Source organism: Aplidium turbinatum, chromosome 1 (assembly GCF_918807975.1).
Source record: "Aplidium turbinatum chromosome 1, kaAplTurb1.1, whole genome shotgun sequence".
NCBI lineage: Eukaryota > Metazoa > Chordata > Ascidiacea > Aplousobranchia > Polyclinidae > Aplidium > Aplidium turbinatum.
In genome coordinates, this window is record NC_137472.1 from 36,245,524 (window position 1) to 36,317,612 (window position 72,089).

Genomic DNA, 72,089 nt, shown 5'->3' on the forward strand with positions numbered 1-72,089 from the left:
CTTTTTGGAATAAGCAATAAGCATTGTTGATTTTTGCAGTCATCAAGCTTAACTCACTTCAGCAATAATGTGGTACGTAGAATCAGTTATTTTCCTACATTCACAAAAACATTTGTGAATGAAAACAGTTGTGCAAGTTTGTTTGGTAAACGTGGTGACATTCCCTTTTGGCAAATAAACATTTCTAAACAATTCTCCAACTTCAACACAAGAAAAAAACACTTTCAAAAATGCTGTACAAAAGATAGCTGGAAGCAGCAAAAGTGTACTACCATTGACTCAGCATAATTATTCAACTATGAATTAAGTTTCGATAAAAAAAGTGCATCCGGGTGCTGTCATGTTGAGGTCCAATTGCAACACTGGTCACGGAGACAACAGATGAACAATCAAATATTCTGCCGGAAATTACCTACCCAGGTACCAAATGCAGCTTTTTTTCTTGTTGAAGAGAAGGTGAAACAAAAAAAGTGCATCACGCTCGGGTGGTGAATACTGATTTGTATAGCCTATATTTAGAGGCTGTATATATTTACAATATCTGGTAAGAATAGTCACTGCGATGTTTTCACTACTATGCATACTGTATGTTGTTAATGCTTCATGTTCATGATAGCCTACAACAAACACAATCACAAGAAAGTGGTCCTTAATAGCTTATTGGATTAAGCTGCAACCGATTGTGAATAAAGGAACGACCTAATCAATGCTTATGCCGGATTGCCGGTACACCATAGATAACTTAAGACTTCTATTGAAGTAAATTAAGTATATACTTGAATTAATATGGGTTTTGAAACTTGTGGACCAAATGAAGCTATGGTTGTTGCTGGATGCGGACACGCTCGTCCCCTTATGGTGCCTGGAGGTCGCATATGGGTTTGGCCAATTTTTCAGCAACTACAACGCATTTCTTTGAATACAATGACTCTGCAAATTCACAGCAACGAAGTTAACACATCTAAAGGAGTACCTATTTCATGCATTGGAATCGCACAGGTCAAAATTCAAGGTCAGAATCAGGATATGCTTGCAAACGCATGTATGCAATTTCTTGGAAAATCTGAAAGAGAAATTCACAACATTGCTCTTGAGACACTTGAAGGTTGGTACAGTGGTTGCTATTCTCATTAAATTTTGGCCATTATTTTGTTGGTTGTGGCTATATTTACACTATATAGTGTAATAATAGCCCCAATAGCGTTGCCAGATAAGGAATTCTTCCCTAATTTGAGAAAAGTTGAAAGCTGTTGAAAACAAAAACTTGTATTATATTTTGGAAATTTTTTTGGTCTTGGGCAAAGATCAAAACCCTAACCTTATTCTTAACTCTAACCCTTACCTTATATACCTTAACCCTTCCTAACTTTAATCCCAACTTTGGTAACACCTGTTTGTAACAATGGCATTAAGTGTTGAAAAATAGCCACTTCCTATTTTGTTTGTGCTAGCATTGATTTGGATTTGATTGAAAATACCTGTGATAATTTGATTTATTTTTGAAACGTATGCTTGAAAGTTGAACTATAAATCATAACATACTTAAAAAGAAAAAAAAACGTTTAACTTTTAATTAAATTATACTTGCTATATATGATATATTTAATATATATACTAGAATATTGTATTTGATTATTAAATTAATCACCAAGAATGTTCTTATTAGATAGTTTGCTGTGCCATGCTGGTATATAACTATAGATTAGACTTTTGTAACTTTGATTGCCTTAAAAACATTGGTTGTTATAGCTAAGCTTGCAAACTAGTAATGAAGCTGGCAACGTGTTTTTGAAGAAAATGGACCTCTTTTCTTGTTTTATCTGTTTCTTTTTTTGTTTACTTGAATTGCAAGTGGTGCTTTTATGTTTCAGTTAATTTTCCACTTTGAATAAATAATATGGAAAACAAACTTCACAATTTAGTTACTTTTTACAAATTATTAATGTGTAAAACTTTTTACATTGTCATTGTCATATTTTGAGCAGCCCAGAGAAAGTTAAAAGCGTTTAATTCTTATTTTTTACTTGATTTTTGCAATGTCATACATTTTTCAAACAACAACAACAACAGTAATTTTTAATAAACATTTTAATGAGCTGTAAAAGGAAGTATGATAGCAGAACTGAAAAACTATGACTGTGAATAAGTCTGTGAAAAGTTAATTTAGCTTAGTTTTTTTAATCATTTACTTTCATGCAAATTTGTAAGTGAATTTTCATTCAAGGTATATAATTATAGAGTAGTTGAGTCACCTACTTACATGTTAATTTCAGACTCAGAACTGCCAAAGTTCAAAGTCTATTTTAACATTTAAGTTGTGAAATTATTTACACATTGTTTGAAAACAAGGTTTTTTTATTTCTGTTTTTATTTTATTTTTAAAAAGCTATCCCAAACAGCATGACTCACATGTTTAATATCTGTTCATATAAAGTCGATGGTTTCAGCCTATTGACATGTCCTTAATCAGAGAATGGTTATCAATCTGCTTTGTGTAACATGATAACACATATTTTGTTAAAATTGTTTCCTTGTATAAACATATTTCACTTTTTAGGTCATCAGCGAGCAATCATGGGAAATATGACTGTAGAAGAAATCTACCAAGATCGGAAGAAATTTGCTAAGCAAGTCTTTGAAGTTGCGTCTTCAGACCTCATTCAGATGGGGATTACAGTTGTTTCATATACATTGAAAGATGTCACAGATAATGAAGGGTAATTTCCTCATTCTTATAAATGTATCAAGAAACTGAAATATCTTTTGACAGGTGTCAAACCCACAACAATGCTTGATATGAACGACTCGGTTACATGTCTTATAATACAAACGAATTTATTTTCACATGAGTCAGTTCAATCATAGACAGCTAAAAATCGATTTCGATCAGCTAGCTGCGAGATCATGTTCAGTTAAGCTTATTCAAATAGAATCAATGTACAGTTTTTTTGTAATGCTGATCCTCAACTCTGCAATTCCATAAGCTCAGAAAGCATAAAACAACTTCGTTGTTGAGTTTAGTAGAAATGTTAACATCTTGAAATCCATTTACAACTTCTAATTTTGTTCGGTGAGTTTGACCATGTCTGATAACGTTGGATGTTGGTGCATTTCAAATTGTGCAAAACCCGAATAACGTTTTCTATAAATGTGTACTTTGTTCAAATAGTTTTGAATTTTTTTGCTCAGCCCTATGATCACTCATCAGGAGAAGTCATCGTTTTCTTTGTTATTAGGACAATGAGACTTTTTGCTCATACAGGCTTCGTGAAAATCTGCATCTCTGCCTATGCTTGAGGCATTAGATGGTGACTCTCACATAGCGCAAAGATAGGTTGACCTTCGTAATGAGGAATTGGATCAATTAAAGAGTGAATGCAATTGGTTTTTCTAATTCTATGACGAGAGACATAGGCCTACCATACAAAAATAACACTACAGTAGTAGTACAGTACTTTCTAGTACAGTACAGTAAGTACAGTACAGTACAGTTTCTTAGTAGTACAGTACTTTCTAAACTTTAATTATAACCTGATGTTAAGACTTTACACATTTATCTGCCGCAATAAAACAAACAAATTCTAAAAAACCTAGTTTGGCAAACTGCAAACATCTCAAAAACTAAACTACTGAGTACTAGTAGTAGGAAAAAAATTGACGTCAGATAGTGATTGAGCTTCCAGAAGTAATCCAAGATGCGTTCCAAATTCGTGATAAAATTTTGTGGCCTGTTATTTGGAAAGCTACTCGAAAATATAAAAGAGTTGCTTTAGTTATTATTCTTGCTGTGCTTGTTTCAACTTTATACAACAAGCCTGTAATTGCGTGCGCAGTAGTTATTGATTGAAGTGTGTCCACTTTTCCATGGCGTTTTTATGGCATGTGAATGTTTTCAACGTTGGATTTTGCAATCTGGTGTTACAATACCATGGTAGAGGACAACTTTATGAAATATCATTGATTTTTTACAGATATCTTGCTGCACTTGGAAAGACCCGAACAGCTCAAGTGCATAGAGATGCAAGGATCGGAGAGGCCGAGTCGAAACGGGATGCTGGAATAAAAGAAGCGATTGCAACTCAAGAACGACTCAAAGTTCGTTTCGAAAACGACACTGAGATTGCAAAGGCAAAAAGAGATTATGAGCTGAAGAAAGCTGGATATGATATTGAGGTTAGCCATTCTTATATTCACAACAGCAGATTATATATTTCGTTTAATTCATAGATGATTATGTCAATAGTACGATAATTGATGAAAGTTGCTCGTAAACCGTGTTTGACAAATCACCACATGGCAAGTTAACGAGATAAAAACAATTTTTTCAATGCACTACACAATAAGTTAAAAGTCAATCTCGCACTCAAATATTGAGTGTTGAATAATAAGAAAATCAGATGCTCGGACAATGTCTGTGTTTGCATAAGTCACAATTCTGGCTCTACTTTTAGTTTTATGAGCCTAAATAAAAAGTGAAAATATGTCGTGGGGCGACGACCACGGCTAGGTTAGACTTGCATCCTTCATTACGGTGAGCTTCACAGAAGCAAGCCTAAGGTTGTTGTTTGTACTGCGGCAAAGGAACGACACAAGTTTCCTGCATAACACAGAACTAACCAGGCGTGTCATCTGACTCAGCACTGTTTAGTGTTCAATCGATCTTTTTCAAAAGCTCGTGTATTTATACCAGACGTTCTGATCCTTGCTGTTTTTCCGATAGTTGAATCTCGCAAAGGGGCACACAAATGCAAACTTATCTTTTGGCGGTGACATATGGGTAAAAATTGAACCTGATTTTCACGACCCTGCAATACCAATATATACCCCGACCGATGTAGAGTATGAGGCATTTAATTATGTCACTTTTTGATGTATTTGACATCTAAGGTTTACGCACATTATTACAACTTGGTGCATTTCCCTTTTGTGACCCTGATTGCATTTTGAAAGGAATCAAAATACAACTTTGGAATAACTTCTCTATTATTAGATGTTAATTGAACAACAAAGAATATATCATATCGATTCGTTTCTTAAAACTTACAGTTGATTTATCGGTAAAGTTGGTCTGCGCCATGTGTTACTGTATAGTTCAGTTATAATTTTTAATGTGTTAAAAATAAGTTCCTATTGTATTAGGAAATACGTCACATTGATCAAAGTTAAAGATTAACTCAACAAGTAACTTTTAGAAGACGAAAAAAAAAACATAATTTCCACTACGCTTCACCCAGACAGCAAATCGGTCGGTTGTTACATCGATTCTGAAGACTTTGCAGACGTTGAATCAATGTTAAAATCGACTGATTTGCTGTCTGGCCAACCTAGTTGCTGCCCAGCCACCAAATGTCTTTTTTTACATTGATTTGATGTCTGCAGACCTTGAATTAATGTAAAGCCGATTGATTTGCTGAGTGGCTGTGCTGATTGTCAGCGATCAGTTGCACGTGCCCTTCTACGTATTTGCTGATAGTGCTGCAGCTTAGGAAGGAAGTGATATGCGACAGCATGGATGTGTTTGTTACAAAATCGGAATGGCAGTGTTATAATATAGTATCTCTACATATCGTTGGCTGTTGAATATCCATGCTAAGAAAGCATATGAAAAAAGCAAAGATTTAGTTTCAAACAAAAGGTAACAGTACTTTCTGCTGCTGACATATTGTCCCACCACGAATGTAATTGAAACATTGTTTCTAAAGAAAACTCTACTTTTAGCGAGATCACTGCACTGTTATGTTACAAGAACAATCTTTATTTGAGTCTTCTAATGTAGTTTTTACAGTGTTTACTCAACTGCTTTTATGATTTTATTTTTTGTCACTTCGTGCTCAACGTGGAAAAAGGTGGCATAACCTTGAACGGTTTGAAACGTGTATGGTTGTTAAGGTTGCATGTCTCAAAAAGTACGGCCACAAAACCTCAACTGTATTTTTGTGGACAACTAAATATATCATTTATATTAAAATTGGGACGCAAAAGGGTTGAGGTCTCTTGCTACTGTCTCGTAGAATTCTGTTTAACCTTTTACACGTTTTGGTGATACAACCAAAACGGTGTGTTCCAATCCAAAACATTCATATTTGCATTTCTAGTTTTACCTCATTTGTTTTGCAACAGGTCGAAGCTAAAAAAGCGGAATCAGAGCTGGCCTACCAACTTCAAGCTGCCATTACAAAGCAGGCCATCAAGGATGCAGAGATGCAGATCAAGGTCGAGGAGAGATCGAAACAAATCCAGGTGCAAGAGCAAGAGATTCTTCGACGCGAGAAAGAATTGGAAGCGCAAGTGAAGAAACCGGCTGAAGCAGAAAAATACAGGTTTCTGATTTCAAAGCTTATTTGTCCGCAGAGCGTGTTTGCAAACTGATGTATCTGTCAATTATAAACAATGAAAAGGCCTTTGGTTTAACGACTTTAACGAATTTAAAATCTCAGCAAAGCTGGTTTCGAAAGCATACAGTGCTTTCAACACAAAGTTTGTTATATGTGCAAGTCTAGCGATACCTCAGATTAATGCCAAAGTAGTAAATTTCTTTCGGTTTGGCAAAGGAATAAAAAATGTTCTTAAAAAAGACAAACTTTAGGAACAAAAGTGGTGCAAACTGAAGCAAATGAGCATCATGTAACAGCTTTTGGCACAAATTAGGCGAACCTTTATTTTTGAAGGTCAATTATATAAAATCCAAAAATTGAAACAGGTAGACCGATTAAAGTACAATATCACAAACAAGTTTCGTTGCATAACAACTAACCTGCCAGTTGTTAAAACGATTTTAGAGTAATTTGATTCAAAAGCTTCTTTCACGTTGGATGTGCCGGTGAAAATTTTAATTGATTGAAAACTCCTTGCATATCTTCTTATGCGTAGTACTGTATTTCAATTAATTTTTTTCATGCTGTATTTTTATTAACCATGCTATATTTACCGCCTTTGTTAAAATTAAAACATAAAGTTAGCGCTGCGATGCATTTAAGTCGGACAATAGATTTAGATGTTCTAGTCTAGATTCTTTCATCTATATTAACAGGATGTCGATCAGACAACTGAGACAAGGCCTGGTTGAAAAAAGACGAACATTTTACATTGATACAACGTTCGCGTTGGCTGCATAGCCGATTGGTGAGAGCTCTGGTACTCGAAAAGGTGCCGGTTCGACACCGCCCATGAGCTGTGTCTTAGGCAGGACACTTAAAGACATGCCTGAAGGTGGACCCGAAGATTGGCTTCTTTGCCTTCCTGTCTACTTGATCTAAATCTTCAACTACCAGGCGTAAACCTGGATACGACATTGAAAATCATGTTACAAAATTCAATCGTCTGCAGACGTTTAATCAATGTAAACAGTGTTGATTTTGCCAATTGAGATAAGATTTTTGACCCAGTTGGCTTCGTTTTAAGGCCTTGTGTGTAAAATGTTAAATGAACTCGATTTCGTTTTTACTTCACAACTCTTAACCTTTTTGCGAATATCAATTTTTTGTTTCATATCCTTCGTATTTCCGCAGATTGGAAACCATCGCTGAAGCGGAAAGGAACAAAGTGATTCTCGAAGCGGAGGCTTCGTCTGAGGCGATTCGAGTCAAAGGTGACGCTCGCGCTTTCGCGATTGAAGCCAAAGCAAAGGCAGAAGCCGAGCAGATGGTGAAGAAAGCCGACGCCTGGAAGGAATACCAAGAAGCTGCCATGGTTGACATGGTGCTGGCAACACTGCCAAAGGTTGCCGCTGAGATTGCAGCTCCTTTGTCCAACGCGAAGAAAGTGACAATGGTCACATCGGGCAAAGGAGAAGTTGGAGCGGCCAAGCTTACCGGAGAAGTGCTCGATGTTGTTGCTAAGTTGCCTGAGATGGTCGAAAACCTCACCGGCATCAATATCTCCAAAGCTATGAAAGTTCGTCACTAGACTCAAGTTCTTTACCTGAAAGTACCTGAAGTAACAGAACTAACATTGTACACTAACGATGAGAAGTACCAGACCGAAATGTACATATTGTGTGTTTATGGAACTCCCTTCATTTCTGAGCCGTCAATGTACAGTCGTGATTACTAATCGTTATCCCAGAGCACATTATCATGCGCGTGAACGTAGCCGATCAAATGATATTTGTACAAATCAGGATTTCAGACAACTTCTAAAATTTGCAAAACAATGCCTTGGACATTGGTTAGCGTTTGAACATGTTTTTTTTTTGCGTGAACGTTTGAATTGAAAGGATAAGACAATGAAATTCATGTAATCATGTGGGTTAATTTCCGGATATTTTATGTGAGGAACATAGTGGTCAATGCGCATTACCTTAGCTCATAGCTTTTATCGCATGCTCTTACCTTTTATTGGCTTCTGGAACCATGGAGCACAGGCGTGCTCTTTGCGAGATTCTTTCAATTTATCAGCAACAAACAATAATTTACCTTTTTTCTGTTCTTGTTCATTGCTAATCGTCAGCTAGCAAACGTTGCCATTTTGAGCTCGTTTCAACGTCGTCATATGTAACATAAATGCCAACGTTTTCTAGCTGGAATGATAATTTCTGTGGTTGTTATTACACTTGATCAGATTTCGATGATATTGCTATGTGACATTTTCAAGTTTTTGTTTTATTCATCACAAGATTATTCAGGTCGCCTATTAATGTGCTTTGATTTGTTATCGTTATACGAATGAAAACTTTCAAGGCTAAACTCGGATGAAATCACTCATCCCGACACTGGTTCATGCGGCTCTATGGCGATGCTTCTCACGTGATGATCTTGACTTGCATAGGCTTACAAGGACTAATCCACCTCCATACGTTGGTCATAGATTAATTATTCAATCGGTTTCGGCGAAGTAGTTGAAAACAGCCATACCGCAGCTCGCATGATTAAGTTCAAGCCTGAGTTACCACCAGGAATATCTATTACCGGTAATATAGTTCTGGATGGAACGTAATTTGTTACTTTACAACTGATTTCAAAGAAAAGTTTCTTTGTTTTAAGTTGTTAAAATTCAAAGACAATCAAACCGTCCTGTTAAGGCAGATCTTCGATTGCCTCGGATTTTTACTTCATTGACATTGTTGTCATTGACATCCCTAGATGAAGTGTGTAAGCCATATCATTCCTGAGTTTATACATGTTTTGTCAACACTCTGTTCTTGGTTGCAAAAATGTATATTTTTCTGTAAATTTACAGTAGAGGCTTGGTGCTTTTCGTGATACCTTGTGGTTGTATCACGTAAGTGTAAATATCGAAAACGACTTTTTGAATTGTGTTCTTGTCTTTATGACGTTGCAGTTTAAATACCTGTCAGTGGAAGACATTGGCAGGTGAGATTGCATCTCGCACACTTGTGAAAAATCAGGTTTGCTATGCATTTTTTTTTGTTCCAGCAGACCCTTTGATGTTTTAAGAGAATATTTTAATGTTGCTTTTCTCAAGCATAAGAGACAGTAAATAAAAGCTGTGTCGCTTGTCATGCTGCATAGTGGTTATAAATGAAATCGATCATGAGAGCGATAAGGTAAATGTTCATACATGGAATCTGATTAATTTAAAGATGTGTTTTTGCTTTGGCTTACGAATAATACTCACTGATTAAACATCAATTTATTGGTGCGCTTGCAACTGCATCAACCATACATCGGCGACCTTGGCTGGTGAGTAAATTGCTCTGGGAAAATTGTTACTTTTTGTTCACATGATCGAGAGAATTAATAAGGTGTCCTGCAGAAAGTTCAGTTGTTTCGAGTTGATCATCGTGGTTGATGCCTATAAAATTTGAATTCTAGAAAAAAAAAGTATATTTTCAAAAAGAAATGTGGTTTTATCCAATTGGGATTGTTAAATGTGGTAACTTCGATATTATTTCTTCATATCTGTTGCAACGATTAATGCGAAAACTAATAAGTTAATGGTGAGATTTTTAATGTGTTCAGACTTCATGACTTGTACAATATTGATTTATTTTTGTTCCAATTCGAAGTGCTTTGAAATATTTTCATTAATCAAATTGTATCGTGACTCAATAAATTGTAAATAAAATTATAACGAAAGTTGTGCTTTTGCTTGTTTACGCCATGCAAGAGCAACCGAAGCTTTAATAGTATTTTCATGAGTAGCCTGACAGGAGACTCTAATCAGCTCCAATGTCTCAACTTCTATTATGGTTTCTTTCGATGTTACGAAAAAGTAATACTACGATGCAGGCGCGGATTTATGGGGGGGGCCCAGGGGGCCCGGGCCCCCCCCCGAAATTTTGTGAAAAATTGTATGTTTCCGCATCAAATGGTTTGATATGCTTCTAAACAGCTGATATTAGTCCCTCGGCATCACAATTGATGAAAATGGTTGTTTTAATGTCTATTTTCTAGCATATCGTATATGTCGTAGTATCATTGTTCATATCTGTTTAGCTTTTTCTTTCTTTTTAATTAATTTTCAAATTTTCTGGCCCCCCCCGAAAAAAACTCTTAGATTCGCGCCTGCTACGATGCAATCAATAATTGTCTGAACACAATCATGAAGCAGATAAAACCAGCCAGTTACGGAAATGCGTAGCAGTGTAGGTGTAGCTACAGTTTATTGGTAAATTTGTAAAAACAGAAAGACGTCGTACGATAGCCAAAGCCGATCAGAAGAAAGCCGAGACAATTCATTCAAGTTTTTGATTTGTTTTAAGATGTTCCTGATGAAAAACAAAGAGAGCAACTTAACCTACCTATGACCATACCATGTACATTGTCCAAATCAATCACTGCCCTGCTATAAATTTGATTTGATTGAATCTCTATCCCCGGACTGGGAAAGCCTCATCGAGAGCTTAATCCTGGCAATTTCGCATTGGCCTACTTGTACTGTAGACAGATAAAACCAAGCAACCACATGACATTTAACACCATACATTAGAGTGAACATAAAACTATAAACTACGAACATTTTCGGCCATACTCAAGTTAGCCCTTCTCAAGTAACGAAAATGATTGATTTTTACAATAACATCCAACCTACATTGAAAATAACTGATCTACACAATGAATTGAAAAACGAAATGCACAAGAATTAAACTGCAAAGCAGAGGAGAAAGGCACATCACATGTCGGTTGATTACGCGAGGCAAAAAAGCGCACCATACAACAAATTATGAAAAACGTTTAGGAGATAGAAAACAACTGCGTATTGAAGCGAGGATTGCAAGATTTTATGAACAAAGCCTCGTGGATTTTCGTATCAAGTTTTGTGGAACATTTACACACAATTCTAAAAAACTCCAAGGATGATTTGTTGTTTGAACATGTTTGGCAATCGAATATATGGTGCAATTAAAGACCATTGTTAAAACTGCTGTTAAAACAAAATAAATTGACTTGACTTAAACAGTGCAATAGGTTAAGTCAGTTTTAATAGTTTGCGTAAATAAGTGCAGCGTGCACATTTTCATGTTAAAAGTATAAACTGGCAAAAAAGTCAGACTTTGGCTTCTGATTTTTGCCAAGTATTTCAGATTCCGGCCAAAAACCGAAACTCTGGCTCCAAAGTGCTTCAAAATTCCGGCTCCCATAGGCTCTGGCAGCATCGCTGTGAACAAAAGTAAATACGACTTGCGCAATGCATGCATGAGTACTTCCAAATCCAATCTTTCATTCCAGTAGCAGTTGCCGATTGCACAGCTTGTCTACCAGTAGTTAGGATCTAGGAAACAACAAAACAAGATAAGTGTTCAGCAGTGGCGTACCGTGACCACTTTGACAGGGTGTTCAGTGACGGCAAAGCAACAGCGGGGGGTCTGGGGGACCTCCCCCAGAAAATTTTTAAATTCAACATTGAATTTGGTGCGTTCTGAGAGCATTTTCAGCACAAATTCTGAACATGAACAGAATTGACAAAACTAATGTTGTCGGTATGGAGAAGAATACAAAATAGATATGTATTTGACAGCGCCTATTGAATGAGACTTAATATCAAACATTAAGTTGCATTTCTAAAGTCACATACTTCAGTTCAGTTGCAACACCTTGAGAAATGTACAAGCGGATTAAAAACAAACAGGTGAAAGTTAAAATAAAAAACAATAGCAAAGCAACTCGATAACACTGGTCAACAAAAAAAACATTTTTTTTTGCATAGGCTTTGAGAACTGATTTAAGGTAACTTTGGGGTGCTGAATCCGAATCTGACCTCAGATTTATCCCATCACGTCAGGTTTGTGAGATATGATAACAGCAAATTGCTACTTTTGTCAAAAGTGGAAGATTTGGCGTTGCGTTTACCACCAACATATGCAGTGCTATAACGAAAGGTTAGTGTTAGATAGGCCAAAACAGCTTAAATAAGGTTACTGAACAAGCATTGCCATAAGCCTGTTTAAATCTTTGTGATTTCATGCAAAACATTGACGGGGGTGGGGTCAGTTATACTTTTAGCCTCCCTTTTGGCTTGTTACTACTGGATGGTTAATAATGTTGCTTAGAAAACAAATTGGTATCAAAATTATAGTGGGTGGGTGTATTTCAGCTACTTATGTACTACATGACCTGGATTTCTGGATATAGCACAATGTGTATGTGCAATAAACGCAACGTCAAATCTTCCACTTTTAACAAAAGTAATAATTTGCTGTTATCATATCTCACGAACCTGACGTGACAGGAAAAACTGAGGTCAGATTCGGCACCTCAAAGTTACCCTAAATCCATTAAAAAACTCCAAGCAAGAAAAGTTGTGTTGACCAGTGTAATAAACAAGAAAGTCGATTGCTATGTTGGTCGGCTGTACTTTTATCCGCCGTACTACTTAGTAAAAACGAAAATGTTTAACACCTCGACTACAGAAGGAAAATTCATCTATAGCATAATTCGATTCTTCTCGTTTGTGCAATAAATTTTTGAATTACATCGTCGTAGAAAGCTTGCTTTTGCTTCAGTTCTAGCAAAAGTTCCTTCTCTATTGAAAGCAAGCTGAGCGAGCTCAGTCTTTCTTGTCCTTGTGTGGAACGCAAGCAGGTATGTATTCTCTTTAGAGCTGAGAAGCTTCGTTCTGCCGATGCTGTAGTGCTGGGAATACTAAGTACGAGCTGCGTTAAGTTAAACAATTCGTTGAAGCCAGAACTTAAAGAGTTTTGATGAACATACTCATACATGTTTTGAACAGTTTGTTGCGAAAATTCTGGCAGCGAGTACACAACTTGAAGTTCAGATTTAAGCCGAGAATAATCGAAAATTCCTCCATATATATCTTGCAATTTTGTCATTAAATGGTCAGGGAATTCTTTTTTGAATTCAGGAAACTTGTCACAGCACAGCAGTTGAAAAAACTCGAATTTTGTGACAGCAGTAAATCTTTGATCGATCTGACAACAAACACTGTCGATTATATCCTGATAGAGCAATGAATAAATGACTTTATTAGTTTCATTATCAAAATCTTGATTACGTCTTGGACGCCTGGATGGACCATCATCACTTGAGTCTGAAATAAAAATGGAAAATCTTACTGGGGTGACTGTGTCAATCTAAACAAAAGCATGTTGTCTCAAACTAAACATACAGGGTAAGTACCTAGTTTACTTACAGCCTACCTAATAATAATATAAGGAGAGGTAGTCAGTTTTAAAATGTATAATATACATTATCAGTACGGTAATCGAAGTTTTTTTTACAAACTTAACAGTATGATAGGTCTGGTAGTTGGTGCATTTCAGATGATCATTTTCCTCACAATTTGAAAATACATTAAGTAGTAACTCGATATTCAAGTACTCACTTGATATTCAAGTACGGTAGGCTACCTATGTATTAAACAGTACCGGTATGCATCAAACTTCTTTTTTTTTAAACTAATTTTTATTGGTAACATCTCCTGTAACATATTAACAGGATGGAAGCTGACCTCATATAAGATCTTTTGCTTCCTTCCTCTCTCAGTTCAGTACATATACTGTAATACCAAAAAATAAACCAATGATTGATTGATTTTCATTTTGTACATACCTACTGGTACCGGTAAATTTCCTAGGCTTGCCACAGTAAAGATGGTGATCAAGATTGCTGCAAAATCATCACTGGCTTGAAAGCTAACAATGCATTTAAAAAAATGCAGTTCAAACTATGGCGTAGAGCTAGATGAATGAAACAAGAGTTAAGTTTGGCAAACAAAATTGCCTTGAATTCTAGGAGGCATCCACTTTGACTAAAAATACAATAAAACATTTGCAAAAGGCCTTTATTTCTGGCTAAAATCTGCCTAATAACTTACTTTTGCAGTAGAAAGCTATTTTTCTGCCATTACCTCACATCAAAGTAGCTTACTTTGACGTCTTTTCACAAACATAGGCTACCTTAGACTGACGTATACTAGGATGCATTGCGTTACGGTACGTCAAAGCCCATCCAAATGTCTGCGACAAACCGCACGTCACCGCAGACAAGACGCACGCAGTCTAAGCGCTCCAATACACTCGCGTGGAATGTATCGAGCGATGCGATTTGTCGCAGTAAAAACGCATGTAGTCTAAACGCAGCTTTAGCCACTAGCCAATTTTTTTATTATCAGTAGCCTACCGGTATTATTTTGTTCATTGGCTTCACATTTTAATATATATATTATATACCGTACCGGTGGTACACCCAAGACGAAACAAACATAGGCAATAATTAATGTGAGACAAACCAGGAGACACAGAAAGCGACTTTGAGTCAGCTGGCACCTGCTACATAATTAAGGTGTTTCAGCAATAAGGTACGGTACAATACCAGTAACATACAAACACTCCAATTACAAAACGATTAGATATGTTGTTTTAGAATGGTGCATCAATGATATTGGCTGTTACCATAAGCTTTGTTGCAGATTCAGACAAGCTAGTCCTAATTTACTGGCACTTGGTGCATAAAAAACATTTTATCTTATCTTGTTTCCAACTCTGATCACCTCAAACCATAGCTCAAACTCTAATCCAACAAGCTAAAACTTGCTATTTCCTGGGATTCCCCCAATGACGCGCCAAGGTGTGCAAATCAGCGAGTGCACACCCTAGCTGAACTAAAACCATTGCTGTTTTAGCTGCCTTGTGACGTCATTTTTCTTAATTGTTTATTTTAAATAGCACTCGCCAAGGTGTCAGTGCACACCCAGCTTAAAGCTTAAAGGTAATGACCGAAAAAAAATTAAAGGCAATGACCTCAAACGTTGGAGTATTAAAATTAGAAGGGGACGAGTTTTGCAATTGAAAAGAAAGCAATCAGCATGCAGCAAGATGTTAGAATATCAGAAAAGTAAAGAACATCGACAACCGATGGAAATTTTCTTTTTTTCTGGATTTCTTGGGGTGTGCAGTGCACACCTTGCACACCCTGAATATACGCCACTGGTGTTCAGTATCCACAGGAGTTCTCAATACTACTTTTGACAATTTTTGTACGTCATGCAGAGAGAAATTCTAGAGTTCAGGTTATTTTTTGTGCCTGCAAATAGGCTAAACAAAAATAAATCTCATAGCAAGGATGGCAGCGAAATGCCAAAAGGTCACCAAAGTTAGCTGCCACCCAAGGCAAAAGACTTTATATTTTGCAATGTTTTAACCGAATTGCCATTTGCCAGATTTTTTAGGAAAATTGATTGGACTGAGAAAGCTTGATCCTGAGGTTTTGCATATTCATAGAGGCTTTGAACCACTGACACAGGCCCAATCACTGAGTTTGACAGCTAGTAAAGTTTCCAATTGTTGAAGTGTTTTGTCTGAATTATTCTATCCACTATAGTAGCCGCTGAATGGAGAACAGTCCTTAAAATATATTGCTCAAGCATGCACCCCGAGAGTCTGTGGAAATTGGGTGGCAGCTTTTTGAGTTGTAATGATAACCAGGAGTTGTTGTTTGGTGTATGCAGACTTAAGCATAAGCTAACCCAAAGTTAACGGCAACAAGACTTCAACAATTGGAAACTTCACTCTGCCAATTTCGGTGACCGGGACTGCATCAGTGATTCAAAGCCTTTACAAGTATGCAAAACTGCCAGGATTAAGCTCTGCAAGAAGCTTTCCCAGTTCGAGGATAAAGATTCAATCAATCAATTATACTAGATGATGCATTTAGCCACTATTTTACAAACAATGTGACAATAATTCAAAAACACATCAACCAAATGGGGATAGCTGAATCAGTACATTTGTCATCTTTATCTGTTGTTTGATGGATGTATTATGTTGCATCACTATGGCAATGCACTGTATGTTGGCACAACTGATGTAATCTAACTATCACAATGAAATCCATATCTAACCAATTTTTTCCCAATTTTGCAGTTTAGGTACTTTTTTTTAAATTTAAAAATGTTAGCATCTGTATTTGAATTTCTTTTAATCTTTCTACTATTAGGGTCAACATATTCACTGGCTCAAGATTTTAAAAGAAATACGCACCCAAACAATCTTAATTTTTTCCCATCAAATAAGAAACTGGGCAGTTCAGATGAAAGCAAAATAGCCAGTTCAAAAAAAGTTATAAATTCTTCACATGTGTCTCCTGATGAAGAAACAAGTTCATCAGAAATTCTACATTCTGAACTGATCAAAAATGTGCCACTTGGGAACATGTCAAGTACTTCCAATTCCTTAAAGAAAGATCATACAAACCTAATTGAAAACAACGTGGATGTAAAACCCCCTGGGTTTAACATTGCTGATGTGACTAGCAGGAGAAATGCTACTGCTCAAAAAATACTCAAAAAACTGTCAGGTAAAGTTAAAAAGAACGAAACAAAACAAACGGAAGTTGGTGAAAACAAAAAGAACCGATTGCCTATTGATAAGAAGCCGATGGAGGCAACACAAAAAATACTCAAAAAACTGTCAGGTAAAGTTAAAAAGAACGAAACAAAACAAACGGAAGTTGGTGAAAACAAAAAGAACCGATTGCCTATTGATAAGAAGCCGATGGAGGCAACACCAGAAATGGACGATGCTGACCAACAAAATGATGTTACTAATGAAAATTCAAATTTTGCGGAAGAATCACTATTATCTGATGCACCTGAAGAAGATCTACAAGATGAAAATAATGCAATGAATGTCAAGCAAAACTCACAAGATGTGGAGGAAGCCAATGAAAAGCAACTGCAAGAAGACAATATTGATGATTTGGCAAAATTACCTTCAAGTGATTCAAATGATAACCTTGTTGATCAAACAGTAGATACCACTGAGGAAAATATGGAACAAAAAATATCATCTAAAGATGAGCCACCAGAAGAAGATCAGTCTGATGAAGATAAAGAACTGTCAGTACCATATGATGTTGATAAAAATTCATTTGAGTCAAAAGATGAAATGGACATGACAGATTCTTATGATTATGATGAAAAATTATCTTCTGATAATAGTCACAAAGATACTGAAGAACTCGATGTAAAAAAAGAAAGTTCTTCATTGTCGTCAACTGAGGAACAGCATACATCCAAATCGGGTAAATATCAGTACCAGTGTACCACCATTCCACATTAGACCTAAAATGAAACAGAAAAATAGGCTTTGAGACATAGACAAGTTCTTACAGAGGCATCAGGCTCTGCAGAATCTGAGTTGTCGAAGTGAGCTGGAAGAGTGGAAGTGAATCATTTTTGTCTACTAAGTATTAACAACTTTATTTCTTTGAACATTTTTTATATTTTAAGTAATATAAGCCTGTTGTTATCAATATATTTATTTGTTTTTGTTTTTCAAAGTAAACATTGTATCAGGCGGTTCAAATGCATTATGATTAGATTAAGGCGTTGGACTCTTGACCCTGATGTTATTCCTGTTGTTGATGCAGGTGAAATAACTCCTGAAATTATTGCTGATGAAAATGTTGAAGAAGCAAGTAGTGATAGTGTGGCAGTGCCTGACCAGGATCTAGCTCTTACTGCTTTCCCAACAGAGTTAGATGAAGGGTCGACAACTACCTTACTGTCTGGTACAGGGTGAGCGATGCCAGTATATATATTTTCAAATAAAAGTGTTCAAGCACACCAATGGAATTTGTCATACTTTATACAGTACAGGTTAAAGTGCATTTTCATTTTGCATGTTCTTTCCATAACTTAACAATATACCTGATAATTTTATGCATTCTGTTTTGTTATCACTTATCTGTGACATTGCATATAGACATGAAAAAGTATCTGTTCTTTCTTCGGAGCCGCCACCATTGTCATCAACATCTTCCTCTGTAAAAGTGTCTTCTACTTCAACGTTGTTTGGAAAAATAACAACAACATCATCCAAACCTCTTCTTTCATCAACAGAAGGCAAGTGAATGGACTGCAAGGCCCAAATATTTAGAGCATTTGGTTCCATATTGCATAAATACACATTGGCAGCTTGCCTAATATTGGAACATTGCAAATCGTCTTGCATTACCAATTTATCGACTATGTGCTTCACACATGCACTTTTGATTAGAAGTCAGCTGGCTATAATTTTTATCTGTTTCCTTGACAGCAACAGTCTCGATGTAATTAGCTTGTTAAAATTACTGCTAACACCTAACAGCATACACAAAAAACTGAATTTATCTGTAAAGTAAAACCACTTTGTTTATTTAGAGTCTCAGGCAAACAATTCATCTATAACTACACTACAGAATGGTAATACTGTACCTGGTAAGAAAGTTTCGCTTATCTGATATTGTGTTGTGGAAGTAATATTTAGAGTGGTTTAATGTTACCAAAGTTTTACAATTTACATACACTTTCATTTACTGGCTTTGTTAGTCACTAGTGCATATAGTTCATTGTTGTTTAAACTTATTTGAGATTCTGATGTGAAAATCAAATTTGCATAGATTCTTGGCTGAAAAATGCAGAAGACTACGGAAAGGCTGTCCTAGTAAGTGGTATGCTTAGCAAATGCTGTGGTGTTTATTATATGTTTTTGTGTAATTGATGAAGAAACTCAGAATATAGGCCTTGAAAACATTTTGTTCCTATTTTTTCAAAAGTGCCACTGATTCAACAGATTTTTTTTTTAACTTTGTTGAAGAGAATTGATACAAGAAATGTACCCATGCCGATATGAAATATGGGGAAGCTACCGTAGCAGTAGCATAGCGGTTTAGGAGTTACATTAGTCCAGAAGTTACCAGGGTTGCCAAATGTTTTAGTTATTAAATTTCTTGAATAAAAATGATGCTTATATGCTGGCAATTAAATTTATTTATTACTTTAAAATAGAAAATCTTGCATTGTTTCATTTGTTTGCGTATAAACTAAATTCTCAAATTGCATAAATTTATTACAAGTTGATCACTTACATCCGGAAATTTTTTGTCTCAAATATTAGGTAATATCTGGATTGATGGAATTCTTAGACCGCGACACTGGTATGTCGCTGCAAATATATTTAGTAACATTGCAAGCAAAAGGAACTGCTGATTAAAAGTAGACTATGACGTTTGAAATCATATTGCCAACTGAGAACTTTTTCTTTTGTCAACTTAACAAGGATTGATTACCAATTTTGTATTCCGCTTTATGAGTATTCTTTTGACTTTGGTGAACTCGTTTTATGAATGTCTTAACTTTTTATTTGTAGGATAAATACGGAACTGGCCAAGTTGTCGGGATTGTAGTTGTTGTTTTCTTTTCGCTTGCTTTGTTTCTTTGCTGCATGTGCCGATGCAGGGCACGGGGAAAATATAGACGGCTGCGAAAATCGAGGGTAAGTGTAATGTTGTAAAACGATAACTAGAAACTATACATACTTGCTTTTAATAAGTACGTAAATATTTTGTTTACAAACTCAATCGATGTTTTTGTAGGAATACGGGAAAGAAAAAGATTTGCTTTTGACGGACAAAAAGGTAATGCTTCGTTTACTGATAGTTTAAGTAAATCAAAGAAATATTGTTTGGTTTCTAAGAATTTTGATTGCTCCCACACAGCTGTTCAATCTTTGACATTCTTAAAACTTGTGATACGAAACTTGCAAGCCACAACTTTTTGTATCGCGTCGTTGTATCGTATTGAACGTGCACGGACATTTTGCCGAAAGACATTTTGCCGATGGACAAATTGCCGAAAGGGCTAAGGTTGTGAACGATAGACTAAAACACACTGTGGAGAATATCGATACATATACCACAAAAAGGAGTTTCGGCAAAATGTCCATTCAGCAAAATGTCTTTCGGCAAAATGTCTTTTGGCAAAATGTTCTTTCGGCAAAATGTCCGGGTACCGTATTGAATATGGTGTGCGAAACGTTAGTGAAGATTTAAGTGTCACCATTATTCAACTTTCCGTCGCCAGTCGAGCAATCTTGAATAATCGAAATAAGTGTTATTTATGAACCCTCTGTCCTACAGAATGTGACCTATTTTTTGTCTCACTCTTTGTAAAACGGCTGCAATGTTTGCACACCAGCGCGAATCAATGACAATAGTCGCATTGCCAACTCGAACGTCTAATGAAGTTGAAACGATGTAAAAATGCAACTTGTTGCTTCAAAATATGATCCATACAAATGTATGTTGACGATGGGCTGATTCAAGTTAAGTTCGGTTACTTGGTCCACGTCATTCCCCCGTTCCTTGTGTTTATTCAGCTCAGTGGCAGTCGCCATTTGTTTCTTTGTGTCTTGCAATGACGCAACAAACTTGCCAAGTTTGTTTTCTGGGTGGAAAGGAACGTCCGTGTCTTTTGTTCGTGGCGCATATTGGTTCCCTTCTTTTTACATTATTTCAACATCAACAAACGTTGAATCAAAGCAACAAGGCCGAACTTTGCCAACTGGGATCTTAATAACACAATTATGAATGATGGTCATGCGCTCGGACGACGCTGGTTTTTATTCGACAGTCTTCTGGTCGAAAGTGACATTGTGAAATATTTTAAATAAAGCACAGTCTCAACACACTACAACTTACAAACAACGTTTTTTTGAAAATACTTATTTTATTGAACATATAAGTATAGCAGCATGTATCGTTTTAACGGTGTTGATCTTTCAGTCGAAGGGAGTCTACCATAGCGATCGGTTGACATTGCTGGACGAAACTTCGGATGATGATCTCTAATGGGCTCCCTTCGCCATCTTTCCATTGCTTGTAACGTTCAACCACGAAACGAACGTTGTCTTGAGGAAAAGGTTTTGAATTTCAAGTTTGGCTAATAGTTTTCATGCAAGCTTTTTTAAATGGAACAGGTATATTTTAGTGGCAGGTATATTTTATTTTGCATCAGACTCATCAGATAAGTCATTTATTTCACGAATATCTTTCCACTTTTCAGTTAAGCAAACACAAGTTGCCCGTGCAACCTAGTCTTGTGGCTCTATTTCCATGTCAATATTTTTACTTGCGTTTTGCTTGTTGTAATATCTAGGTACTGGCTTCCGTCGGTTTAGTTTCGTTTTTAATGCCGTACTTATCGTCTGTGTTACATTTATTTTTTGATGTGTTTTTTTTTTCTTCTATTAACTACTATGTGAAGCAAATTTTCTAATTCATGTTGAAGCGGTGCTTAGAGTCAAGTCCTGACTCTAGAAGCTTTAATTGTCAATGAGTTTCGCATTTATCGACCCAAACCACATCGCCAGAAAACGATCCAATACAATAACTGTAAGCTTCATTTGGAAGGTATCATCTTTAGAAGTAGGTTGCTTCCAGGCTCTTACAATATTATTCCTTTATTATGTCTTGTGCAACAATCTATTGAAGTCGTTTTCTTCTGTAAGTTGTGTTGGTGAATGGTGAAAAAAATCGGGTCTGCTACTATTCGGTGAATCCGATTTGGTGAGTCCGATTCGGTGAGTTCCTAACCTCTAACCCCTAACCCTAAAACGGCAATGATAATTAGGCTACGGTACCGTACCCGATATTTTAAAAAAAATAATTGAAAAAATCACCAAATAGGGATCGGACTCACCGAAACGGGCCATTCCGAAAAAAATCAATGCTATGTTTAATTGTTTAGTCATCGCATTATTTTCTCTGCTACAAATAGCCTATCGTACTCTTATTATTTGTTTTAAACACTTTAAGCTAATCACACTGACCTATGCATAATTAGTTGTTTTAATCTTGGCTACCAATTTCAAACACATTTACTAATATTTAGGGTTGCTGATTTAAATTACGACATTCATTTCTTTGTTTGGAGACCTTATCTTTTAAAAAAATGTTTATCTGAATCTTAACCGTAGGATGCACCAAAATTTTATTTGAATTTGTTCAATTTAAATTCAATGCAAGTGGCTTCAAGCCTGTATTGAAAACCGAGTTGTGTCCAGATCTCTGGCAAGTAACAATAAGTCCACAGTTGTCAAAATGAAAACGACGAAACCACATTTTCAATCGGCCAGTCTTGTTGTCGTGGCTTAACCATTTGTGCTTTCTTTGGATTCATAACTTACCATGGTGCAAGCTGGTTTCTACTGAAGCTTCATTTTACTGTGCATTATTATCAGTACCAAGCAATTCACTTTAGCTTATTTTTGCTGGTGTATTTCGTAGCTCGCCATCTTCAATTGAAAATATTATCCCAGCAATAGGTTGAAGGTTGTAATTATTTTTTCGCTTCATTCGAGTGTCGTTGTGTTCACTATTTTCATTATAATTTATTGATTGAACTATGTTTTTAAAGTCATGACTATCGTTGTTAGAGCTGTATACATCAATGTTCTCTCTTGTTAAGGTTTAGTTGTACAGTGTACACTTCTAGGTCCCGTTAATTCCAATGTTTATTTTTAATGACTTTGTCGCTATGCTGTAGTTTCAGCCTACTTACAGTGGTCTACTCACAGCACTGCCCGGTGTGTTGACCCAGACATCAAATCAAGCGTTTTTTTACATAAGGAATGTAAAAAGCGATTGATTTGCTGTCTGGGAAGTTAGCTTTCACAGAAGTGAAACATTATTGTTGGAGTGGTGTCGTTGATAATTTATATTGTGCTTTCCCTGTGTACGTGTTTTGCACATGACATTTTGATTGTTGATATTTTGCACTGTGTTGTGAAGCAATTTACGTTTTGCACAACCTGCGCCAAGTTCGTTGCATCATGACTGGCGCAGTATACGAGAGGAAAATGTTTGGATACTCATGGTCAGTTATTAAGTTTTTCTTTTGTAATGATAAATTAACGTAACTTAACAGCAAATGGGTAGTTTTGTTCATTAAACTGCTGTTTCTATCATTTGTATTATTAGCTAAGCCTATCTGCAAACGTATACAATAATTTTTTTTGAATTTAGCGAAAATATTTTTGGAAAAGCTTAATACTTAGTGGTTTTGCGACGTAGGGTAGCAGTAAACTAACACCGCATTGCCAACCTTCGATCAACTGGTGATTTCGTTGCCGACTGTTTTGCACCTGACTGAAAGATCCAATGCAGGTTGTCAGAAATTGATCTAGAAATGTGGATGCTGTTACGCAAAGATCTTCCGTATGTTCCGGTAACAACTGTGTATTTTATCTCTACATGCAATGCTTTGATACATTCCAATGTTGCAATAGCAATACACAATTTTTTATCACATTGTTTTGTACTACCTATAAATGGAGTAATGGCTGCATAAAATCACCACAGGTTGTTCTACCGTTGCAGCTATTAATTTGATAGCAATGTGTCTGTTGGAAGGATTTAGCGTACGGTATTTAATTCTTGTGATGAATGAAGACCATTCGAATAGTTTATAGCGTTAATTTACTGCAATAAAACATAAAATTTTGAGATGTTGTCTGATGGTTTATATCACGACTTTGTGTGCGCTTTAAGAAGGGGCTCTACCCTAGGCCTACTGATGGACCTTCAAACTTTTTTTAATATTGTTGAACGAGCGATGTGGTTTCCCTGAAATAATGTTTGAGAGGTGGCTATTAAGTTTAGACGGAGTTGTACATTGAAACGACCCACTTGCTGCACACAACAACATGGTCCGCTGTTTTAGGGCTTGGCACGACAGATGCATGTAACTGGGCCCATGTTGTAGAGCCACTTTACCATTGCAGATTTAGTGCGGCCAATATGTTTTAGGCAAGTATTCTAACAGGTTTGGATGTCATGAAAGTTGAAAAAAAAAACACCTTTACAGGGCAAAATATTAAGATTTTGGTGACCCATCAAGCAATGTTGTTTTTTACTGTGGAATTGTGCAGTATAGTTTTTAGCATGCTAAATTTTAGTTTTCCATTACATTTACAATAGAAGTTGTGGGGTCCTGAAAATGGCAAAAAATGTTATACGCTACCCCCACAAGTCAGAAACGAGGGTGGTACTCGAAGTTCAAATGGCCGCCATGGGCAAACTCTTTGATATTAATCTAAAATTTGGGATTCCTTCGTTTAGTAGTCAAAGGCATAGTATGACAACTTTTCAGCAAAATCTGAAAGGTACCGGTAGCATATTTGAGGTATCTTCATAATTGTCTGTTTTCATATGGAATGACCTTATTTTTCGTTTTTTCAAGCTCGATGTGGACCCGGTAGAGTTCATCCACACTTAGTAATATTTACACAATTGATTTTTTATAGGGATAGTTTACAACTTTAATATACTGCCTTGAGAAAAAATTTTCGTGAGGGGGTTTGATGCCGCTTAATGTTGGTTATATTCCATGAAATTTGTCTCGAAAACGTAGTTGAGCAAGCGGCTTTGGCGCGAAACTAATGATCACGAAGATCGGCAACGTATATCTGGCCATGACAGCTTTCTTTGCATAACCTAACGAAAACGCGTGAATGACATTATAACACTGTAGACTTGAAAATGAACGTGAAGATGTCTTTCCGTCTTTGACTCTTGTACTAATACGGTTATAGACGAACAAATTCTATTCGGCGAGGTTCAAACCAGTTGCAGTTGTTTGTACGCTACATACACAGACTATCATATGTTTCTTTAAATTGTATTTCAACAATATAACAAATACTCAACAATATATATCGATTTTCATTCATTTCGACAGCAAAAGTATAGATTGCACCGTCCTATGCAAAGCTCGTGTTATGACAATCCTAGAAAGCAAAACCACCACAGTTCACCGGGTGCGCAATAAATATGATAAGACGACGATCAGTTTCAGGATGAAGTTGGCAAGGAACTAGTTTCGGGTTGTAGGATTCCTTGCAGCAAGTCTCGTTCGGACGTAGGTTTAATGCTCGTCAACGGCGAGAATGTTGGAAGCATCGAACCCAGAGGTTGCATCAAGGGATGAGATGGAGGACCGCTAGATGGCGTTTCTGAGGTTGAAAAAAAATATTCACTTCAATGCAGAGGAATTTATTTTCACACGAATTCCTTTGTATTACAAGACATGTAACCGAGTCGTTCATATCAAGCATTGTTGTGGGTTTGACACCTGTCAGAAGATACTTCCATTTTCTTGATCACTTAATGCAGTTACGTTTTGGAATGTAAAACATGTTCTCACCAGACTTGGACAACTAGCTAGATTGTCTAATTCGATGAATTAGAGGGAAATGTCGGTAATTCTAATCGAATTTGTAAAAGCATGCTTCGCTATTTATAGTTCTAATAATAATCTCCGGTCTTGCTAAAAATTTTAGTTTGTCCATCAGTACTTTTCAGCAAATCAAAGAAAACTGCCTTATCAACCTCATGCAAGGAAAATGGTACAAAACGATCAAAATCAAAACTGTCATCCCATCGCTTAAGCAGCGAAGTCATTATAAACCGGATTAGTTCGTTATATCACCTGCGTCACAACTTGATGTGAGTGGCAAGGCAGGTTTAGTGCTGTGATGGTGGAATGACACTGTGATCAAGATTTGCCATATTGGCGTTTTTATTCAAATAGAAAAAAATACGGAACAATTGCGTTTAACTAGTTCTAATCTAGTTTAACCTCTTACCTAATTTGCGAAAACTTGAATAACTCGAATTCTAATCTAATTTTAAAGAGCTAAAAAAATCTAGTTGTCCAAGACTGGTTCTTCCACCGCTTTCAAAAAAGAAGTCGATAAAGTAATAACACAAATTAGTCTAGAAAGTAAAAATCTACACCAACGCAGCAGTTGTCGACTTACTGCTTGTCGATGACGTTGCAAGGTAGGGGTTGTACCGCCCGGCCACAGTGGACCGTGCTGGAAGGGAAAAACCACTGTTCTCTGTGCGAGGGGGGTTGAATGCAGGGGTCGGGATACCTAAACAAGTGGTTGAAGAAGTTAGTTTAACGCTTAATAACGTTTAACTTTCCAATGCGATCAAATCAACGATACACACATGAACGATTGGTATAGATAAAAAAATATATACCCTGAAAGTAATGCCGCAGCCTTGGATTTGACATCAGTATTTTTTCAAAAATTAGCTAGCTCGTAAATCAACAAAAAAAGAGATGGACACACCTTCGGCAGCCAGTTTTCTTTGATTCATCCGCTGCTGGGCGCTGTTGACCATGGCAGCCGCCGGTAGCTTGACAACAGGTCGTTTCGCTGATTCATCTTCAAGAAACTTAACGAACATTCCCGTAAACGACTGCATCCGAACAGAACATGATTAAAACTTCACCAATTGAATCATTCAGTGACAAAAATACGAGATTGTGCTCAGGCTCAAGGTTACTTCAATAGCTCCACCAGAAACGGCAACTTAATTGCACCTTTACTGCAAATCAAAATCAATAATGCGACTGTGCACGTGCAGTGATTGTATCGATGTGTTACATAGAATAGAACACGGCCATACAAGTGTGCACCTCATTCAAACTATCGTCGTGTGTTGAAGTATTATGATGTCCATCGTGGGCTCCCGGGGATGATGGGCCACTCCGTCCCCATGGCAACCACCCACTCGTCCAACCTTTCTTTGGCGGCTGCAACTTGGCCTCTTCTTCCTGATAAAAGTCGAATCAAAGTCAGCAAGATGAAGAGCCATCTCCATTTCGCAATAATCTCGGTATCTTTAAAAGTGTTCAACAAACCTTGGTGAATCCGATCATGGACGAGATTAGTCTGACCACGTCAGGCTGCTTGGCTGGTGGTGAGCTGAAGTAACCGATCAGTAGGTTCTTAACCAGCTGCCTGCAACGCATATGCATCGTTTTTCAAAGCGTGAAGCTTAGTAACTTGCCTAAAGGTGAACACGAAGATTGGTTTCCTTGCCCCGTCAGCTTAATTTAAATCTTTAACTGCCAGACACGAATCCAGGATAAAAAAAAAAGTGAAAGTGAAAAAGTAAATGTTTTTGAAATAGGGTTTTGTTCACAAAACTGTGAAACAAAAAGAGAAACATTTTATTTTCGCCCGTTCTGACAATACACAAGCGATAGCGGGATATTTCATCGGTTTTCAAAAGCGGCATCGTGAAGAAGACTTGGATCAAGTAAACAGGGAAGCAAAGAAGCTAATCCTCGTGTCTACCTTCTAGTGTGTGAGCTATTGATGATATATGATACAATTATGTGAAAGTTCACACGTTCCCAAACAAGCTTGTAAAGATAACAACTTCAGTTGGTTAGCCACGTGCTCGAGAAGGGCGTCGAACATAGAGCCTTCGGAACATTTCTGGCGCTACCATTCGGGATTCGGCCATGCAGGTTACATGAATCGAAGAGCCTTACACAACGGAGAGTACTAACCTGTCCACCATGGCGTCAGACTTGGCGTTCAGTTTGTGAAGTTCGTCCTGAAGGTTTTCCAACTGAAGCTGTTTTTCCGAAACTTGAAAACAAAAACACAAGTTAATGGTTTGAATGCGATCGGGCCAGTTGCGAGGAAGAGACCATGCACGAGGCTGCCTGGACACTGACGAGCGCTCTGTTGCTGACACAGAAAGTGGAGCAAATGCACAAGAAACTGACCAGAACTCTGAAACCAATCAGTTCCTAATGCAGTAAGTCCACGTCCATAGACTTAGCACAAAAATCACCTCTCATTTTTTTTCTTCTCATCATGGCATTGAACTTAAGTGAATGAAACGACACTTCACAGATGCTTGTTCAAAAGTAGAAATGTTTTTCTGCGTGCTCAAACATAAAGCTGATGTCAATCCTTCCATGACTCGATGACAATGTCAATAAACATTAAAATCTCATCTGGAACTGTGATGTCATCAATCAATACAACAGATTGCCAGCTGAGATTATGACGTCAATGACAAGGCTTTTTCTCGGTTGTGAACAAAATCAAAAAATGTTAAAGTAACAAAAAAAAACTGTCAAGCCATTCCAACGACAACTGTTAGTTGAAGAGCGCCAAAGATTTGTTAAATCCTTGCAGGTTGCTGTGAAGGCGGCATCACAGTTGCCTGCAGAGATTATACAAGGCCTGGCAATGCACGGCAAGCAAAACACAATCCGATAACACAAAACCAAAACTGAGGCAAGTTTGAAAACTGAAGAAAACAACGCAACCAACAAGCAAATCTGAGGCAGACAGCAAAAACAGGGTTCTTTCAACGTCTGTATAAGATAAAACACATGGTGGGATGGAAATTAATCGGTTTTTGTTTTGTAAAATCACAAAGAAACGGAATATTCTCATTACTGAATTGTGATAAATGATAGAATATGTCCACAAACGCCATTCAAGCGAGCAATGCGATGGTTACCTAATTGCTTCAACTTGTCGATTGCTTGTTCCTTCAATTCCAACTGCTCGTTGAGGCGTGACGCCGATTCTAAAGCAACACTGGCATCCTCCAACTTGACCTGGCGATGGAAATCGATTGAAACTTTCAAGAAAATGAAGTATATTCTGACAGGTGTCAAACCCACAACAATGCTTGATATGAACGACTCAGTTACATGTCTTGTAATGCAAAGAAATTTAGTTTCACACGAGTCAGTTCAATCATATATAGCTAAAAATCGATTTCGATCAGCTAGAAGCTAGATCATCTTCAGTTAAGCTTATTCAAATTTGCGATTGAAACTTTAGTTCTTCTCAATCAAACGTTTAATTATTATTTAAGTGAAGCTCACAATACTTCAACTCAAAATTTCTATCATACCACTTTTGCAGGAGGTCATTTCTTTCTAAGCACTTACCTTCAACTCCAGAACCTCGTTGGCAAGCTTTTCACCTTCATTCACTCTCGCCTGGTATTGCTGATTGATTTTCTCAACGCGCGCGTTGTACGTGGCAGCCTCCTCACGCTGCATGCGCTCTGCCGCCACCTGGAGTTGGTGAAGAGCTGATGCGTATTGCGTGTTTTGTTCCTTCGCCAGCTACAAAGGCAATTGACACGTTGTTTTGATTTTGCGCGAAAAACGTTTGAACTAAAACAACAAAAGGTGGCTCTTGAATCCATGAGCTGACCTTTGACCTGGATTCGTTTGCTGTCTACTTTAAAGCCTTTCATCGCACGACCAAGTAACGTATAACAACAAAAATATAACGTGAGTAATTAGAAAAGTATGTCATATCAACGCTGCGAGCACAAATACCAAATACTGTATATTAGATAATAGTTCTTGCCTGTAAGTTTTGAATGGCTTGGTCTCTTTGCTGCGAAGCCGAACGTATTTGTTCTTGCAAGCTCTCCATTTGCTGCTTCGACAACTCGTTGGCTTCAACGGCAGACGCGTTCTTATTCTGGATTTGTTCCAACCGAGATCGCAAAGCTTGCTCCCGTTCAGAGGAGAGCACGGCTTCCTGTGTGTATGTTTCTTCCACCTGCCACGTTATAAAGTTTCCTCTATAAGGTTATTCTACAAAATTAAGAGTAAAAACACAACCACAATTAAATCAAGACCAAGAGAATGGCAAGCGGCGTAGAGGTTCAGTGAAAGAATGACTTCACGGAGTTTTCATCAAAGCTTTAATATTCTGGACAAATTTGAATCAATGCAGCACTGAAACTTACAGTGAGTGCAGCCAAACCTTGTATAGATATTAGATAATTTTGGAGCAACGCCTGCTAAACACGTCATTGACTAGCATAAGAAGTTGTAAAGCTGTCAATCTGTAACAATGTACAGGAAACTTGCTTGGAGAGTGACAAGATAACATAGAGATTTTTCCGTCTGCCAATCAAACAAAATCTGCTTCGGAGATAGTCACCTGAACAAGATGGCCACGCAGGCGGGTGAGCTCAGACTGAAGTTTCGATTCTTTATCTCGCAGTTGCCTCGCTTCCTCGGTAGCTCGCTGCGTTTCGATTTGCTTCTGCTTCAGTGTCAACATGATCTGCGACAGAGAGAAACTGAAAACCTGTTTTGTTTCAAACGTCGACCGCCAGGAGCGTTGCCTGACGATGTGGGCTGCCTATACATACACGATGAGTGGTGAATATTGGGAAAATATCGGTGAAAAGGATATTGCTGTAAATCAACTAAACATGTAAAACAATAATTTTTGTTTGGAAGTTGAATTTTATTCTGCATGTTTAGTTGAGTTACAATTACAGCAACATGGTTCTATATTTTACCATGATATACAGGTAGCTGGTAGCCACTACCAGATCTAGCCCCCTGAAGAAGTCAGTCGTGTCTTATTGGCGAAACGTCGGAATAAAAGCAGATTATCACCTTATACATCTTGTGATTGTTCAGTTTAGTTTGCACCAGTAGAACGTATCATGATATTTAACTAAATACCTGGTAAACAGCCTCATTCAATTTTTATGACTACAGTATTATTGTTATAGAATCCTTCAATCTGACCTGATCTCTCTCGTGCTTGGCGCTGGTGGTTTGTTCCTTTGCGCGATCGAGTTCCTTCAAATATTTTTGAGATTCGTGGTCTTTTCCCTTTAACACAACATCGCTGGTTAGAGTGAACTTATATTGAATTGTTAGTTTAACTTGCTTTGGAGTTCTTGCACTTGAATTCAGAGACGTTCCAGTTGTCTTACCTGCTCGTTCCGCTGCAAAAGATCATGCAAGTTTTCAACTTTCTCTTTCAGTGTTTCCAACTCATATTCTCGCTCCTTCAACATCAACGAGAGTTGAGCATTTGTCTCCTGCAAGACGAAAACAACAGGAACTCACTGCTATGTTTCCCATAACTAGAGGTGACATATTTTTTTATTTTCCTTTAGGGGTGGTCGGTATATAAAGACCGAAATACCTGAAAAGCCTGCGATTCGGAGTCTTTATCGCTCGACGTTCTTTCCACAGTTTCAAGTCTTTTCCTCAGTGTTTCAGCTTCATGAGATGTATTTGAAATCTGAATGACAATTGCGGCGATGATAATTTAATGGAAATGAAATCGCTAACGTCAGTTGGCACGTGTTCCCGCAAAGGCGGACGATTACAAAATTTACAAAGTTTTGGAATTTATGATTACATAGTTTGTGTTCAAACTACTTTTCTTAAGACTGCATGGATACTGGAATAGTCAATGTTTCTTCCATAATGTTATGTCTATGGTCAATGCAATGTCTATCTAGTCTACCTTATAGCCATTTCAATAGCGTAATGTCACAAAAAGATAAAACGCCAAATTACCTGTTCTCGGAGATTTTCCACCGATCTCCGCAAGATTGTGACTTCGTTGGTTCGTTGAGCCAGATCTTTCGCCAGTTGGTTTTTCTCTTCCATCTTCTTATGAATCAAGATATCCTTTTCTCTCAGGTCTATCTTTAGCTGTTTGACCTAATCACATGAACAATAACAACATTTAGTTATAAAAAAGTGCAACAAGCAGAATTTTTGTGTCATACAAACCAGACCTCATACTTCACACAAATATGTGTTTCATCCATGTTGGAAAAGCATTGAGAAATACAACATTGATTTATACTATCATCAATGTCACAAAAGTTTTCCTTGCCTCTTTTTCCCGCAGGCTTGACTTGTCCATGTTTTCTTGAAGCAGGAGGTCTTTTTGAAGAAGAGCTTCAGTATTTTTGTCCACAATGCTTTGCAGCTCTTCTTTAGATTTCCCAGAGGATGGCTTGGAGGTGTCTGATCGAAGATTTTCCATCACTTCATCGATGGAACGGTTGGAAGGCTTAATGGAGGTAGCAGGAGGTGATTCGATGTCCAGCTTGGTGAGGAGGATCTCTTTAGATTCCTTAAGAGAAGTTTCTGATGACGATTTTGAAACAGATACATTTGCAGGAAGAGCATCAAGACAAAAAAAAAATAATAAAATACTTTGCATAGTCTGAGTAATAAATTAAAAGCTGACACCGCTCACTCTCTTTTCTGGTTTCGTAAAACGGTTTCTGGTTGCTTTTCTGGTTTCGTAAAACAACAAATGTGTAGCTTACAAGGTTACGGTGGAAAACGTTACAAATTTACGATAGAAATTAAAACAAATTTTACAAGTTTTTAACCTGGCTGACTATCTTTAGTTTATATCTATCCACTTTTTTTCAAATGATAGACCTAACATGCCGTGTATCATTGCACCTGCAGCCCACATCGGAAATTTAAGTTAAAACTAACAAATAAAACTAAAAATGAGAGAAAATTTACTTCTAAATGATTCAGCGTTTCTTTGAAGCCCGACAATTGTTTCTGTACCGACGCTTGTCTTATTTCAAGCTGTTCATAATCATGCACGAGGTTGTTGTAAGACACTTGCAGTCGGGAGTTCTCAACAGCGTCACGCTCGAGCGATTCCGCGGCTTTTCGAGCTTCTTCTTGAAACAACACCGCCTCCTGGTGTTTGCTGTTCACCAGCCCCACCAAATGATCACGTTCTGTGAGCAACTGTCGAATCTGCAAAAGTTCAAATGAGTAAAACATGTGCGAAAACTAACCAAAAACAGATTTGGATAAGGAGTGCAGTGAAATGAATCCAAAAATGATGACATTTTCTGGATAGTATTTGAAAGAACGTAACACAATTGGCATGATTTAAAACACACATAACTGTTACCTGTTGGGATAAAGTATCTCGATCTTTGAGCAACCCCTGCAATTGCTGAGCAGATATATTATTAGGCTCCGTGGTATTGCTATTCCCTGGCGAAGATGCTAAAAATAAAAAGATAAAATTATAAACACAACCAATAAAAGATGGTAAAGATGCTCCTGTACTTAATTCTATACATCGGGGGATGAGAAGGTAAGGCTCTCATAATACTCATTATTGTAACCAAGGTGAAAAAGCTTAAAACCAACGCGGACAGCGATCATTTTATGTGTTTCTGCTGCGATGTCAACCACTGTCTGATGCATTCCCGTGTTGTAAGCTTACCTTGTCTCTCCTCTTGTTGATGAAGAACGTCCAAAAGTGTTTGGCACTTTTGCTTCAGAGCTTCGATTTCTAAATCTTTCTCTGAGACAAGCTTGGACAACTGGGCCACAGTTTCTTTGGTCATACCCTGATCCAGCCCCTCGTACTTAGCAACCAAGGCCTGGTTTTCTTCTTGAACCTGCACAGGAAATGAACAAGAGATTTTAATAGATTGACCAGATATTTAATTTAAGGTAAAAAAAACTTTTCTTCTGTTCAATGAATTTGAAACAACGTTTTACCACAACCTGACTTGGTTGGTTACCCGACCAGCCAAAGTTGTCATTTTTACATTGCGTTAGTGTCATCAGACGTTGTACAAATTACAACTTCTGCTGGATGGGCAGGTCAACAACCAAAGATGGTCTGGAAGACTGTTGAGACAATATCACGCCATAATGCTTGATGAATTCGTTATTTAGCTGATAATATTTCTTCGAATTTAATCAACTCATCAACCAACATAAACTGGCGTGGTCTCGTAAGAACCGCCAAAGACATCGTCCTCATCTGACAGTCTCAACAGACGCAAGCAGAAGCTGATGAAAGCAAAAAGCAAAGTAAGTTGTGTAGAGAGTAAAAGTGCACCTTGGACAGAGCGCTTTTTCCCGCGGAAACTACGTCCATCATTCGATGCAGTTCGTCCTTCAAGTTTCGATTTTCTTTCGTCTTTTCCGAAATAACATTCAAGATTTGTTCTTTTTCCTCGTTGAGTTGTTTCAATTGAATTTCATGGTCATTCGTCGATTCTAAAATGATAAGCAAAAAGTACAGAGCTATTGCTACGTCTTGATTCGCTCTAAGCAACCAAACGACATGCACATACAAAACGGTCTGCCTTTCATAAATATGTTAGTTGATCGCTTGATGCAACATTCCAGATAGCAAATCAACCGTTTTTTACATTGATTCAACGTCTGCAGGTGTTGAATCAATGTAAAAAACGGTTGATTTGCTATCTGGGATATTCTTCTTACCTTTAGACCGGACTTCGGCACTCAGTACGTTGATAACATGATCTCTTTCTGCAAAGTACAAATTGACATGAAACTCTTGTACTAGAAGAGTCATCACATAAATGCATAGTCGTGAAACAGCTTTTCTGGTACCCCACTAAGTTGAAATCAAAAAGTTAATCCGGTGCCGTGGATCATTGACAAAACTTGCTTACTGTGAACACATTTTATGTATTTTTGCCTGTAGGTTCCAAACTACCATCTGTATTTAAATCAATACTTTTTAAGGTGCTCCAGTTGGTCCCGATGTTAGTTCCTACAACCTTAACATACTACTGGCATTGTTTCAACATAAATGCATCAAACTAATATTAAGTCTAAACAAATGCTGTTGCTATTTAAACTTTCAGCTGGTACTAAAAAATAAACTGAATTTCTTTAAGCCAACACTCAAACAAGCAATAACAGAACAATTGTTAAAATATTGTTACGTTTACTTCAGCAACTAACCTTTTATTAACGACAAGAGAGTACTGATGTCTTCTTTTGAAAGATCCGCTTTTTCCAACTCTTCGAGATCTCTCATCCTCACTTCTTCCAGCATCTGATGGATGTCCACTTGTTTTCCACTGGAGGTCGAGTCCGGCCCAGCAGGAACCACTTTAACGGACAAAAGTTTTAAGTTTGCCAATTCAGACTTCAATGAAGCAATCGTGGCTTCGTATTCAGCGTTAGGAGCATTTCCATCAACGTTTGATAATTTACTATGAGCTTCTTCGGAAGATTTGTTTACGCTTTGAAGATTTTGGTTCTGACCTTTCAAATCTGATAACTGTTCTTTGAGGTTCAATATTTCTTTCACATTTTCGGCCAGTTCTTCTCTGTGGATTCTCTGCTGTTCTTTTTCAGCACTTTTTAATGCGTCAACTTCAGCAAGCAGCCTTTTTTCTACATCCTGCAAATCATTCAGTTGTGAATCTGCCAGTTCATTCCCAATCGAGTTCGTATTTTGATTCAACACCCTCTGCAACAAATCCTCGTTTTCCGATTTTAATTTCACAATTTCTTCCTTGTGCGACTGCTTCAGTTTCTCCATGGCAAAAGATGCATCATTCTTCCATTTCGTTTCCTCCTGTTCATAATGCTCTGATAAAGTCACAAGATCATCTTGAGCTTTCTGTAAATCCTCTTCTATGGTGGTTCTTTCTTGTTGAGCTCGCAAGAGACGCTCTTCTAAACTCTTGCAGTTGGCTCGGTGAGAATCCTTTAATTCTGACACAGTTTTCACAATTTCTTTTGCATGGATATCTTCTGATTTTTCAGCTTGGTCCCTGAAGCTGAGTTTTATTTCTGCTAAATCTTCTTCATACTTTTCCTCCAAGCGTTTTTTCTCTTCATCAAAGGACGTCTTAAGAAGAGCTTTTTCGTTCAAAACAGTAGAGTGTAGTTGATTGAGCTCCTGTTGTTTCCGCTTGCTTTGGCTTTGATGAGTTTCCAACTGTTTCTTCAGCTCTTCTTCGAGGTTTTCCGCCAAAGATCTTTGACGACTTAGTTCCTTGTTGAGTTGTGCATTGATTGATGCAAGCTCTTGGGCATCATTTGAATGATCAACTTCCGATTTGTCGAGTTTCTCCTGAAGAATCTTCACCTCATCGCCAACATCTTGTTCCATGAATTCCACTCTTTCTTCGATCATCAGTTTCTGATGCTTCAAAGACTCTTGTTCTTCTAGAAGAAGCTTTAAGCTGTCTTCGTGTTCAGAAAGCACTTGTTGCATCTTCAGCGCAAAATTATCTTTCAAATTCTCTACCACTGTTTGATGTGCAGTTTCAATTTTCAATAGTTCAGCTTGATGCTGCTCAGTCAGCTCAACATATTTCAAGTTGTGTTCCTTTGTCGTTTCCTGGACTTTCATGATAACCTCACTTTTGGTCGCATCCAACTGTTTCAAAAGACTTGCGATTTCCGTTGCCTTTGCTTGCAAGTCACTTTCTAGCTGTTTCGATGCATTTTCAGCGACTTGGATTTTACTTTTTAACGAATCCCGTTCCAGCATGAAAGCCTGCAATCGCTCATTAAGTTGAAGAATTTCGTTCTTAAGAGAACTGACCTCAGTAAAAGAGGCAACTTCACTATCGTTGTGCTTCGTTAATTCCTTTAGTCTCTGTTGATTTTGTTCTTCTAAACTAGTAAGTTGTGATTGTAAAATTTCCATTTGCTCCTCTTTGTTTTTGATGGATAAAAGATACTTTTCTTCACTTTTTCTCCGATCTTCTTGGAAAGCATCGATTTGGGCAATCACATTTTGATGTTCATTTGTTAATTGATTCATTTTCAGAACGGTCATCCTTTGCTCTTCTTCCATCTTCTTCCTCTGATCTTCAACTGCATCTAATTTGCTTTCAGAAATTTCGAGTTGCTTGACATAATTCTGAACTTCCTCCTGCAACTTTGCGATGGATGCACGGTTTTCCAGCTCCATGGAAGAAAATTTATTTTCGACATCAACTTTTTCCTGCTCCAAAGCTATCCACTTTTCTTTCAGCTCTTCAAACGCTGTTTCCGCATTTAACATCGCATTTTCCGAGTCCAATATCTTTCTTTCGGAATCAGATAACTTTCCTCGCAACCTTTCAGCTTCCACCTCCAGCAATTGCTTCTCATCAACGAGAGCAGCAAGATCATCACGAACTCTTGAGAGTTCAGAATCATTGCCCGTTTCATCCGACTTTACCTTTTCCATCAGCGTTTGAACTTTCAATTTGAGATTTTCGTTTTGGTCCTGCAAAAAAAAAAATCAATCACTAAGCATTGTAAGCAATCATGAAATTGCTCAATGACCGCAGGGTATGGTTCTCACAAAATACCTGGATCGTTTGGAGTTTTTCTTCATGCACTTTATTTTGTTGAGAGAGATCATCTCTGATCGTAAGCACCTGAGCCATCTCGTCTTGATGTTGCGCATCCAATGCTTCTATAGCTTCATCCAGCTCTGCCTTTTCCATCCTGCAAACATGAAGTCAACATCTCAATACGGAAAAATTGCAAAAAGAAAGCGGTTTTCAACAATCTGACATCTGCTTTAATGGCGGTGCAACGGTAATGCTTAGAGAAAAATTTCACCAAGTTTAATCTGACAACGCTCCTTTCATTTTAAAGTTATGTTGAAACTCCAATACCCAAGAAACCCGGCTACAGGGATGAGTCGTGAGAGGAAATCGAGCAACCTATCAACCCATGCGGATGAGAAAGGCGGAAACTAGAAGGTTCAACGTTGGTTTGCTTGGTGGGCGGTCAAGAGCGACAACTTCATAGCTGAGTGGGCGCAACATTTCATGAGATTCCGTCAGGTAATCTATTCTAGATTGTGTGAGCTGGTTCGATTATATTATATATTATAAATTATATATATATATATAAAAAAAAAACAAGAACAAACAGTAAAAGAGAAACCTGCTTGAGTTGAGCTCGTCAGTTATGCTTTTCAAAATGGCTTCCAGTGTTTTCTTTTCTTTCAAGGCGTTTTCTAAATCCCCTTTCAATGCAACAAAGCTTTCTGCAAAGCAAAACAATGTCTTGGTGATAAAATAAACAAACAACGATACATGTTTCAACGTCAACCACACTTTCTGTATACGCGCACTGCCGAAGAGTTTATTAAGTCCAAGATTCAAACGATATTAACTTTCCTGTCTGAGCTGAACCAAGTTTTTTATGCACTGTACTTCCAGTAATGCAGACACGTGAAATTTCGCAAGGCAAATTTGCACCGGTCTGCATAATACCTATGTTTAATTCTATCTCCTTGAATTCACATACTGAAAAGTGAAAACACACTGCCTGCTGTCATTAACATCAATGAAGAACTAATTGTTGTTACAAGACAGGCTTCATAGAATGCACAGAAGCACGGACTTCAGTGAATAACTTCACAACGTGGTCTGTGCAAGCAACTGCCTGAAATTTTTCACATCAAATTTACGTCAGCATGCATCAGGCTTTGTTTCTTTTGACAAAACGAAATCACAAGTAAGATGACATCGACTGGTCGATGTAGAGAGCCTCGTTACGTGTTCAATCACTGTAGCAATGCATGTAAACGACATGCACTTTGTAGCTATGCCATGACAACGAAAGCAAACACCTTGACTATGTGGTTGAATATGCGGCACAATCAACACAAAGTATGCGGTTGTGGAATTAGTAAGTTCGCCTGAACCTACGTGGGATGATTGGTCGTATGATACTTCATATGGTGATATAACATGGCATCTTTCGAGCCAAAACAAACTGCCCCTTTGGCATCATGGTAGTACGACAGTTTATCGAACGACTATTGATCGAACGACGGTTAATCGAAACGACTGTTTATCGAAACGACCGTTCATCGAACGAAAATTAATCGAACGACTAATCCTAGATAAAATTTGTTTCGGGAGATTCGTCGTCCGATAAATTGTCGTTTCGGTAAGCAGTCGGTTCGATTAACTATCGTTTCGATGAATTGTCGTTAGATAAACTGTTTTTCGATAAACTGTCGTTCGATAAATTCTCTTTCGATAAATTGTCGCGTCACGGGCATCATTTGCAGACTAGGCTTGTCAAATATGGAGAACAGAAACAAAAAAAAAATATGAAGAGCGCTGACAGCTTCAGCGTCAAATTGAATAGGATGTTGGAAGACTTTAAAAAAAACACGAACAGCGCACCTAAACAAGGCTTTCGCATGAAACTCCATTCATCATTGCAACAGCCCATAAGTCGAACATCATTTTGCCCGGACACAAATCACACAAAACGCGTTAATTGTTTCAAGTCTTCATTTGCAAAGAAATAAAATGTGATAAGATTGTCACCTCTTTCAATTTGTGCTTCATTGATCGACATGTTCAGTTCTTCTTGCAAGTTGAGAGCCGCATTCTGAAGTTGTTCCTGAAACAGAAACTGTTCAATGCAGGAATACAAAGTTGAAATTTCGATGGTTGTTTTGTACCATGCTCACCATGAAAATGTTATCCAACTAGCAAAAGTTTCATTCTGTACATCACGTTGGCGTCGCTGAACATCTATCGACGTTGAAACGATGTAAAAACGGCAGTTTTTCTGGGTTGGATAATTGGATATGTTTGACATGCTAAACTGCAGCAAATCAAATTCCTCAGCAACGATCGATCTGACTGTCCGCTCCGTTAGCTCAGTGGTCCAAACCCTCTACTAGTATGTGAAAGGCTTTGTCAGTTCGAGGATAAAGGTTCAAAACCAACCAACTGTGCCAACCAACATTTCAAAGTTGAGCCATGATTCAATGTGTCCACTCACTTTCTCTTGAATGAGTTTCATTTTGTCCTTCTCCATGCTGATCCTTACGTTCTGCAATTCGCTGATCTCATTCTTCAACTGACTCACAATGAACGCCCGATCAGTTGGTTCGGTTGGAGTTTTATCCTGGAACAAACAAGCATTGAGCATAGGTCATAAAAAAGCCAGCAAAGTTGCCTTGTTACATCGCTTCAAAGTTTCACCGGATGGGATTTCACATAAGAATTCACATTGTAACAGCGCCGTATTTGCTTTTAAAAAAGCGCGATTTCAAATTGTCACACAATCCCCAGAGCAAATTAGTCACTTTTTACATTGATTCAACGTCTGCAGACGTTGAATCAATGTAAAAAACCGACTGACTTGCTGTCTGGGGAGCAGCCCTACCGGTGTCGGTGTGTTGCCGCTGCGTTCAGTCTGGTAGCGCTCCAGCATCGTCTGAAGTGATTGCTTCTCGTCTTGCCATTCTTTCTGCACAAGCTCGTACTGGGCCACCTCTATCTCGTAATCTTCAACCTGTGGAATCAGAACGCAGTTAGGAAATTATAAGAATATTGATGCCAATAGGCTGTTGTCATGGAACTGGGTTGTAAGTGAATTTTGCATAGTAAAGTCAAACACGAAAAAACACGTGAAGCCTAAATAGGTTCGACAGTTCAGTGTTTTTGAATTTCAGTTATACTACAATTTTTCCAGTTTGAAACGCAAGTGTTGCAACAGTAAAGTCATGCCCGAATTCATATGAAGCACAAGCTCGAACAAGCCGAAAAGTCGGACTTGACTTACCGCTCAGCATCAGGGTCATCGTTGACGTTTTTTTTTTTTGCCTCTCCGCTGATTAATCAATTTCAATAGACGAAGGCACAGAAGAAGACAAACAAATGAATTTCGACTGGAGGTTTAAAGTTTTTTTTTGAGGAGCATGACACTTGTTTTAGCGGTCAAAATTTAACAATGTAAACAATTTAAAGAATCAGAGGTCTTAATTACGTCTTACTTCATAATAAAACCGCCTGAAAAGTTCAAAGTTACTTGTTTTTGAAGTGCTTGCAAGGTCAAGGTGAGATCAGTCTCGGGGGCGTCTTTTTCAGAAAGCTCTGAAGGAACGATGAGGAAGTTTTCATCAGAAGCCACTTGATGAGGCTGTGGGTTGAGTTGGGGCGAGCTTTGATACAGCGGCTGGGTCATGTGGACTGGCATGTGAGGCTGCAACTCATCTTCTCTTTTGTCGCCCACCACAGACAATTGGCTGAAGGAGTTTTCCAAACTAATAAGAGATAATTGTAAAAGATCGTTACAACGTTTGAGAAACGTTAGAGCAAATTAGTTGAAACGATTGATCGATCCAAATGATAAGTATAGCACTTAAATTGGAGAAGTTAAACGCCTGGTTCAACAAACGTTTCGAAAATGAATGGTTTTTATCTGCAAAGTAAAAGTCAAATAGTAAACATTACCAGGATAAGCGTTTCTACCATTCATAACACTAAAAAGTAGTTTCTAAACTTTAAGCACTCCACAGCAAATCCTAATGAATTAACGAACAACCAAACGTATTAGAGGTAAATAACCAACCATAACACACCAATCATGGTAAGAGATAAATAGCAGCCATGAAATGTGGACGGTTGCAATAAAAGCTCCAGTGATTTCAAAACTCAGTAAGATCTGTGAAGTCGACAAGTTCAAGATTCGTTCAAATTTAAAGCAGCAAGTGTAGCTAAAATTTTATTACGATACCTTTCACTGTTCCACTGCTCGGATGCAGTTAGTTCATCTTGTTTTTCTTTTCGGTCTTTTTTAATCTCCCTCATTTTCACCAGTTCATCGTGATAGTAATCATGTGACTCACGTAAACCTTTCACATGATTCATCACGGATTCATATGACTCGCTTTTCGTGATGTCTTCTGCATGTTTCGGGATGCAATCCGCAATACCTGAAGATGAATTTACATGATTTTGATTTGTTTTCTTAACTCAACGTGCCCTCCTCTATAAATCACTCCGTTTTAGCTTAGAGACAAAAAAGCTTAGTGACACTTTTTGTTTTATAATTTTGGAATTCTCAAAGAAAGCAAATTGCCCGTTTTTAAGTTTGGTAAGAAATCGCTGACAAAAATTGTGTTGTTTACAGTAATTTGAAATAATCGTCGATTATTGCGTTCAAATGTACCTATTAAACAGACAAACTTAATATCACTATCCCGTCCAGGTTTTACAGCTTTGTGTCTTTCTCAAACCGATTCGACTCAAAAGAATTAATTTATTTCATTTTTACAATATTTTGCTGGGTCGGGTGAGTTGTAAATCCTTGTCTATGCACCCCTGCCTTGCAAGTTATGAAGTTATCCGAGCTAGCTCAATCCACGTCAGCAAATCAGTCATTTTTATTGCATTTATTCAACGTTTGCAGATGTTAAATCAATGCTAAAAATACTGATATACTGGTTGATGCCAATACGCTTTTCAACAGCGACTTTACCAAGCTCCAACTCAACATGTAAAAAAGCGTAAAAGCTACACAGAAAACCACTTTTTTACTAACAACAATCTTACTGAAATGTCAAATATCTCTAAAACGTCTGTACTGGTTGTCTTCAAACCATAACAATCCTTTGACGGCAAGCCACACCGACAAGAGTTTTCAGTCCTTTACTCTTCAATAGTTTGGCTACCTTGACTACTAGGCAGGCTACTCAAAAACAAAAAGCGCTTTTTCAGATCGCCTCAGTTCAAACTGTTGTGAGAACACACCAAAACCGAACAATAACCATCGAATGTGTCATGGAATAAATAGTCGCTTTTCTAACCGAAGTTCCATCAAAAGAGTAAAAAATGTTAAGATGAAAGCATGGCAAACGCGGAAAGTAGACATGTGTCTTGTGTTACTCAAGCTTTCTATTGAAATACAAGATTGAACAATAAGTTAAGTAGCGTCGTGGTGATTGTGGATCCAACCGAAGAAAAGAGTTAACCAGTTAAGATTTCAAGCTAGCACAAGTTTCAGAGCTGATAGTGACAAACCGGCAGCCAACACGTCTGCAGACGTTGATTCTATGTAAAAAATAACTGATTTGCTGGCTGGGACACTCTGACATTCGGGATTAGTGTTAGTGAAAGTCGCTTCGGCAAAAATTTAAAACGTAGGGATAACCCAAACATTGCATTGATTTGTATTGGTAAGAATTTTATGACAAACACTCTTTCACTAATAAACATTTCTCAGGCTTCAGCAACCATCCAAGTGCCATCAGAAACAATGGCATGAGAAAAACTGTTTATACAGAGTGTCCCTTGCCATAAAAGTTACGTTAGTACAATAGTGGGGGGAGGGATCATCGATACCTTGGTCAGGCGACTGGAAACTAATTTTCACAAAACTCTCACAGTAATATTCAGGAAGAAAAAGTTTTCTACTCAGGAAAGTTGAATAAATGTAAAAACGGCGACAACAGCTGATGATCTGAGTTTAACTTACCTTCGATGAATTGACGCAAATCTTTTGTCTTGTTCTCAGACTCTGCTTGAAGCTTTTGCTTTTCGTCGCCAATTGCTTCACAACGAGCGGTACTTCTCTGCAATTCCAACCTTAAATTCCCTTCAGCTACTTTACATTCTTCTAATTCCACTCGCAAATCATCGATACTTTTCTTTTGAACCTAGGAATGAAAAGATAGAACAATAAGCACACAACATAAAATCTTTTTTTTACGTTGATGGTTTTGTCAAAAAATGTTTAGGTTAATGTTCCTTTCAAATGCCCACCACCCATGTTGACTATTACTAGTAACTACCAGCCCTGAATGAAGAAATTTTCCCTTTAAAGAGGAGTTTTTCAGCACTGCTCAGTGTTCACATAGTGAATAAATGCTTCATAATACTTTTCCTGACAAGTATAAAGTTTTAGGCTACCCATATTCCCGCAATGCAGGATAAAGATACAAAACAAACATCAAAAATGAAAACTTATTTTATTTGGGAACGAGAATGAATTTAATGAAACTAACAAAAATCTGATGTAGTAAGAGTCTATTTGCTTGCTACGAAGTAGTTATGCAAGATCAGAGTCCTCAGATGAATAATCTGTTGTGTTAGCATAAGGAATGTGAGAAGATGTAAAGGAGTCTGACTCAATATCAGAGCTGTCGCTATCACTGCTGCATGTTCGATTGGATTTCAAAGGGCTTTTTCTGCTGGTTGTTGGTAAATTCACATCAACTGGAACAACCTCTTGGCGTTGTACCGAAAAGGTGTGGAGAGCTGGTCAAAAGTGCCTTTGTCACTGGTGGAAATAACCAACTCCGTCAGTTTGAGGTTCTAGCTTAGAAATACGAGTTTTTCAGTATGCTCATGTGTGAGTTTGTTTCTTTTTTTGTTAATGTACTTTAGCGTGAGCGGAGAAGCTCATTTCACATGCAGCTGAAGTACATGGAAGTTCTAGAACCCGAGTTGCGACTTTCGATATTTGACATTGTCTGGACAAGCCAGTCCACCAAGCTGTGGGTGAAAGTGTTTCAGAAGAAAGTGATGCCCACAGAAACTCCAAGCTAAAAAAGTCTTGTTGACTGGAAAAGTTTGCCAGTTCTTCCATAACTTTTGTCTACATCTGGCATTGCTTTACTCAAAGTGTAGACTTTCTCAAGTTGAGATCTACAAAATTGCAAGGAAAAAATATACCAGACATATAGTCTGATTTAAAGTAAGTTCTAAGAGTTATGAGACTGCTTGTTTGTTGAAAAAGACGCTATTGCAATAAGTTTACCCTAATTGCTGCATATTGTGACAGTTAATGTCAAAATAGGTAAAAAAAACAAAAAAACAAAAAAAACGAATAAAAAAACAAACAAAAAAACGATAAAAAACAAAAAAAACGAGCTCTTTTTTTTAAAACAAAAAAAAAAACGTTTTTTTACATCTCTAGCTCAGAAGCAGACAACTTGACTTGGTTGCACTCTCGAGATGTTCTATTTATTGTTGTGATAGCTGAAATTCAAGCAAAAAAGAGAAACTTGAAAAATCTAAAAACGTATAGAAAATCCACCCTTAAAGTCAAGTGCGAAAAATCAAATTTTAAAATGTTCCAAATGCAACCAAATTTAGTCCTTTTCTAGCTAAACTTTTTTGACCATTGATTAAACGTTTGCAGACGTTGAATTATGGTTTCAAGTGATTCACCTGCAACTGTCTGCCTCTGGTTCGAAGCTTTTCGTTCAATTCTTGGTTTTCATTGGTCAGTTTAAAAATTTGCTGCTTGTATGAATGGGCGTCATCCGTGCTGTGTTGACCGCTGTTCTCTGCCCCCTCAGCCTGGCCGGATAGTTGCATTCGTAACTTACGGTTCTGAAACAGAGCGTGCGACCTTCATTTTTTTTTTATGCAATTTCAAAGTTTAATTTTGGATTGATGCAAAAATCATTGAAATGTTGCTGCTTCAAAATAAATCGTTGTTTCTCTGGGCAAACCGTTAGAAACAGTGTTGTTAGCAATTAGCATGTTGCAGAGCAAATGCCAAGTACAACATTCGCTATGGTATAATCTTATGGGAAGCAGCAGCACAAATGAGTTTCGGAAGAACAATGCTGTATGCTGTAATTTAATATCAATTTTGCGGTTTCGAGTTTATTTGAATCACTGGTGAGTAATTTCGTCTGTTTCAACAGAGAAAAAGCAATGAGCGACAAAACAACAGAAAAAAATTAAGACTGCAACGATCACAACAGCAAAAAAACATGAAGAAACACTACTTCAACGTTGCGTCACGTAGGCTTTATGTAAGATCGATACCTCGTCCTGCAATCGACGAGTTGAGGCAGCGTTGCTTTCCTGCAGTGCGAAGTACTCATGCTGGTGCCTGTTCAATGTTTCATGCAAACGTTCTTCCAAATCCTGTTGCAAAACAACAACCCGTTATCAGAATAGAACCTTTTCTTATCGAACTGTTATTGACTCAACGTCTGTGCTGAATGGCACCTGGTTTTGTTAGCTTAAAGCATTTTCTAAACCCGTTAGTTAATTTCCTTTTCAATAAACTCAAGTCTTCGAGTTTTGGGAGTTGAATGTTTTTAAGGAAGATATCTTGGGTAGAAAATTCTCAAAATCAAAATTGAACCACGTCGTGTAATAAAAGATAGATCGTTCACACACGCAAGAAGCTCTAATCGTCTAATTGACTCAACGTTCAGTTTAACATTTAGCGAGATAACCCAGCTCAATGGCAAGACTGCATGACGCTGATATTTCAGACTGAAGCCACTCAATCAATATTTGCCTGCAAAAGGAAACCGCTCTTTGCGTTTTACAGATTTAACTGCATCAACCACGTCTTGTTTGAACAATTGTTTATGCCGACGCCATGCAAATTTATTCCAAGTCAATTTAATACACATCTTTGTAAAATATCAATAGTAGGACTTCTTTGTTCATATGAGACCAGGCAACATGCCACGCGGCCCGCAACTGGGCCACAGCCTTGAGGTAACCGACCCATGATATGTCGTAAATTTTATTTTAACCTTATGGGGCCAAGACAAATCCGGACAGCATGTCTGTAGAAGGCAAAATGCCGGTTAATTTAATCTTTCAAGCAAACGCAAAGTGATCCAGACCAGCCCTGCTGTGAAAAGCTGAACAAAATGCGACGTTGGCAGCCTACTGTTAATCCTTGACAAACTCACCTTTATTTTAGACTGTGAAGGTACATCTCCTTGTAACGAAGAATCCTGCAACAAAAAGTTTTGTTTCAATGCAATCACAAACCTTGTCCAGCTGCGGAGGCGACATCAATGAATTTATCTTAAAAAGCAAAGTCACCAAGAATCAGCCTTGCTACATCCCAGTCTAAATTGCTTTTTACATCGTTTCAACGGGGTTAGATCTAAAAACGAAAACGTTAAACAAAATCAGACGTTGAAACGACGTAAAAAAGGCATTTTCGCTGCAAGAGTGAAAAACGACACTCTCAGGGCCCAAGCCCGCGCTGGGCCACTATAAATCGTGCCAGTCACCTGAGAAAATTGAGCAAGGCTTTTCCACTTGTCTCTATCTTCCTGAACCTTTTCCATCTCTTCCGAGAGTCGATTAATCTCCTGCTGACAATGTATGATGTCGGCATACTCCGCTGCATCTTGAGAGCCACCAGAAAATGTTCGTTTTGAAAAGTCGCTGTCTCTTTTGAAAATAGTTTGAAATTCTTCGGTTTCTACAGGTTGTTCCAGTTTCAACTTATCAATTAATTTCTAAAAAAAAACATTTATATAAAATTGACAATGAGGGAAAGTTTACTTCATAAACGGTCCAGTAATAATTATAATTAACTGTTGTCTTTTACTATCCAGGGTATTTCCTTTGAAATACAGATATATTACTTTAAACATAAGGGCTTCTGCTTTCTGCATCGAGTAAAATCTATAAAAATTGTTTAGTTATTCTACAAGGTGTTTTCTTATTCGCAAAGTGAGTAAACACAAAAACATAAAAAACATTAAACTATGAATGAAACGCCAGGGCGTAGACCAGGGTTATTTTTGTTTCGGACACCTGCTGTTAAAAGTAAAATTCTATTGCGTGATGCACAAGATGTAGTAGTCCAGTTTTAATCCGGTGATGTCCCCGTTAACAAGGGTGGCCGGATTCACCTCCAAGTGCCGCAGTTGCCTTCACACCCTGCCTCTACATCGATCTGTCTAACACGTTCTCTCTTGTCAAGCCCACCTTGCTGCTTTCCTCCTCAACTTGCCTTTTCCACGTTTTCTTGGGTCTCCCTCGTTTTCTACGACCCTTCACTACTTGCAACTCCAACGCTCTTCTCAAAACATCATGTATAGATTGTATAGGCCAATCCATATCCAATATCCATCCCTTCTCAAAACATGCCCATATCACCTTACTCCATTCGCTTTCGCCAACTTATCAAAATTCTCATTCAACCTAAGCAAGTTCATAAGTTCTTCGGTATTTCTTTTGTCCATCAGCTTCGACGCCAAACCTAAACCCACCAATGTAGGCTATGCTGCCTAGTCTAAAAATAACAAAAACCTTAAAAACAGCTGATCTTAATGAACCTTATCCATTAAACACAACAGGCCAACGACAAGTTAAAATAACAAACATGGCCAAAAAACAAATACGTCATCGTGTTTTTGTTGAAAGAATCGTTATGCCAAAAGCAACTATGATATCTTGGATTGCACAAACACGTTTGTTTGTGCGTCATCAAACTGTCAATGAAAATTGAAAATAGCAGCAGTGCAGCTCCAGCTATCCTGTTCTACTGGATTTAACACGAAAATTGATGTTAAAGTCTCATCAATCTGCATATTCTTATAACCACAAACCTGACTGTGCTGGCGAAACCTAAGTGATAACAGCATCAGCATTAACGCATGGTAATGTTAATGTACCTTGTGCATGTTCATGCTACACTACACGTGACAAGCTATGAATGAATGAACCACAGTAATATATTGGCATAGCGCAGGTCCACCTGCCTTTTTTACGAAACCAATTGTTTTAAATCTCATTAAGCAGCGTTAGATGAAAGACTAAGCCGACTACAGTGCAAAGTTGTGAAAGTCAAATTCCAGAACCTGGTCAAAAAAAAAAAATTGCCTGTTTTACATTGTTCCAACGTCATTAGACAAAATCAGCAGTTTTTGCTGGCTGGAAATTCAAGGAAGGCCAAAAAAGAAAATCTTAAAACGCTGTAACTGCGAATGAATAAACAAACGATTTTGAGAGTCGCTGACGAAAGCGCGGGCTGATAGAGTGACATAAAAGCGAATGTTTGTTCAGGATAGGCTTACAAACCAACAGTATAAATGGCACTACTGTATACTGTACACCCTTTCAAGAGCACTTGTGCAAGGCGCGCGATTTCGCAATGTTTACAACACAGGCGTATTACATCTAGGAATAAAACCTTTATAGCCTTTCAAACTTCAAGGTTAAAAACACCACATAATTCTTCGCTTCATAGCCGGGTAATCGGTTCATAGCCGGGTAATCGGTTATCAATCAAATGATATTCCACAGTTGAAGTCATTACAAATCGTTCCCGCCTGCTCAACAAAGGTCTTTTGCCATCTTTGTTTGAATACGTATGAAATATACGACGGGTAATACTGTACTGTACTTACAACATACAAAATAATTCTTCTACTATTCACTAGTAACAATAAATCTACTTATTCACTGGTAATACAGTACTTATGTTGTTTAATGACTGGCAAACTGATTACATCACAGACATCCGACATAAGCTGCTGTAAAATTGGGAGCTTTGAAACCTTCTTTCCAAAGTTGACTATTATATCTGACACAGCAAGTTAATGCTTATTTCTAAAACGAAATGAAAACTGTCAAGACACTTTAGCACAATTATCATAGTTTAAGAAATGGACTTTTAATGGTTTCCTTTAAGTCGATGAGTCAAGTAGACCACGTGTGACAATGATTTATCTCGAATGCTGACTAAGCGATTCTGGAGAAATCTTGCAAAGTGAAAGATGCGTGCTCCGAACCTATGGGAAGCAAGACAAGAAACGCTAGAAACATTTTTATAACGCTGAGAACCAAAAAACCTTGCACAATGCTCACCATACCTCGATTAAACAATTTAAGCGGTTTTGAATTTTTTTGCGGTAAATTGGACAAGCACAAAGTCCAACTGTGAGTCTAATTTACCTAATGTGCAATTTAACAAAACAAAAGGTACTTGTACTTTGAAACATGGCATATCCCAGGATTATTCAACTGGGGCTTAGGGGTTAATTTCTAACACCCAATGGTGAAAGATTTTATCAGAAATGAGGAATCAGACTGAAACCTTTTGACTGAGATGAGGCAATAAACGGGTTCTGTCTTAATCTTGATCTGTTTTTCCTCCTTTGAAATGTGATCGGCTTCTCTGTCGATCGGAAAGTTTCAATACCAAGGTGTGCTTCAACAATAAATGGACAGTGCTCCGGTGTTTCCCAGTCCAGGCTGCTCACTGATACAAAATTTTAAAAACGTGCACTAAAAATTATCTGTTTATAAAAACTTAACCTGAAAACACAGCTGGCAAGTCATCTGCTGCAAAATTTGATTTCAACAACCTGTCTAATTGTAACAGCTTTATTACAGGGGCAATTTCAAATGCAGCAGGTTTTTCAAAATGCACCTCTGACTTTTTTCAATCTATCTTCCTTTGCTCGCTGACGTAGACAGCACACGACCTTTGAGCCTCGAATCTCTAGTCTTGTTCACAACGCTTTGCGATAGCGACTAATGCAATTTGAATTGCATATATAAATCCACAAAATGGAAGCACAATAAAAATCAGAAATAAACACTGGCTAAAGGATAACACTAAAAGCTAAAGATATACAGCGAGAAGGAACCAGGCTCCCACTCGATTAATTTTAATTCAGGCTCCCACTAATCCTAATTTTCCGAAATTAAGTAAGTTGCAACTTAGGTTAAAAAAACGTTGCTAATATTAACTTATGATTGCACTTGTCCATCTATGCAAACTACCTGGTTTTTGGCAAGTACAACCGTTGCAACAACACCACCTCCGTTAAATCAGTCCTTTTTACACTGAATCAAAGTAAACATTATAATTGATTATGGGATATAACGTGAATAGTTTGCGCAGAATGTTGATGATTCCTCAAACAAAATTGTCAAATCGGAACAAATCGTTTAGTCAGTCAGTCTCTTAGAAACAACTTTGTTGACTGGGAAAACTGTAGATTAACGTTTTCAGTTTAGAAAAAGTCTGCATTAAATCATAAAAACAATACTAACCAAGTGCACGTGTCAGGTTTATGTTAAACACACAAGCAGTCATGTAACATGCTAAACACACTGCGACCGTATTAACCTCTTTCCATCAACACTCCTTAAACCAATAATACAAACTCTGAATAATAATTAAGTCAGCTAAACATTCAACACGACGTAGGCCTGGTGTTGCACATGTAATTTAAAAGGAATGAACAAACAAAGCCAGTATCAGAATTTCAAGGTATTTGCAGTAGGTTGTCTTTAACATAAGAGGCTAAGAGCAATATAAAATTGTTTAAAACCAAACTCAGCTTTAAATGATATGGCTGCAATATTTTATCGGCTGAATCATAATTTTGGTTGTCTTCGAGATCGGTGCATCACCTTTTTAGATGTTAAATAAATAAAAAAAAGGACTGATTTGCAGTCTGGGTATAGATCGTCATCATGCCTATGCAATAACAAGGAATTTTTCTTTCGAAACCAGGATATTGGGAAAGATTTGGATAAAATATGGGAATTCATCTCCTGCCAGCTTAAAGTCATTAAGCGTGCTAACATACCAACGCAAGTGTTCTTCGTGCTTTGAAACGATATAAACATTAAACAATCTATTAAAAAAAGAGAAAAATGCCTATGCTATCTGGAGCTCTGCAAGTGCATCGTTTCGGTTTTATAATCGTAAAGTGCTGCGATTGCAAGTAAATTTGCTAAGAACTGCTTCAAACAAGTTTAGAAAAGTAGTACCACTTGAGCAATTATATCTTTTTGCTAAGTCAGTTGTAACAAATAGCTACCAAAAGTCATCTAAATTCTAAAGCAAATTTGAAAATATTGGTAGAAGTGAAGCAATAATATTGTTTGCACATTTTGGAGATTTTTGAAAACATTGCTGGCACAATGGCATACGCTTACTCCATCTTTCATCTCCACCACGCGTGTATATCAATACAACGTTAAGTAACAGCAATTGTTCGAACATCTTTCAGATCATACACATGGTGATAGGCTAAACGGCTTGCAACATCTGTATCATAGTAAACACTTTTGGGCAGAAGCAGTTTTGAAGAACACTCAAATGTTAAAACGTTTACGAAAGCGACCTATCTGGACAGTTGTTCAAAGCTTAAAACAAAGCCGGAGCTGAGCAAATAACCAAAACGGAACTTCACTTATGATAAAAGTTTCAAAATATGAAATTGCCTGTCTGTTTCTAAGGTAATGGTTAATAAAAACAATCAACTGATTTACCAGACATGAGTGAAGGGTTGTTATTCACTATATCCGGGTTGTATGGTTGGTTGTATGTACTATGTAGCCTACTGAAAGAGTCTACTTAAAACTTGTATTATCCGATTCAAACGGTCAACTTGTGAAAACTACAAAAAGTAGAGGCCTACGCACAAGAACATGTGGTAATTTTCACAGTTGAGGTTTCTGCAAGAAAAGTAACAAAATCAGTTTATCTAGTCCGTGGTAACATAATCCCTGAGAAGACAATTGGACACAATGAAAAGGATATATCCTTACAACGTGTTTAACCCATTCACTTCAAGCGGAAAGGAAAATACTAGAACTAAACAGAAAAAAAGTATTCGAATTGCAACCCAACGACAACGTGAGTGTGAAGCATTAAAAACTACAGCATCAGATGTACGCAGACAACAAAATCCGTCACTTTTACATTGATTAAACGTCTGCAGACAAAGTAGCAGACTACTTTTCTGTCTGGCTAATTTAAACAAAACAGAAAGTTATCGTTTTTTAGAGAAACAAAACCAGGCAAAAAAACCTGGAGATTTTGAAGTTCAATCAAATAATTAATCCTTGAAGTGACATAAAGTAAAATCACTCGCAATCTTGTTGTTTACGTTAGATCAAAACCAAAAATGTACTTTTTACTTCGTTTTTAAATACGGAGAGCAAGTTTACGAACACCATTGAAAAGAAAACACCATTGTCTGGTGGTGTTCAGTTTCCCCGCGTAACTTTTCAAAGCAACACTCATTGTGATTGGTCCACACACGATTATTGGACACGTGGATTTGGCTAGCACGCTGATTCAGTTAAAAATCGCATAGTTTCAGCAAAAACGTGCTTGTAGCCAAGATAATACTCATGACTGCATTCAATTTGGTTGCCGTAAGAAGCAAGTATTTCTGCGCATCCGAATCTACAACTTTCAAATTGAGCAATTTCACACCCACTTGTTCCATCAGGAAGAAATACAACACAACAAAAGTCACAATGTCTTCTACTAAGTACAATGTTATTTTGTTAATTTCTTAGGAAATGTTAACTGCAAAATTACAATTTTTGGGACATGGAGTTTTGCTGTAATGATGAAACATGCGAATAAAATTTCGTGCTTAGTACTACTGTATATCATATGATTCCATCTTGGAAACAATCAACCCATGTTGATACGCAATCTGCTGCAAGCGGAGATGGTGACTGATGATGAATATTATATCATTGTTTAGCTTGCTATAAAACTTTAGCCTGCATAGTTGACGATTTGAGCTTGGTGGTGTAAAATTTGTGTCATGAATAACAGTTGATATTCCGAATGCAGTCAAGGTTGTGTTTTACATATAAATAAAAATTAATTATAAATAAAAAAAATTTTGTTGTTTTATAAAACATTTCCTGAAAGATATTATTTTGAGAATTCAAGGTTATTCGTTGTTTCATGATTGACAATATTTGTCAATAAAGCAACCAAATCTGTGTTTTTCGTGTCATCTGGTGATGAATGTCAATCATTGTCTGGTGATGTCATCAGTCATCTGGTGATGATCAACCAGCAACACTATTTCATGTCGATTCAGTTAGTACTTGCATGGTGTTTACCATAACATCTTGATATGAATCGTTGAAGTGGATGTAAATCAGGTTATCGGTCAATTTGATCGAAAAAAGCAATGAAGAAAACTAGGTAGGTATATTGAAGTTATAAAAATTCAATTGCCAAAGAGAAAGAATCTAACAACCAACCAACAATGCAACTCCTTTCACAAACCGTCATTGCAGATCAACACTGCCCCCTAGTGGAAATAAATCATGGCATCCAGCTCAGGCAAAAATCGGTTGAGCACTCTTCAGCATGCCAAAGGCGAAGTCAAAATCAACAAGTGGCAATTGGCCACTTCACTGTAAGCTTTGTTTAATTAACAACACAGAGATATAAACATATTATTATTATGGTCATTTTCGGGTCAAAAGTTGTCGCTGTATAGTCTATATAGTACAGTTGGAAGTATATATCTACATAGACTCTATTATAAGCGGAGGATCACCACATAAATTCAAAAATATTTTCCAACTTACGTTTGCACTTTTCGCACAAAATCAATCGAGCTAACCGGAAGCCATAATAGTTATGCGGGGAGCTATAAGGAGCTATACGAAAATACGCATTAATAAGACAACACTTTTCTAAGAAAAAATTTTGGTTCGAAAACCCTGGATTGTAAGTATTTAAGGACCAGGTTAAAAGCAATGTTTAAACGAAAGTCTCACCTTAGGGTTAAATCGATAGGCAAAGTGTAAAACTTAAAACAACTCCATACAGCGAATTCAAATGATCAGCATCCCCAACACCACCAAGGTGATTCACCTGGCAGCACTAACAAAGCATTCCCTTAGTAATGAAGTCCGTTTCAAAATACAAAGCCGTAAGTATTTTCACATGATCTACTTCTGTTGTTTCAGCTGTTAAACATTTAAAAATACATGTACCAAAGGCAAAACTACCAATGCAAAATATGTCATAACGATCTGACTAAACAATAAACATTCGTTGGAACTTTTTACGTATAAGCGCTATGTCATAACTTTAGCACGCAGCAGTCACGGCATGCATCATTTCAGAGTTCACAGCTGCAAAACTATGACTTAATTAAATCTATTCTATAAATATCACTGTATTGTTATTGTACACATCATAAATACCCAGCCGGCAAATCAGTCTTTTTTTATATCATACTGAATCAACGTCTGCAGACATTGAATTAATATAAAAAGGACTGATTTGCTGACTGGGTAGTGGCATGACTAGCTATCTCGCAATTACACTTTCACTAAACTTAATCCACCAAGAACTTCTTGAGCAAAAGCCAAAATCACGCGATCTTTAAACGGCAAGCATGAGAAATCTAGTTGTTAATTAACTGTCCTGCTGTTCGGTGCCACGATCGACCCAATGCCATTGAATAAACGCTGAGCCAATCACCAAGCTGCAAAGGTCGCATCGAGGTAATGAGTAACTCATGGTGAACTCCAAAAGAACGGTGAATGTGTCAGCTGGTAGCACAACCTGCATCAAATCTTGCGCGACAATAAAAAAGGAAACTGGTGAGCTTCAAATGACTTTCTCTCAACCAACTCAGGTGACGGAATGAATGCTGCATCTATCATTTCTTCCGGTGTACCCAAGTTCGATTCAAAACAAAGACGTTCGAAATTGTACTGCCGTGTTCTTGTTTTAAGCAGAGCGGACAAATCGGGTTAATAATATAGTTAATAAGAATCGTAAGTATAATAATAATAATCATGCTTTTATTTGCGCCCATTGCGATAACATACAGTACACTAGTACACTGCGATCACAGATGCGATACAACAGACGACAAGAAGCAGCATAGTACGATGCAAAATTAAAACAAAAAATACCATAATATACTTATTACAACTTATCCAATTTAAAAAAGCAACAAATAGTTGTTAAAACTGTGAGCACGAGCACATGTTTTGAAAACATCACGTTACCGTACTATCCTTATGATAAATAAAGTCACAACTCCAAAGAAGTTGGAAAGCCATGCTGAATTAATGTTGTGGGCGTGGCAAACCGCAGCATTCGAACACGTTTCGATTTTTCCACAAATATATTATGAAATGTATACTTTATGTGTTCTATGAAAAATGGATTTTTTCGCAAAAAGAAATCAAAAAACAGTTAAAGGAATGTCGACTTTTATTACATTTTTTCTAATGGATTTGACATTATCAAATAATTTCGACGTAATATGATATTTTAAAATAACGTACGGACAAAGTCAAGGTAATTATCTTTAGTTACTATTTCTCAACATTCCCATTTTATCTTTTTTCGCATATTTTGATAAAATGAAACGTCAAGGTTATATTGATAACGGTGATGTTGGTTACTTTATCATATACAGTATATTTTATATAGTCATGCTTTCCAATTTAGTCTTTATGTACATTGTACAAGCTGTGCAAACATATTGTAACACACATTGACAAACTAAGAAAGTCAACATGTCATTCAAAAAAGGTGAATGAGTTAATTTTATGAAATGCCTAACAAATAAACTGTTTGAACATTTTTTGCTCAAATTTCTCAGTGCATCATTTAAAAACAGTGGTAATTATAATATTAACTTTGGTGATAAGTTTAGTCATTTACTTTTCAAAATACTCTTCGCAACACCATGAGCAAAATCTATCTTTAAAGGCATACTATTGGCAGACTTACGTTTTGTTTCTGAAATTTTGCTTCATACTGTCGAGCACAAGAATGAGCTTCTAACTCGCTTTTTCTGCATTGATCTTGTAGAAGATGTATTCTTTGCTTCTGCTCTGTCACCTACAAGACAGGAGGAAGCTAACAGAAACTATAAAATTCTTGTGTAAACCACTCCCAGCCATCAAATCAGTCATTTTTGCATTGAGCCGTCTGCAGACATTGAATCAATGTAAAAATGACTGATATGCTGACCAAGACTGAACCTCCTATTTTAGGAACGCAGATTGGAAAAAGATCTATTTGACAAGTCTGCAGGCCACAGAGAATGTTTGATGAATGAAGCAATTACGGACAAGTGTTTTTACACGCAGTACATCCTATATAGAGCGACAAGTATTGTTGCATTCTTAGTCAGTTTGTATTGATCAGTTGCAAAAATAAATAGAAAAAAAAAAACAGTATGAACTGCTTTTCAGATGGATGAAAAGAGGAAATGCGGACATTTAAAATTAATATTTCCAGTGATAAGCATTTCGACAACTGAAATCGTTATTTTCTATTTTGCTCCTTTAAACCCACAAAAAGTGTTGCGAATCAGCTGTTTAACTTTAAATTACTCTCATCTCAATCTTATCCCACAATAAAAACATGAAATCTTATAGGCAGGGTTTTTTCATCCTAAGTGTTTTGTTCAATTTTGTCTTTATTTTGACAACGACTTTAGCCTATTGTTGAAGTTGGGTGAAGTCTTCACATATTTTTCATTCAACAACACGGATTAATGATGGATGAAGTTAATAGTCTGACAGGTAACATGGAAAAAATTAACAAGCCCTATGACTTTATTTTTTACATAAAATTAGTATATATACCGTACTCACTTGCACAACATAACTTAACATTATAATACTATGCGATATGTCTGATAAAGTAACAAAGCCCTGACAAATTTATGACCTAACTGACCTTCAAGAGCGTTTAGCTTAGCTATGAGAAACATTCTCCAACTAATAATGCTATTTAATGCTACGGCCGTGCTCAATCGGCCTACCAAACAGAGCAAATGATAGTTGCGACTTGCGAGTCACTTGTTTGTTTTATCCCACTTGGGATAAGCACTTATATAGTTGATATAAAAAAAAATAAATGAACAATAATGTCAATAGATTATTAAATTGGAAAATCATTTGTTAAACTCACAATCAAAGTGTGTTTTTCACATCTTTTCAGCAACTACTTAACAATAAAAATGAAAAAGCATTCTAAAATTGCACACTAAGAAAACTTTGTTTCAATTTAAAGTCAACTGACCTGTGCTTCATATTCTACAGTCGCAGATTCAGCTTCAATCAACTTTAATCGAAGTGCTTTCACTTCTGCTTCATAATCTACACAAAAGCAATATCTGATTCATCACAGTCAGAAGGTTAATTCTCACATTTCAAACAACATTTAACAAAAAAAAAAATTCTCAAATTTTCTTCTGTCATTTCAACTTTAAAAATAATTACACAGTATGTAAATGAAATTATGTGCATGCTAGAAAGAACTATTACCATTGTCAAACTTTAAGTCTTTGTCTAGTCATTTAGGTTAGAAACTGTTCAAAGTCCTACTGTCAGTGGAAGCATTGTCACTTATCAAAAGATGCAACTTGTGCACAAAGCAAAAGACCAAAGACATAAGCAAAAAGTGCAATTTCATGGAAACGACCTTCCATAAAAGTCATCAGTTCAACACAATAGTTTAGTCTTTATAAATTACTCTTCCTTGCGATGAGCACTTTGAAAACGTGCAGAAACAAATAATCTGTAAAAATCCATACGGAAGATATCCCGACTGGAAAATACCCACACAGAATAAATCCAAAACTGGAAAATACCCACTCAGAAAATATATATACCCCCCTTGAAAAATAAGAATACTTTCTTTGTGTTTTTTTTTACCTAAATTTGAAGCTGCATTAACATGCAGCATGATGATTCACGATGATTTCCTGTTTTAGCTGAATTCACAGCTATAATTTGCACAGCCAACCCGTAACACTTTGCACCAGCTCCTTCGCTGTGATAAAGTTTTTACTTTTACTGTTATAGAAGTCTTGACCAGGGGTCATTCTTCACTTGGCTACTTTTGAAACATTTGTGTCATATGACAAGATCAGTGCTCTTGACATCACATCATCCTTATAAACTTCTTAAAGGAGTTTGAAATGATCAGTTGAACTCTGGTTTAGTTTTTCTCACACTGCCAAGTTAATGTATTGCTTTATTTTGGCACCATACTTGAAATAGGCTACTTGTGTAATGATCATGACACAACACTAACTGCAAGCAAGCATGAGGATTGAGGAAACGCAATACAAATTCTGAAAAGGGTCATTATTTACTACCGCTATGTTTTAAAAATAGTGAAACAAAAGAATGGGATGCCTTCTAAAATGTTTTGTCACAGAACTCATTTTTCATGTTGAACAAGTGGTTTGACAATTGGCACTGATCCAAGAGGGTGGCAGATCAATCTCTTTGGCAAATTCCCTCTTTTTATTCACAATCCATATCAAATTAAATACACATAAAATGTGTGGTTTTGAGTCATATGACAAATTGCATTTTAAGCATAAAAAGCTCAAATGATTACTTTTCTTCATGTTAAAATGTAAAATCAAGCAATCACATTCACACTTAAGCTGATGGCTTGCCATATAGCATATAGTGTGGTATATCATTCAAAACCAATATCATTTCTCACCTATTACTTCATCAGTGCCTTCAGATAAAACTTCTTTTGTAAATGTTGATAGTTGGCCTCCGATTTGTCCAGCTTTTGATGTTATTTGATTGAAACTATTATTTAACCCACCAATCCATGACATATTGTGTGACAACTAGGCCTAAAAATAAGCTGTACTGAAATAAAAAAAAGTTTAATGTAATTGTACCTTAATAAAAGAACAGTTAAATATGCTTATTGCTTACTGTAGTTAACTAAAAGTAACTTAGGCCTATAGTACTTTTGTAAATCTGCAAAACTTTATCCTTTCTGGTGGATCAACAGATCTATGCTTATTATATATTTTTGTCTGATTGGTACAGTAGTGTTGCTAATCAATACACAATGCTTAGGGATGGGCAATTCAGAATACCGAATCCAGAAGGATTCGGATTCTAAACTATCCGAATCCAAAACGGCAATAAAACCGGGTAATAAGATTCGGTTTTAAAGATATACATAAGTCTTGTGCAAGCTGTCAGCTGGAGACAGTGAACTGAAAAAAAGTGTGGTTTACTCACTTTTTTCTTTGCACTGACACCATCCGCAGTTCTGCACTTTCAAAAACATTGTGCACGCGGTGTGCGCGCACGGCGCATGCAACTCTACGTCACTCGCTCGCATGAGCAATCAAAGAAACTAAGCGCGCAATTTTCTTCACGCTTTGTACACATGCACAATCGTGCAATGCTTTTTTTCAATCCACCTGCGTATGCGACTCTGCGATAGTTTGACTGGTGGGTGTAACAACATTGAGCAGATGCCCCTGCTAAAGGAGTTGGCTCTGAAACACCTCAGCATACCTGCCACATCAGCATCTTCCGAGCGATTCTTTTCGACTGCGGCTTGACGGCAACTAAGCTGCGCTCCCGTTCAGCGTTGCCAGATGAGGAAATAGAATATCAAATTAAAAAATTCTGGTGAAATTTAGAGGTCTTTATTGCCAAGCTTTTTGACCTTGGAACCAGATAACTTTTTGGTAAATCTGGTGAAATTTTCCCTACTCAATTTTTTTCAAGAGTTTTTTTAATTTTTTTAAACTTTTTAGCAAATAATCCCTGCTCGTACAGAAAATGTTTTGCAAGAGGTTTGCATATGGATGATGGCAGTGTCTTATGTCTTAAAAACTATTTGTATTTAAGCGAAATTGCTTTATTTAGGGTCAGGGCCATAGCCAGATCGCAGAGAAAGGGGGGCCAATTTTTTTAGGGGGGGCCGAAAAATTTTTTTGGGCAAAATCATGATAATTGTAGCTGTTGCTCGAGAATGTTGGGATTTTGCCAGGGGGGGCGAATGTTTTTCAGGGGGGGCGATGCCCCCCTTGGCCCCCGGCTGGCTACGATCCTGTTAGGGTGTTTTAAATATCTGATGAAATTTTAGTTACTTTTTGTTGCCAAGCGGCTTCCATCATCTGGCAACACTGCTCCCGTTTGCCTGGAAGTCATTTAGAATGCCTTAATGTGTTGCATTGCAACAAACATTTACTTTGATTGTGTAGCTTTTGTGTCTGAAATTGTTTACTTTTTGTGTCGCTGGAGCCTGGAAGTTAATAGGATTCGGTATTCTGGATTCGATTCTGGATTCGGTTTAGTATTCTGGAATAATTCTGGAATAGTGAATTATTCTGAATTGCCCATCCCTAACAATGCTACCTACATTGGTTTTTGTTAAGTTCAGTTACATTTTGTTTATGGCCAGCTCAGTTTAGTTTGTTCTGTAGGTAAATAAACAAAGTAACAAACGTATACAAAAACACAATAAACATGAATAATTTAACCATGAGCAACACTAACAGTAGCCTATATACAGTGATGTACGGCGTACGGAAGCGTATACAAAAATATTGACGCCGTCAGCGTAAACGCAAACATTCGAAAAACCATACGCTGTATGCGTCAACATAACTTGTAAAAAAAGTTGGCGGCGTCAGCGCATACACTAGCGTAAACTCATTTCGTTTGCTAGGTGCCAAACATTCACACGGTATAAACCACTCGAAACAAACAAGTTTTATTTTGAATTTCCACAAAGAAACACAAGCATCTGAAAGTTTTCATCTGACAATTTACTGCGTTTTCGTTTCAATATATCTTTGCCCATTGAAAACATTCTTTCAACTGCAAAATTAAAATGCAAACAACAGCTAAGATATTAAAAAGTATATGTTGACGCTATACGCTAAAAAAAACGCAAACTTTACGGCATAGCCTCAAGCAACAACTATCCAAAAAAATAACTATCCAACAACTATCCATTTTTTTTACGTTTTATTTGTTTTTTGTATCTCATACTATTTGCAATCGTTTCATGCAGTTTTTTAAGTAACAACTGTTTTCATTCATCATAACAAAAAACTGCAAAAGAAAGTGTTGATTCATAGTTGCTGAATAACTTATTATCTATAAATTCCAGGCCTCAAAATATCCGGTAGTCATGACCTCCAGAATAACCTCGAATGTCTGCCGAAGTCGACTCATTGGTCAGTCATAAATGACCGCCGCAAAATTCTTGACAAAAATAGAGCTAATGCAGCAAAAATATATTTTAAATTTGAATTGTTACAATTACTTGTTTAACGCGAACAAATACGGAGCTGAAACAATAATAGTACAGGCAATTGCTTTAAAGATCACATTAGAGTGGCGTGGCTAACGAGCTGATGGCAAAAGTAGCCATTTTTACATCGTTTCAACGCCTTGCAATGTTGCCTTGAAATAAAGTTGCCTGAACTTTTCGGCAGGATATGTATTCTAATTTTAACAATGAGGACTATTGCGTTACATTGATCGTTTGTTAAAAAGAAATGTCACAGAGAAGCAAGTCTCAGCTTGAGTTTGAGGGCCAACCCTATTGAGTCACCAATGCGCATTTGTCTGGATAGTCCTGAGCTGGAGATTTACGACCCCGCGTCGGCAGTAATTGCTTGACACAACAATTCTATAACGAGAAAAACCACAGACTAAGTGATCGTAGTTGCTTTTGTAATAAGGAAATTTGGATTGTTGTTTTCAATTGAGTTTATTGCGTCATTACGCGACTGTCATTAACGCACTGATTTATTTGCAAGCAATCTGCTCCAGTATACTTCAGGGTCGGTTAATTAGGGTCTGCTACTATTCGGTGAGTCCGATTCGGTGAGTCCAATTCGGTGAGTTCCTAACCTCTAACCCCTAACCCTAAAACGGCAATGATAATTAGGCTACGATACCCAATAATTTTTAAAAAAATTGAAAAAATCCCCCGTTAAGGGATCGGACTCACCGAATCAGACTCACCGAATCGGACTCACCGAATCGGACTCACCGAAACGGGTCATTCCGGTTAATTAAGCCATCAACCATTGCAGAGTTATTCAGTTGTCGAAAATCTCCTTCTACAAACACGACTACACAATACTGTAGTGTGATTTTGTGCAAAAGCTACATGCAAAAATATGTCCGATTGAGATATTAAATGTCCGCTGAAAGGGCCAGTCCGATAGGACATGCTTGACCGCAGGAAAAAAGTACAAATTTCGAGGCCTGAATTAGTTTAATGCAGTTTTGACTGTCCTGTAATGTAAGTAAAAAGTGAGTTGCATGCTCAGCAAATGGTACGGTACCTACAAGCCACCAGTGATGAGGATGGGAACATTGCAGTCTCAGTGGAGACCATGTTAACAGTCAACCTCATTTGTTGCTTGTCTTAAGTTCTTTTATTAGTTTGTTTATTTATTTCATTCAGACTATCGTTTTTTTTATTACATATAGCTGAATATGATGAGTATTTTGGTGTTCTTTAAAATCTTATTGATAAACCTGTAGTCTAGTGAACTGTGAACTAGTGAACGTTAACTTATTGATAAAAAAAGTAGACAGTTCCATACTAAACTGGAACATTTAAGCTCTTTCAATATATATTTAATGCACTGAAATTTGCCAATTTAGTTTGGTATGGTATGTACTTCATATTCATACTTTTTTTATGATTTTTACTACGTATTTTTTTGAATCATTGGTGAAGCCACAAACAGATTTTAATGAAGAGTTTAGTGACTAAGGTTTATTTTAGCAACTTATCGATGTTTTGATTATATTTCAAAACAGATATTTCAGAGAACCAAAAGTGCAAATTTTGTTGGAAGTGGCTGCGTTTACGGCGCCGTAAATACAGCCGTTCCATGCCTTTTTTCTAGTCTTCACGTCGCTTTTAGTGCGCATGCGCGTTGTTGCTGAAAAAAGCTATATATATAACTAAATTCAATTGTTTTCACCAAGTGATTCAGTGGTGCATGCGGTCTGCGCCTGATTCATACTCACAAGGATATGAGTTCGATTCTTCCAAGAGGTGTGCTTTTTTTTTAAGCTAAATTCTCACCTGAAGTGACTCAATCGTTAGGCTGCGCATTTTTGTGGCCGTTTAGTTTGTTTTTAATTCTGAACATCACAACGAAAAAACAGTATATGACAAACATAGCAGAGATCTACACAAAGGTAGAAGAGACAAAACGCGGACGTTATACCGTGCATGATATGATACCAGATAGCCGAGAACGTCTGCGCGGCGTTCGAAAGAACGCGGCTGTGTCTCGGTAACGACACTTAATGGCAAGCCAAAATAAGGGGAACAGCTAACTCGAAGACTAAATGTCACTTCGCTGCTTCCTGTTGTCTGTTGTATCGCATCTGTGATCGCAGTGTAGGCTACTGTATGTTATCGCAATGGGCGCAAATGAAAACCCGATTATTATTATAAAGCAGGACAATCAGTTTAAAATATGGTGTCGTCGTCGTCGTGTGAGCCTCTGGGGTCGAGGGTCTATCCTTTTACCACCCCAGATTCACGATGTTCCCGGACTACACTGGAAGGCTACTAGAGAGCAGCCAGTCTTTGGTTTCGTCATCCATGACACGCAGACCTTAGTTCAACTCTCCGTTAGGTGGCTTGAAGATGGAACAGTCATTGATGATGTGGTCTGCGGTCTGTTCCTCGGCACCACATTCACAGAAGGAGGAAGAGGCCATTCCCCATTGGTGCATGGTTGAGCGGAAAAGCCCGGCGTCCTGTCTTGGTAGTGTTAGGCCGATTGGGCGTGTGTCGGCGTCGGGGATGAACGAATAGAGTTTGGCGGCGCTTGACTTCCATTCAGAACTCCATTTATGGTCCGCCCAAGCAGCCGCAGAGACGTCTTGTTCTCAAACCTTTAGTTAGGCTACTTTACGATTCAATCGTTAGGCTACGCATTTTTGTGGCCGTTCAATCAATCAATCATTTTATTTTTCGTCATTAACGCGTCCGGGACGAAAAAGATACTAACTACAAAAATCGATATAAACCTACCAGCACGTTAACGAACGGGAAAAGGTGGCAAAACCTTGAAAGGTTTAAAAAACGTGCCTGAATGAAAAATTATGTAGTAGGCTATATCAGTAGTTAGCACGGCCACAAAACCCAAAAAACAAATGGCAAAAAAATAAAACAAAAACAGTTTAGTTTGTTTTTAGTTCTGACCATCACAACGAAAAATCAGTTTAAAATATGGCACGGTCGAACACCTTCATAATTTTTTTTATAAATTTAGAAAGAAAAAAAAGGCTAGTGAGTTTTTTTTCTTTAAAATTCTATAACTTATTCATAAAATTTTTAGGTGTTTACGACCGTGCCATATTTTAAACTGATTTTTCGTTGTGATGGTCAGAACTAAAAACAAACTAAACTGAACGGCCATAAAAATGCGTACCGGTAGCCTAACGATTGAATCGTAACGTAGCCTACTAACTAAAGGTTTGAGAACAAGACGTCGCTGCGGCTGCTTGGGCGGACCATAAATGGAGTTCTGAATGAAAGTCAAGCGCCGCCAAACTCTATTCGTTCATCCCCGACGCCGACACACGCCCAATCGGCCTAACACTATACCAGGACAGGACGTCGGGCTTTTCCGCTCAACCATGCACCAATGGGGAATGGCCTCTTCCTCCTTCTGTGAATGTGGTGCTGAGGAACAGACCGCAGACCACATCATCAATGACTGTTCCATCTTCAAGCCACCTAACGGAGAGTTGAACTAAGGTCTGCGTGTCATGGATGACGAAACCAAAGACTGGCTGCTCTCTAGTAGCCTTCCAGTGTAGTCCGGGAACATCGTGAATCTGGGGTGGTAAAAGGATAGACCCTCGGCCCCAGAGGCTCACACGACGACGACGACACCATATTTTAAACTGATTGTTCTGCTTTATAATAATAATCGGGTTTTCATTTGCGCCCATTGCGATAACATACAGTAGCCTACACTGCGATCACAGATGCGATACAACAGGCAACAGGAAGCAGCATAGTGATATTTAGTCTTCGAGTCAGCTGTTCCCCTTATTTTGGCTTGCCATTAAGTGTCTTTACCGAGACACAGCCGCGTCCTTTCAAACGCCGCGCAGACGTTCTCACCACTCGGCTATCTGGTATCATGCACGGTATAACGTCCGCATTTTGTCTCTTCTACCTTTTTGTAGATCTCTGCTATGTTTGTCATATACTGTTTTTTCGTTGTGATGCGCAGCCTAACGATTGAGTCACTTCAAGTGAGAATTTAGCTTAAAAAAAAGCACACCTCCTGGAAGTATCGAACTCATATCCTTGGGAGTACGAATCTGACGCAGACCGCATGCGCCACTGAATCACTTGGTGAAAACAGTTGAATTTAGTTATATATCCAGCTTTTTTCAGCAACAACGCGCATGCGCACTAAAAGCGACGTAAAGACTAGAAAAAAGGCATGGAACGTCTGTATTTACGGCGCCGTAAACGCAGCCACTTCCAATTTTGTTTCAACATTTAAATTTTAGTCAGATTATTGGTGCAAAAACAACAATCGTTTTATTACTTTTTTTTTTTTTTAAAACGAGCAGAATCAAAACAACTCACATCTCTAAGTAAGATACGGTACCGTACATGTTTTCTTCTCAGATGACACTTCCTTCCCAGATGACACTTTATAAACACAGCAATAATACTTTTTAGAAATAATACCATAATTTGGATTGTGCAGATTGCTTTTCTTTGTATTAATGACTCTTACATCCCAGAACTTTTTCATCAATAGGTGTAATTTTATTGGAAGTAGCTATTTTTCCACACTTAATGCCATGGTTACAATCAGGTGCTGCCAGAGAGATTACAGTTAGGAAGGGTTAAGGTAAGGCTTAGAGTTAGGAAAAAGATTAGGGTTTTGATCTTTGTCCAGGACTAAAAAAAAATCCAAAATACATGCTTTTGTTTTTAACAGCTTTAAACTTTTCTCAAATTAGGGCAGAATTCCTTATCTGGCAACACTATTGAGGCTATTATTACACTATATATTATAGTGTAACTATAGCCAAAGCCAATTTTATTTGCACTTTTTTGTAATTTTCCGTTTGTTACGGTATGTGAAATACCGTACTGTAGATACGGTACGCTCGCAATCCCGAATTCATAAAGTGCAGGGCAAAACCAAATTCCTTAACATCAATTGCATAGGACTATAGGAGTCTACGACTAAGGCTGATTTTTATGACCCTTTGTGGTGATTTCACTGTCTTCTTTTCATTCAGTGGGAATTATTGGTTGTTAATTCGTTTGTGACTACTATTTTTGCTATATTTACGAGATAGAAAAATGAGCTGGACTGCTTCATTCTAAACAATAGTGATTGATTGATTGAATCTTTATCCTCGGACTGGGAAAGCTTTTTGCAGAGCTTAATCCTGGCAGTTTCGCATACTTGTAGAGGCTTTTAATTCACTGACGCAGGCCCGGTCACCGAGATTGACAGAGTGAAGTTTCCGATTGTTGAAGTCTTGTTGCCTGGGAACTATTCCATCCATTAGATGCCGCTGAATGGAGAGCAGTCCTTAACGTGCGGTGCTCAAGCGCACACCCCAAGAGTCGAACCAGCGCCGCTTGATCTTGAAGCATCTTCGTTCCAGAAGTGACGCGCTAACCAATTTCAAAGAGCTATCGGGGCGGTAAACAATCAAAAGTAAACAATCAAACAAACAAAAGTAAGTAAACAATCAAACAAACAAAAGTAAACAATCAAAATTAAGCAATCTGTCCTCATGATGAATCTGTCCTCACTTACCGTAAATTGTACCGGTATTGCCCTACTGGAAAAGTTTAGAAGACCCTTATAGATTAATTACCGCTGAGTCTATTTCTTTTAATTATTTTTATTTAAAGAAAAGCTATTCGTGAATCTATTGCAACCATGATGTTACACAATCTTTGAATTCTCGTCACCATCTTTAGATACTCAGGAAACTACAAGTCTACTTTGCCTTCAAATCAAAGTTCAACCAAGTGTCCAATGCAAAACAATTTTAAAGTTGCCCGATAATGCTTTCAGTTTCCGTGAAATGGAGTCTCATACTGTTAAACCGTGTAAACCCATGCAAAAGCTACCAAGTTGCTTGTTGAAATCGCAGAAAAAAATTCGTATTTTTGAATAAACAAATTTTTAAACAAAATTATAAAACTTGGCAATTTAAAGAAAATAATCAGAAAAACTGGCAACTCTAAAGTTAAACAAGTGGCTCCCAACTTTTTTCAGTCAGAGATCCCTTTTATTCAATTTTTGTTTTTTTTTCTTTGTCGGAAAACAAAATGCTCAAGCCTGCCGACTCAACTTCATATTTTCTATGAATTCGATCAAAAAATATATTGTTGTTTAATACTTTAATGTACAACCTATCGTTAGGGAATATTTCTATTGTAATTGTAACCCTAATATCGGTTTTCACATGACAGCTGTTAGGAATTTCAACGAAATAAAGTGTCTAAAACGAAACATACGAGACTTAAATTGTTGGACATACCTTTGTTTTTTCCTTTTTTTTACAGCGTAAACTAGCCCAAACATTTTCAGAGTTGGTTGCATTTAATGCATTCAATCTTGAACATATTTTTCTATAGAAAAATAAAGCCCGGTGTAACCTAGGCTGCAAGCAGCCTACGTACGGTACTAAAATACTCATGGTCACAGCGGTAAACCATAATCTCTTCGTGGGAAAATTGTAACATAAAGTTCCCGGATCCGTTTGTCTGCATGTAGTGACCGAAAAAGAAACACTCTTTGAAACGTCTATTCAATAAGTGTATTCCTGTAAAATTAGCCCGCGGCTATCGAAATCGAGATGCAACGCCGTACACCTCTAAAAAAACTGTCACTACGATACAGATTACTTGGATAAAAGACGGAGAATTTGTCCAGCTAGCAAGCACCAAATAAACCAGTTAAATGTGCGACCGACTTCCAACAAACAACTTCAAGAATGAATCAGAAAAATTTGTGATAACTCCCCAGCAAACATTGATTGCTGGGCCAGCGTTGGCTATATGCTGGGTATGTTGGCACAAGGCTGGCAATTTTGTCCAACATGTTGCCAACATTGCCAACATTACGCCAACAATTTCAATACTTCTTATTATGCGTTCAAAAAGGTCTTAAAGATTTTATTTCAGGTTTATTTGTTTTAAACTTTAAAAATACTAACACAAACCTCTTTTCATGTGGTGTTGCTTCAAAACACAGTTGTGTGGTTGGCTAACATCGGTCAGAAGCATTGCCCGCGTTGTGCCAATTCATAACAATTTCGGTGTTTTCTTTAAAATTATGCAAATGTATACCATCATTTTGCTACAATTTTGCATTTTTATAATAGGCTATCAATGCTGTTATTATTTTCTGATACCGTACAAGTATACTATGAATACTTAAGACCAGCGTTGGTTAGAAGGGTAGCCAACAGTTTGCCAACAAAGTAGTTTCATTTTAGTTTGTTTATGCCAAACGAAGCAGGGGTCTAGAAAAAGGCAGGAGCAACAAAACGCGAACGCGATAACGTGCTTGATACCCAAACAGTTTAAACTTTCCATTAGCCCGACACGTTTCCACAAAATAAACAATTGCAACGTCGGCTATATGCTGGATGTGAGGGCACAAGATTGGCAATTATGTCCAACATGTTGCCAACAATATGCCATCAATTTCAATAACTTATTTCTTATTATGCGTTCAAAAAGGTTTCAAAGATTTTATTTCAGGTTTATTTGTTTTAATCTTTAAAAATACTAACACAAACCTCTTTTCATGTGGTATTGCTTCAAAACACAGTTGTGTGGTTGGCTAACATCGGTCAGAAGCATTGCCCGCGTTGTGCCAATTCATAACAATTTCGGTGTTTTCTTTAAAATTATGCAAATGTATACCATCATTTTGCTACAATTTTACATTTTTATAATAGGCTATCAATGCTGTTATTGTTTTTATAATACCGTACAAGTATACTATGAATATTTAAGACCAGCATTGGTCAGAAGTGTAGCCAACGGTTTGCCAACAAAGTAGTTTCATTTTAGTTTGTTTATGCCAAACGAAGCAGAGGTCTAGAAAAACGTAGGAGCAACAGAAACGCGAACGTGATTTCGTGCTTGATACTGAAACAGTTTAAGTTTCCATTTGCCTACGCGTTTCCACAAAATAAACAATTGCAATTCGGATGTGAGGGCACAAGATTGGCAATTATATCCAACATGTTGCCAACAATACGCCATCAATTTCAATAGCTTATTTCTTATTATGCGTTCAAAAAGGTCTAAAAGATTTTATTTCAGGTTTATTTGTTTTAATCTTTAAAATTACTAACACAAACTTCATTTCATGTGGTATTGCTTCAAAACACAGTTGTGTGGTTGGCTAACATTGGTCAGAAGCATTGCCCGCGTTGTGCCAATTCATAACAATTTCGGTGTTTTCTTTAAAATTATGCAAATGTATACCATCATTTTGCTACAATTTTACATTTTTATAATAGGCTATCAATGCTGTTATTGTTTTTATGATACCGTACAAGTATATTATGAATATTTAAGACCAGCGTTGGTCAGAAGTGTAGCCAACGGTTTGCCAACAAAGTAGTTTCATTTCAGTTTGTTTATGCCAAACAAAGCAGAAGTCTAGAAAAAGGTAGGAGCAACAGAAACGCGAACGTGATTTCGTGCTTGATACTGAAACAGTTTAAGTTTCCATTTGCCCGACACGATTCCACAAAATAAACAATTGCAACGTCGGCTATATGCTGGATGTGAGGGCACAAGATTGGCAATTATGTCCAACATGTTGCCAACAATATGCCATCAATTTCAATAGCTTATTTCTTATTATGCGTTCAAAACGGTCTAAAAGATTTTATTTCAGGTTTATTTGTTTTAATCTTTAAAATTACTAACACAAACTTCTTTTCATGTGGTATTGCTTCAAAACACAGTTGTGTGGTTGGCTAACATTGGTCAGAAGCATTGCCCGCGTTGTGCCAATTCATAACAATTTCGGTGTTTTCTTTAAAATTATGCAAATGTATACCATCATTTTGCTACAATTTTACATTTTTATAATAGGCTATCAATGCTGTTATTGTTTTTATGATACCGTACAAGTATACTATGAATATTTAAGACCAGCGTTGGTCAGAAGTGTAGCCAACAGTTTGCCAAGTTTGTTTATGCCAAACGGAGCAGAGGTCTAGAAAAAGGTAGGAGCAACAGAAACGCGAACGCGATAACGTGCTTGATACCCAAACAGTTTAAAGTTTCCATTAGCCCGACACGTTTCTACAAAATAAACAATTGCAACGTTGGCTACTTCATTTCAGTTTCACTTGATTTATTCTTTGAAAATATTAATAGCCAACAATAAAATGACTCTTTAACTAAATGACTTATGTGGTTTAGCGGAGAAACACAGTTTCTTTAGCATACCGTATTCTTGTAGCAACAACGCCATGATAAAAATCGTTTGTTCATATTCAATTGCTTCAGATAATTTAGTGCAATAAATGTCTTGTGATTCAGAAGGCACTTCCAGAAAGTTTAGGCTTTGGCGCCTCCAATACCCAACTAGCATAATCCGTTCTTTTTACATTGATTCAACGTCTGCAGACGTTGGTAAGGTAACTAACAAGCGATAAACTTAAAAACGTGGTTGCTAATTCAAGTTACCAGGTCTTCATTTTTTTCTTGTGTTCAACAAAAGCTTTTTTAATTTTCAAGTTTAACTATACTAAAATGTGTTGTAATAAGTTATTTTTGAAAACATTTTTTCAGGACTAACCTCAAAATTTGCGTGCAGTTTAAGAAAATTTAAAACAACTTGTAAGCTTAATCGAATTCACTTGTTGATGTTTGGTAGCGCTCGACACAGCAGCATGATTGTGGTGATCATGTGATCATTGAGTTGCGGCTGCACTGCCGCCGCGCTGCTGACCTGTCTGCAGACGCTGAATCAATGTAAAAAAAAAATCGATTGATGCGCTATCACTTATCGATTGTGTTCTGAGAGCAGTCTCGCTCACTGTCTGATTTTGACCACGTGGATTAGATTCTCGTGTCGCCAACAAAGGGGGGTCTTTACTTCAAATGTAGCAAAGCTTGCACAATAGGCCAGCTTCAGGAGCAGTCATGTTGCGTCGAAATCTCTCCTCAATTTCTCGAAGCGAGATTTCACAAAACGATCGCTACTTTTACTTTCAACGATTCGGCGAATCGTTTTTTCTTCCGCGGTGCATAGAACAATGCTGCAGGCACAATAATTGTTGTGAAAACTCCATTATGACGTCACTACTTAAACTTTGACTGGGCAATATGACGCGTTGAAGTGAAATAGGCAACAAAGCTTTAGAATGCGGCGATGTGTTATATCAACGTGAGGAGATGCAATTTAGCAGAAGAACTTGTTTTTTTTTTGATGAAGGAAGACAAAGGCCATGACTTAATCCTTTGCTAAAGGGATTATGACGTCACTCGATTCACTTCGACTGTTCAAACATGGCGGTTGTGCGCAATACACAATTACGTGGAGAGCCGAAAGCACAATGCTTACGTGAACAGCGCTAAAAGGAATTTTCGCTTTTTGCATCGAAAATATAAAAAATCGAATTCAATTGAGATATTACGGCCGAAAGAAGTTTTAGAAATGATCAAAATGAAACTATAGGAATGACTTACGACAATGTTTATGAAAACCTGGTAAGTGAATGTCTTATTCATTAAACCTGAAATAATTGTGTAAAGTCGTTTTTGTCACTAGGCTACGTTTACACAATTTAAAGAAAGTTATAAAACTTATCGACCAATGAAAAACTTTCATATGAAATATTTTCGTGACAAATTTAGTGCCAGTGCTCATAGATGAGTGCTAAGAAGATATCAGCAAAGTAGCAGAGCTTGTGATAACCCACAAAATGTGTAGGGTTTTACTCAATCTTTGATTTTGCTGCTCCGGCAGTGTTTGCCTGACTGCTTGAATGTGTTTGTATTTTTATGTCGTGTGGATTGGTCTGTGATGGTTGTAGAGTATTTGCAAATGTAGCTTTCATTGCCGTCAACTGAATAATAATAATAATAACATGTTTTATTTTGCGCCCATTGCTACAACATAGCCTACAGTAGCCTACACTGCGACCTACATACGCAACACAACAGACGACTGGAATCCCAAAATAAACTTTAAACGTTGGCTGTCATTTGGAACAGTCGAAAATTTCTGTAACAAGTGCTGAAGCTTTTTAATATGATGGATGAAACCCCTGTCATTACATTCGATTTACATTTTGCAGGTGGCAAATTTAAGTCAAGTTGTTGGCAAAAATGCAAGCGATTGGATC

At 37.4% G+C, this 72,089-nt stretch overlaps 4 protein-coding genes across 5 annotated transcripts in view; 3 read left to right on the forward strand and 1 right to left on the reverse strand.

The window, feature by feature from the left end:
* The first annotated feature begins 741 nt into the window (after positions 1–741).
* LOC145776928 (flotillin-1-like) lies at positions 742–10,041 on the forward strand. Its single transcript, XM_082588172.1, has 5 exons — positions 742–1,105; positions 2,558–2,717; positions 3,972–4,173; positions 6,121–6,320; positions 7,509–10,041. Exons 1-5 carry the CDS (start codon positions 787–789, stop codon positions 7,903–7,905), a joined length of 1,278 nt encoding a protein of 425 aa, XP_082444298.1. The 5' UTR covers positions 742–786; the 3' UTR covers positions 7,906–10,041.
* Positions 10,042–16,415: 6,374 nt separating this feature from the next.
* On the forward strand, positions 16,416–23,684 carry LOC145770969 (uncharacterized). The gene is made up of 8 exons (XM_082582711.1): positions 16,416–17,441; positions 17,790–17,937; positions 18,125–18,264; positions 18,562–18,618; positions 18,801–18,844; positions 19,550–19,675; positions 19,776–19,817; positions 20,964–23,684. Exons 1-8 carry the CDS (start codon positions 16,571–16,573, stop codon positions 21,027–21,029), a joined length of 1,494 nt encoding a protein of 497 aa, XP_082438837.1. The 5' UTR covers positions 16,416–16,570; the 3' UTR covers positions 21,030–23,684.
* A 1,164-nt stretch (positions 23,685–24,848) lies between these two features.
* On the reverse strand, positions 24,849–58,537 carry LOC145776937 (uncharacterized). Its single transcript, XM_082588183.1, has 36 exons — positions 58,396–58,537; positions 56,956–57,032; positions 55,654–55,764; positions 46,388–46,618; positions 46,058–46,102; positions 45,168–45,269; positions 44,559–44,723; positions 42,862–43,042; positions 41,122–41,320; positions 40,414–40,648; positions 39,769–39,897; positions 39,382–39,507; positions 38,919–38,994; positions 37,516–37,618; positions 36,930–37,068; positions 34,573–36,844; positions 34,084–34,131; positions 33,695–33,855; positions 33,068–33,245; positions 32,747–32,844; positions 32,341–32,586; positions 31,691–31,933; positions 31,366–31,512; positions 30,986–31,084; positions 30,771–30,878; positions 30,580–30,666; positions 29,978–30,103; positions 29,393–29,590; positions 28,963–29,142; positions 28,524–28,623; positions 27,553–27,634; positions 26,896–26,995; positions 26,671–26,808; positions 26,321–26,450; positions 26,000–26,116; positions 24,849–25,192 (listed from the first exon to the last, which is right to left on the reverse strand). The coding sequence occupies exons 1-36, from the start codon at positions 58,517–58,519 to the stop codon at positions 25,032–25,034; spliced, it is 7,062 nt and encodes a 2,353-aa protein (XP_082444309.1). The 5' UTR covers positions 58,520–58,537; the 3' UTR covers positions 24,849–25,031.
* A 10,169-nt stretch (positions 58,538–68,706) lies between these two features.
* The window catches only part of LOC145774477 (uncharacterized), a 4,256-nt gene continuing 873 nt past the window's right edge, over positions 68,707–72,089 (forward strand). Inside the window, exons 1-2 of one of the 2 annotated variants that reach the window (XM_082585744.1) lie at positions 68,707–71,451; positions 72,042–72,089. The exon at positions 72,042–72,089 is cut by the window's right edge and continues 136 nt beyond it. In XM_082585744.1, coding sequence (XP_082441870.1) covers positions 71,422–71,451; positions 72,042–72,089 — 78 coding nt within the window. In that variant the 5' untranslated portion in view covers positions 68,707–71,421. The other variant, XM_082585736.1, reaches the window with a different exon arrangement.

Excerpts from the sequence above, each read along its gene's own strand:
- LOC145776937 (XM_082588183.1), bottom strand. The coding sequence starts at position 58,519 with ATGTCATGGATTGGTGGGTTAAATAATAGTTTCAATCAAATAACATCA. Across the intron at positions 32,587-32,746 it reads GAGATACTTTATCCCAACAG|ATTCGACAGTTGCTCACAGA; the intron begins GTAACAGTTATG and ends GAACTTTTGCAG. Across the intron at positions 26,117-26,320 it reads AAGAAAACTGGCTGCCGAAG|GTATCCCGACCCCTGCATTC; the intron begins GTGTGTCCATCT and ends CCACTTGTTTAG.
- LOC145770969 (XM_082582711.1), top strand. The coding sequence starts at position 16,571 with ATGTCAAGTACTTCCAATTCCTTAAAGAAAGATCATACAAACCTAATT. Across the intron at positions 17,442-17,789 it reads ACAGCATACATCCAAATCGG|GTGAAATAACTCCTGAAATT; the intron begins GTAAATATCAGT and ends TTGTTGATGCAG. Across the intron at positions 19,676-19,775 it reads GACGGCTGCGAAAATCGAGG|GAATACGGGAAAGAAAAAGA; the intron begins GTAAGTGTAATG and ends ATGTTTTTGTAG.
- LOC145776928 (XM_082588172.1), top strand. The coding sequence starts at position 787 with ATGGGTTTTGAAACTTGTGGACCAAATGAAGCTATGGTTGTTGCTGGA. Across the intron at positions 4,174-6,120 it reads AAGCTGGATATGATATTGAG|GTCGAAGCTAAAAAAGCGGA; the intron begins GTTAGCCATTCT and ends GTTTTGCAACAG. Across the intron at positions 6,321-7,508 it reads GCTGAAGCAGAAAAATACAG|ATTGGAAACCATCGCTGAAG; the intron begins GTTTCTGATTTC and ends GTATTTCCGCAG.